This window comes from Podarcis tiliguerta (assembly GCF_965153285.1).
Source record: "Podarcis tiliguerta genome assembly, chromosome: 4".
NCBI classification, from domain to species: domain Eukaryota; kingdom Metazoa; phylum Chordata; class Lepidosauria; order Squamata; family Lacertidae; genus Podarcis; species Podarcis tiliguerta.
The window spans coordinates 90,863,408-90,935,496 of record NC_139537.1 but is presented as its reverse complement, the minus strand read 5'-3'; positions in this window follow the sequence as shown (position 1 = coordinate 90,935,496).

Genomic DNA, 72,089 nt, shown 5'->3' with positions numbered 1-72,089 from the left:
TTTAATCCTGGGAAACCGAATTAGCCCTCGACGTCTGAACAACTTTTTTTTAAAAAATCCCTAAGCCGCGCGGGCACAATTTCAGCAAAAATCTGACGTTCTGCAATTCACTCAAAAATGCTACCAAAGTGTTGCAAACAATCCCCTGAAAGCTTTTTCGGTGGAAACAGATGGGTTTTTATCATGGGAAACAGAATTAGCCCTTGACGTCTGAACAACTTTTTTTGAAAAAATCCCTAAGCCGCGCGGTCACAATTTCAGCAAAAATCTGACGTTCTGCAATTTAGTCAAAAATGGTGCCAAACTGTTGCAAACGATCCCCTGAAAGCTTTTTCGGTGGAAACAGATGGGTTTTTATCATGGGAAAGAGAATTAGCCCTCGACGTCTGAACACCTGTTTTTGAAAAAATCCCTAAGCCGCGCGGTCACAATTTCAGCAAAAATCTGACGTTCTGCAATTCACTCAAAAATGGTGCCACAGTGTTGCAAACCATCCCCTGAAAGCTTTTTCGGTGGAAACAGATGGGTTTTTATCATGGGAAACAGAATTAGCCCTCGACGTCTGAACACCTTTTTTTGAAAAAATCCCTAAGCCGCGCGGTCACAATTTCAGCAAAAATCTGACGTTCTGCAATTCACTCAAAAATGCTGCCAAAATGTTGCAAACGATCCCCTGAAACTTTTTCGGTGGAAACAGATGGGTTTTAATCCTGGGAAACCGAATTAGCCCTCGACGTCTGAACAACTTTTTTTTAAAAAATCCCTAAGCCGCGCGGTCAGAATTTCAGCGAAAATCTGACGTTCTGCAATTTAGTAAAAAATGGTGCCAAACTGTTGCAAACGATCCCCTGAAAGCTTTTTCGGTGGAAACAGATGGGTTTTAATCCTGGGAAACAGAATTAGCCCTGGTCGTCTGAACACCTTTTTTTGAAAAAATCCCTAAGCCGCGCGGTCACAATTTCAGAAAAAATCTGACGTTCTGCAATTTAGTCAAAAATGGTGCCAAACTCTTGCAAACGATCCCCTGAAAGCTTTTACGGTGGAAACAGATGGGTTTTAATCCTGGGAAACAGAATTAGCCCTCGACGTCTGGACAACTTTTTTTGAAAAAATCCCTAAGCCGCGCGGTCACAATTTCAGCAAAAATCTGACGTTCTGCAATTTAGTCAAAAATGGTGCCAAACTCTTGCAAACGATCCCCTGAAAGCTTTTACGGTGGAAACAGATGGGTTTTAATCCTGGGAAACAGAATTAGCCCTCGACGTCTGGACAACTTTTTTTGAAAAAATCCCTAAGCCGCGCGGTCACAATTTCAGCAAAAATCTGACGTTCTGCAATTTAGTCAAAAATGGTGCCAAACTCTTGCAAACGATCCCCTGAAAGCTTTTTCGGTGGAAACAGATGGGTTTTAATCCTGGGAAACAGAATTAGCCCTTGACGTCTGGACAACTTTTTTTGAAAAAATCCCTAAGCCGCGCGGTCACAATTTCAGCAAAAATCTGACGTTCTGCAATTTAGTCAAAAATGGTGCCAAACTGTTGCAAACGATCCCCTGAAAGCTTTTTCGGTGGAAACAGATGGGTTTTTATCATGGGAAACAGAATTAGCCCTCGACGTCTGAACACCTTTTTTTGAAAAAATCCCTAAGCCGCGCGGTCACAATTTCAGCAAAAATCTGACGTTCTGCAATTCACTCAAAAATGCTGCCAAAATGTTGCAAACGATCCCCTGAAACTTTTTCGGTGGAAACAGATGGGTTTTAATCCTGGGAAACCGAATTAGCCCTCGACGTCTGAACAACTTTTTTTTAAAAAATCCCTAAGCCGCGCGGTCAGAATTTCAGCGAAAATCTGACGTTCTGCAATTTAGTAAAAAATGGTGCCAAACTGTTGCAAACGATCCCCTGAAAGCTTTTTCGGTGGAAACAGATGGGTTTTAATCCTGGGAAACAGAATTAGCCCTGGTCGTCTGAACACCTTTTTTTGAAAAAATCCCTAAGCCGCGCGGTCACAATTTCAGAAAAAATCTGACGTTCTGCAATTTAGTCAAAAATGGTGCCAAACTCTTGCAAACGATCCCCTGAAAGCTTTTACGGTGGAAACAGATGGGTTTTAATCCTGGGAAACAGAATTAGCCCTCGACGTCTGGACAACTTTTTTTGAAAAAATCCCTAAGCCGCGCGGTCACAATTTCAGCAAAAATCTGACGTTCTGCAATTTAGTCAAAAATGGTGCCAAACTCTTGCAAACGATCCCCTGAAAGCTTTTACGGTGGAAACAGATGGGTTTTAATCCTGGGAAACAGAATTAGCCCTCGACGTCTGGACAACTTTTTTTGAAAAAATCCCTAAGCCGCGCGGGCACAATTTCAGCAAAAATCTGACGTTCTGCAATTAACTCAAAAATGGTGCCAAACTGTTGCAAACCATCCCCTGAAACTTTTTCGGTGGAAACAGATGGGTTTTAATCCTGGGAAACAGAATCAGCCCTCGACGTCTGGACAACTTTTTTTGAAAAAATCCCTAAGCCGCGCGGGCACAATTTCAGCAAAAATCTGACGTTCTGCAATTCACTCAAAAATGTTACCAAAGTGTTGCAAACAATCCCCTGAAAGCTTTTTCGGTGGAAACAGATGGGTTTTTATCATGGGAAACAGAATTAGCCCTTGACGTCTGAACAACTTTTTTTGAAAAAATCCCTAAGCCGCGCGGTCACAATTTCAGCAAAAATCTGACGTTCTGCAATTTAGTCAAAAATGGTGCCAAACTGTTGCAAACGATCCCCTGAAAGCTTTTTCGGTGGAAACAGATGGGTTTTTATCATGGGAAAGAGAATTAGCCCTCGACGTCTGAACACCTGTTTTTGAAAAAATCCCTAAGCCGCGCGGTCACAATTTCAGCAAAAATCTGACGTTCTGCAATTCACTCAAAAATGGTGCCACAGTGTTGCAAACCATCCCCTGAAAGCTTTTTCGGTGGAAACAGATGGGTTTTAATCCTGGGAAACAGAATTAGCCCTTGACGTCTGGACAACTTTTTTTGAAAAAATCCCTAAGCCGCGCGGTCACAATTTCAGCAAAAATCTGACGTTCTGCAATTTAGTCAAAAATGGTGCCAAACTGTTGCAAACGATCCCCTGAAAGCTTTTTCGGTGGAAACAGATGGGTTTTTATCATGGGAAACAGAATTAGCCCTCGACGTCTGAACACCTTTTTTTGAAAAAATCCCTAAGCCGCGCGGTCACAATTTCAGAAAAAATCTGACGTTCTGCAATTCACTCAAAAATGGTGCCAAAATGTTGCAAACGATCCCCTGAAACTTTTTCGGTGGAAACAGATGGGTTTTAATCCTGGGAAACCGAATTAGCCCTCGACGTCTGAACAACTTTTTTTGAAAAAAATCCCTAAGCCGCGCGGGCACAATTTCAGCAAAAATCTGACGTTCTGCAATTAACTCAAAAATGGTGCCACAATGTTGCAAACCATCCCCTGAAACTTTTTCGGTGGAAACAGATGGGTTTTAATCCTGGGAAACAGAATCAGCCCTCGACGTCTGGACAACTTTTTTTGAAAAAATCCCTAAGCCGCGCGGTCACAATTTCAGCAAAAATCTGACGTTCTGCAATTCACTCAAAAATGCTACCAAAGTGTTGCAAACGATCCCCTGAAAGCTTTTTCGGTGGAAACAGATGGGTTTTTATCATGGGAAACAGAATTAGCCATTGACGTCTGAACAACTTTTTTTGAAAAGATCCCTAAGCCGCGCGGTCACAATTTCAGCAAAAATCTGAAGTTCTGCAATTCACTCAAAAATGGTGCCACACTGTTGCAAACCATCCACTGAAAGCTTTTTCGGTGGAAACAGATGGGTTTTAATCCTGGGAAACAGAATTAGCCCTTGACGTCTGGACAACTTTTTTTAAAAAATTCCCAAGCCGCGCGGTCACAATTTCAGCAAAAATCTGACGTTCTGCAATTTAGTCAAAAATGGTGCCAAACTGTTGCAAACGATCCCCTGAAAGCTTTTTCGGTGGAAACAGATGGGTTTTTATCATGGGAAACAGAATTAGCCCTCGACGTCTGAACACCTTTTTTTGAAAAAATCCCTAAGCCGCGCGGTCACAATTTCAGCAAAAATCTGACGTTCTGCAATTCACTCAAAAATGGTGCCAAAGTGTTGCAAACGATCCCCTGAAACTTTTTCGGTGGAAACAGATGGGTTTTAATCCTGGGAAACCGAATTAGCCCTCGACGTCTGAACAACTTTTTTTGAAAAAAATCCCTAAGCCGCGCGGGCACAATTTCAGCAAAAATCTGACGTTCTGCAATTAACTCAAAAATGGTGCCACACTGTTGCAAACCATCCCCTGAAACTTTTTCGGTGGAAACAGATGGGTTTTAATCCTGGGAAACAGAATCAGCCCTCGACGTCTGGACAACTTTTTTTCAAAAAATCCCTAAGCCGCGCGGTCACAATTTCAGCAAAAATCTGACGTTCTGCAATTCACTCAAAAATGCTACCAAAGTGTTGCAAACAATCCCCTGAAAGCTTTTTCGGTGGAAACAGATGGGTTTTTATCATGGGAAACAGAATTAGCCCTTGACGTCTGGACAACTTTTTTTGAAAAAATCCCTAAGCCGCGCGGTCACAATTTCAGCAAAAATCTGACGTTCTGCAATTTAGTCAAAAATGGTGCCAAACTGTTGCAAACGATCCCCTGAAAGCTTTTTCGGTGGAAACAGATGGGTTTTTATCATGGGAAACAGAATTAGCCCTCGACGTCTGAACAAATTTTTGAAAAAATCCCTAAGCCGCGCGGTCACAATTTCAGCAAAAATCTGACGTTCTGCAATTCACTGAAAAATGGTGCCACACTGTTGCAAACCATCCCCTGAAAGCTTTTTCGGTGGAAACAGATGGGTTTTAATCCTGGGAAACAGAATTAGCCCTTGACGTTCTGGACAACTTTTTTTGAAAAAATCCCTAAGCCGCGCGGTCACAATTTCAGCAAAAATCTGACGTTCTGCAATTTAGTCAAAAATGGTGCCAAACTGTTGCAAACGATCCCCTGAAAGCTTTTTCGGTGGAAACAGATGGGTTTTTATCATGGGAAACAGAATTACCCCTCGACGTCTGAACACCTTTTTTTGAAAAAATCCCTAAGCCGCGCGGGCACAATTTCAGCAAAAATCTGACGTTCTGCAATTAACTCAAAAATGGTGCCAAACTGTTGCAAACCATCCCCTGAAACTTTTTCGGTGGAAACAGATGGGTTTTAATCCTGGGAAACAGAATCAGCCCTCGACGTCTGGACAACTTTTTTTGAAAAAATCCCTAAGCCGCGCGGGCACAATTTCAGCAAAAATCTGACGTTCTGCAATTCACTCAAAAATGTTACCAAAGTGTTGCAAACAATCCCCTGAAAGCTTTTTCGGTGGAAACAGATGGGTTTTTATCATGGGAAACAGAATTAGCCCTTGACGTCTGAACAACTTTTTTTGAAAAAATCCCTAAGCCGCGCGGTCACAATTTCAGCAAAAATCTGACGTTCTGCAATTTAGTCAAAAATGGTGCCAAACTGTTGCAAACGATCCCCTGAAAGCTTTTTCGGTGGAAACAGATGGGTTTTTATCATGGGAAAGAGAATTAGCCCTCGACGTCTGAACACCTGTTTTTGAAAAAATCCCTAAGCCGCGCGGTCACAATTTCAGCAAAAATCTGACGTTCTGCAATTCACTCAAAAATGGTGCCACAGTGTTGCAAACCATCCCCTGAAAGCTTTTTCGGTGGAAACAGATGGGTTTTAATCCTGGGAAACAGAATCAGCCCTTGACGTCTGGACAACTTTTTTTGAAAAAATCCCTAAGCCGCGCGGTCACAATTTCAGCAAAAATCTGACGTTCTGCAATTTAGTCAAAAATGGTGCCAAAGTGTTGCAAACGATCCCCTGAAAGCTTTTTCGGTGGAAACAGATGGGTTTTTATCATGGGAAACAGAATTAGCCATTGACGTCTGAACAACTTTTTTTGAAAAGATCCCTAAGCCGCGCGGTCACAATTTCAGCAAAAATCTGAAGTTCTGCAATTCACTCAAAAATGGTGCCACACTGTTGCAAACCATCCACTGAAAGCTTTTTCGGTGGAAACAGATGGGTTTTAATCCTGGGAAACAGAATTAGCCCTTGACGTCTGGACAACTTTTTTTAAAAAATTCCCAAGCCGCGCGGTCACAATTTCAGCAAAAATCTGACGTTCTGCAATTTAGTCAAAAATGGTGCCAAACTGTTGCAAACGATCCCCTGAAAGCTTTTTCGGTGGAAACAGATGGGTTTTTATCATGGGAAACAGAATTAGCCCTCGACGTCTGAACACCTTTTTTTGAAAAAATCCCTAAGCCGCGCGGTCACAATTTCAGCAAAAATCTGACGTTCTGCAATTCACTCAAAAATGGTGCCAAAGTGTTGCAAACGATCCCCTGAAACTTTTTCGGTGGAAACAGATGGGTTTTAATCCTGGGAAACCGAATTAGCCCTCGACGTCTGAACAACTTTTTTTGAAAAAAATCCCTAAGCCGCGCGGGCACAATTTCAGCAAAAATCTGACGTTCTGCAATTAACTCAAAAATGGTGCCACACTGTTGCAAACCATCCCCTGAAACTTTTTCGGTGGAAACAGATGGGTTTTAATCCTGGGAAACAGAATCAGCCCTCGACGTCTGGACAACTTTTTTTCAAAAAATCCCTAAGCCGCGCGGTCACAATTTCAGCAAAAATCTGACGTTCTGCAATTCACTCAAAAATGCTACCAAAGTGTTGCAAACAATCCCCTGAAAGCTTTTTCGGTGGAAACAGATGGGTTTTTATCATGGGAAACAGAATTAGCCCTTGACGTCTGGACAACTTTTTTTGAAAAAATCCCTAAGCCGCGCGGTCACAATTTCAGCAAAAATCTGACGTTCTGCAATTTAGTCAAAAATGGTGCCAAACTGTTGCAAACGATCCCCTGAAAGCTTTTTCGGTGGAAACAGATGGGTTTTTATCATGGGAAACAGAATTAGCCCTCGACGTCTGAACAAATTTTTGAAAAAATCCCTAAGCCGCGCGGTCACAATTTCAGCAAAAATCTGACGTTCTGCAATTCACTGAAAAATGGTGCCACACTGTTGCAAACCATCCCCTGAAAGCTTTTTCGGTGGAAACAGATGGGTTTTAATCCTGGGAAACAGAATTAGCCCTTGACGTTCTGGACAACTTTTTTTGAAAAAATCCCTAAGCCGCGCGGTCACAATTTCAGCAAAAATCTGACGTTCTGCAATTTAGTCAAAAATGGTGCCAAACTGTTGCAAACGATCCCCTGAAAGCTTTTTCGGTGGAAACAGATGGGTTTTTATCATGGGAAACAGAATTACCCCTCGACGTCTGAACACCTTTTTTTGAAAAAATCCCTAAGCCGCGCGGTCAGAATTTCAGCAAAAATCTGACGTTCTGCAATTCACTCAAAAATGGTGCCAAAATGTTGCAAACGATCCCCTGAAACTTTTTCGGTGGAAACAGATGGGTTTTAATACTGGGAAACCGAATTAGCCCTCGACGTCTGAACAACTTTTTTTGAAAAAAATCCCTAAGCCGCGCGGGCACAATTTCAGCAAAAATCTGACGTTCTGCAATTAACCCAAAAATGGTGCCACACTGTTGCAAACCATCCCCTGAAACTTTTTCGGTGGAAACAGATGGGTTTTAATCCTGGGAAACAGAATCAGCCCTCGACGTCTGGACAACTTTTTTTGAAAAAATCCCTAAGCCGCGCGGTCACAATTTCAGCAAAAATCTGACGTTCTGCAATTCACTCAAAAATGCTACCAAAGTGTTGCAAACAATCCCCTGAAAGCTTTTTCGGTGGAAACAGATGGGTTTTTATCATGGGAAACAGAATTAGCCATCGACGTCTGAACAACATTTTTTTGAAAAAATCCCTAAGCCGCGCGGTCACAATTTCAGCAAAAATCTGACGTTCTGCAATTCACTCAAAAATGCTGCCAAAATGTTGCAAACGATCCCCTGAAACTTTTTCGGTGGAAACAGATGGGTTTTAATCCTGGGAAACCGAATTAGCCATCGACGTCTGAACAACTTTTTTTGAGAAAATCCCTAAGCCGCGCAGTCACAATTTCAGCAAAAATCTGACGTTCTGCAATTTAGTCAAAAATGGTGCCAAACTGTTGCAAACGATCCCCTGAAAGCTTTTTCGGTGGAAACAGATGGGTTTTTATCATGGGAAACAGAATTAGCCCTCGACGTCTGAACAACTTTTTTTGAAAAAATCCCTAAGCCGCGCGGTCACAATTTCAGCAAAAATCTGACGTTCTGCAATTCACTCAAAAATGGTGCCAAACTGTTGCAAACGATCCCCTGAAAGCTTTTTCGGTGGAAACAGATGGGTTTTTATCATGGGAAAGAGAATTAGCCCTCGACGTCTGAACACCTGTTTTTGAAAAAATCCCTAAGCCGCGCGGTCACAATTTCAGCAAAAATCTGACGTTCTGCAATTCACTCAAAAATGGTGCCACACTGTTGCAAACCATCCCCTGAAACTTTTTCGGTGGAAACAGATGGGTTTTAATCCTGGGAAACAGAATCAGCCCTCGACGTCTGGACAACTTTTTTTGAAAAAATCCCTAAGCCGCGCGGTCACAATTTCAGCAAAAATCTGACGTTCTGCAATTCACTCAAAAATGCTACCAAAGTGTTGCAAACAATCCCCTGAAAGCTTTTTCGGTGGAAACAGATGGGTTTTTATCATGGGAAACAGAATTAGCCCTTGACGTCTGAATAACTTTTTTTGAAAAAATCCCTAAGCCGCGCGGTCACAATTTCAGCAAAAATCTGACGTTCTGCAATTTAGTCAAAAATGGTGCCAAACTGTTGCAAACGATCCCCTGAAAGCTTTTTCGGTGGAAACAGATGGGTTTTTATCATGGGAAACAGAATTAGCCCTCGACGTCTGAACACCTTTTTTTGAAAAAATCCCTAAGCCGCGCGGTCACAATTTCAGAAAAAATCTGACGTTCTGCAATTCACTCAAAAATGGTGCCAAAATGTTGCAAACGATCCCCTGAAACTTTTTCGGTGGAAACAGATGGGTTTTAATCCTGGGAAACCGAATTAGCCCTCGACGTCTGAACAACTTTTTTTGAAAAAAATCCCTAAGCCGCGCGGGCACAATTTCAGCAAAAATCTGACGTTCTGCAATTAACTCAAAAATGGTGCCACAATGTTGCAAACCATCCCCTGAAACTTTTTCGGTGGAAACAGATGGGTTTTAATCCTGGGAAACAGAATCAGCCCTCGACGTCTGGACAACTTTTTTTGAAAAAATCCCTAAGCCGCGCGGTCACAATTTCAGCAAAAATCTGACGTTCTGCAATTCACTCAAAAATGCTACCAAAGTGTTGCAAACGATCCCCTGAAAGCTTTTTCGGTGGAAACAGATGGGTTTTTATCATGGGAAACAGAATTAGCCATTGACGTCTGAACAACTTTTTTTGAAAAGATCCCTAAGCCGCGCGGTCACAATTTCAGCAAAAATCTGAAGTTCTGCAATTCACTCAAAAATGGTGCCACACTGTTGCAAACCATCCACTGAAAGCTTTTTCGGTGGAAACAGATGGGTTTTAATCCTGGGAAACAGAATTAGCCCTTGACGTCTGGACAACTTTTTTTAAAAAATTCCCAAGCCGCGCGGTCACAATTTCAGCAAAAATCTGACGTTCTGCAATTTAGTCAAAAATGGTGCCAAACTGTTGCAAACGATCCCCTGAAAGCTTTTTCGGTGGAAACAGATGGGTTTTTATCATGGGAAACAGAATTAGCCCTCGACGTCTGAACACCTTTTTTTGAAAAAATCCCTAAGCCGCGCGGTCACAATTTCAGCAAAAATCTGACGTTCTGCAATTCACTCAAAAATGGTGCCAAAGTGTTGCAAACGATCCCCTGAAACTTTTTCGGTGGAAACAGATGGGTTTTAATCCTGGGAAACCGAATTAGCCCTCGACGTCTGAACAACTTTTTTTGAAAAAAATCCCTAAGCCGCGCGGGCACAATTTCAGCAAAAATCTGACGTTCTGCAATTAACTCAAAAATGGTGCCACACTGTTGCAAACCATCCCCTGAAACTTTTTCGGTGGAAACAGATGGGTTTTAATCCTGGGAAACAGAATCAGCCCTCGACGTCTGGACAACTTTTTTTCAAAAAATCCCTAAGCCGCGCGGTCACAATTTCAGCAAAAATCTGACGTTCTGCAATTCACTCAAAAATGCTACCAAAGTGTTGCAAACAATCCCCTGAAAGCTTTTTCGGTGGAAACAGATGGGTTTTTATCATGGGAAACAGAATTAGCCCTTGACGTCTGGACAACTTTTTTTGAAAAAATCCCTAAGCCGCGCGGTCACAATTTCAGCAAAAATCTGACGTTCTGCAATTTAGTCAAAAATGGTGCCAAACTGTTGCAAACGATCCCCTGAAAGCTTTTTCGGTGGAAACAGATGGGTTTTTATCATGGGAAACAGAATTAGCCCTCGACGTCTGAACAAATTTTTGAAAAAATCCCTAAGCCGCGCGGTCACAATTTCAGCAAAAATCTGACGTTCTGCAATTCACTGAAAAATGGTGCCACACTGTTGCAAACCATCCCCTGAAAGCTTTTTCGGTGGAAACAGATGGGTTTTAATCCTGGGAAACAGAATTAGCCCTTGACGTTCTGGACAACTTTTTTTGAAAAAATCCCTAAGCCGCGCGGTCACAATTTCAGCAAAAATCTGACGTTCTGCAATTTAGTCAAAAATGGTGCCAAACTGTTGCAAACGATCCCCTGAAAGCTTTTTCGGTGGAAACAGATGGGTTTTTATCATGGGAAACAGAATTACCCCTCGACGTCTGAACACCTTTTTTTGAAAAAATCCCTAAGCCGCGCGGTCAGAATTTCAGCAAAAATCTGACGTTCTGCAATTCACTCAAAAATGGTGCCAAAATGTTGCAAACGATCCCCTGAAACTTTTTCGGTGGAAACAGATGGGTTTTAATACTGGGAAACCGAATTAGCCCTCGACGTCTGAACAACTTTTTTTGAAAAAAATCCCTAAGCCGCGCGGGCACAATTTCAGCAAAAATCTGACGTTCTGCAATTAACTCAAAAATGGTGCCACACTGTTGCAAACCATCCCCTGAAACTTTTTCGGTGGAAACAGATGGGTTTTAATCCTGGGAAAGAGAATCAGCCCTCGACGTCTGGACAACTTTTTTTGAAAAAATCCCTAAGCCGCGCGGTCACAATTTCAGCAAAAATCTGACGTTCTGCAATTCACTCAAAAATGCTACCAAAGTGTTGCAAACAATCCCCTGAAAGCTTTTTCGGTGGAAACAGATGGGTTTTTATCATGGGAAACAGAATTAGCCCTTGACGTCTGAACAACATTTTTTTGAAAAAATCCCTAAGCCGCGCGGTCACAATTTCAGCAAAAATCTGACGTTCTGCAATTCACTCAAAAATGCTGCCAAAATGTTGCAAACGATCCCCTGAAACTTTTTCGGTGGAAACAGATGGGTTTTAATCCTGGGAAACCGAATTAGCCATCGACGTCTGAACAACTTTTTTTGAGAAAATCCCTAAGCCGCGCAGTCACAATTTCAGCAAAAATCTGACGTTCTGCAATTTAGTCAAAAATGGTGCCAAACTGTTGCAAACGATCCCCTGAAAGCTTTTTCGGTGGAAACAGATGGGTTTTTATCATGGGAAACAGAATTAGCCCTCGACGTCTGAACAACTTTTTTTGAAAAAATCCCTAAGCCGCGCGGTCACAATTTCAGCAAAAATCTGACGTTCTGCAATTCACTCAAAAATGGTGCCAAACTGTTGCAAACGATCCCCTGAAAGCTTTTTCGGTGGAAACAGATGGGTTTTTATCATGGGAAACAGAATTAGCCCTCGACGTCTGAACACCTCTTTTTGAAAAAATCCCTAAGCCGCGCGGTCAGAATTTCAGCAAAAATCTGACGTTCTGCAATTCACTCAAAAATGGTGCCACACTGTTGCAAACCATCCCCTGAAACTTTTTCGGTGGAAACAGATGGGTTTTAATCCTGGGAAACAGAATCAGCCCTCGACGTCTGGACAACTTTTTTTGAAAAAATCCCTAAGCCGCGCGGTCACAATTTCAGCAAAAATCTGACGTTCTGCAATTCACTCAAAAATGCTACCAAAGTGTTGCAAACAATCCCCTGAAAGCTTTTTCGGTGGAAACAGATGGGTTTTTATCATGGGAAACAGAATTAGCCCTTGACGTCTGAATAACTTTTTTTGAAAAAATCCCTAAGCCGCGCGGTCACAATTTCAGCAAAAATCTGACGTTCTGCAATTTAGTCAAAAATGGTGCCAAACTGTTGCAAACGATCCCCTGAAAGCTTTTTCGGTGGAAACAGATGGGTTTTTATCATGGGAAAGAGAATTAGCCCTCGACGTCTGAACACCTGTTTTTGAAAAAATCCCTAAGCCGCGCGGTCACAATTTCAGCAAAAATCTGACGTTCTGCAATTCACTCAAAAATGGTGCCACAGTGTTGCAAACCATCCCCTGAAAGCTTTTTCGGTGGAAACAGATGGGTTTTAATCCTGGGAAACAGAATTAGCCCTTGACGTCTGGACAACTTTTTTTGAAAAAATCCCTAAGCCGCGCGGTCACAATTTCAGCAAAAATCTGACGTTCTGCAATTTAGTCAAAAATGGTGCCAAACTGTTGCAAACGATCCCCTGAAAGCTTTTTCGGTGGAAACAGATGGGTTTTAATCCTGGGAAACAGAATTAGCCCTCGACGTCTGAACACCTTTTTTTGAAAAAATCCCTAAGCCGCGCGGTCAGAATTTCAGCAAAAATCTGAGGTTCTGCAATTCACTCAAAAATGGTGCCACACTGTTGCAAACCATCCCCTGAAACTTTTTCGGTGGAAACAGATGGGTTTTAATCCTGGGAAACAGAATCAGCCCTCGACGTCTGGACAACTTTTTTTGAAAAAATCCCTAAGCCGCGCGGTCACAATTTCAGCAAAAATCTGACGTTCTGCAATTCACTCAAAAATGCTACAAAAGTGATGCAAACCATCCCCTGAAAGCTTTTTCGGTGGAAACAGATGGGTTTTAATCCTGGGAAACAGAATTAGCCCTTGACGTCTGGACAACTTTTTTTGAAAAAATCCCTAAGCCGCGCGGTCACAATTTCAGCAAAAATCTGACGTTCTGCAATTTAGTCAAAAATGGTGCCAAACTGTTGCAAACGATCCCCTGAAAGCTTTTTCGGTGGAAACAGATGGGTTTTTATCATGGGAAACAGAATTAGCCCTCGACGTCTGAACACCTTTTTTTGAAAAAATCCCTAAGCCGCGCGGTCACAATTTCAGAAAAAATCTGACGTTCTGCAATTCACTCAAAAATGGTGCCAAAATGTTGCAAACGATCCCCTGAAACTTTTTCGGTGGAAACAGATGGGTTTTAATCCTGGGAAACCGAATTAGCCCTCGACGTCTGAACAACTTTTTTTGAAAAAAATCCCTAAGCCGCGCGGGCACAATTTCAGCAAAAATCTGACGTTCTGCAATTAACTCAAAAATGGTGCCACAATGTTGCAAACCATCCCCTGAAACTTTTTCGGTGGAAACAGATGGGTTTTAATCCTGGGAAACAGAATCAGCCCTCGACGTCTGGACAACTTTTTTTGAAAAAATCCCTAAGCCGCGCGGTCACAATTTCAGCAAAAATCTGACGTTCTGCAATTCACTCAAAAATGCTACCAAAGTGTTGCAAACGATCCCCTGAAAGCTTTTTCGGTGGAAACAGATGGGTTTTTATCATGGGAAACAGAATTAGCCATTGACGTCTGAACAACTTTTTTTGAAAAGATCCCTAAGCCGCGCGGTCACAATTTCAGCAAAAATCTGAAGTTCTGCAATTCACTCAAAAATGGTGCCACACTGTTGCAAACCATCCACTGAAAGCTTTTTCGGTGGAAACAGATGGGTTTTAATCCTGGGAAACAGAATTAGCCCTTGACGTCTGGACAACTTTTTTTAAAAAATTCCCAAGCCGCGCGGTCACAATTTCAGCAAAAATCTGACGTTCTGCAATTTAGTCAAAAATGGTGCCAAACTGTTGCAAACGATCCCCTGAAAGCTTTTTCGGTGGAAACAGATGGGTTTTTATCATGGGAAACAGAATTAGCCCTCGACGTCTGAACACCTTTTTTTGAAAAAATCCCTAAGCCGCGCGGTCACAATTTCAGCAAAAATCTGACGTTCTGCAATTCACTCAAAAATGGTGCCAAAGTGTTGCAAACGATCCCCTGAAACTTTTTCGGTGGAAACAGATGGGTTTTAATCCTGGGAAACCGAATTAGCCCTCGACGTCTGAACAACTTTTTTTGAAAAAAATCCCTAAGCCGCGCGGGCACAATTTCAGCAAAAATCTGACGTTCTGCAATTAACTCAAAAATGGTGCCACACTGTTGCAAACCATCCCCTGAAACTTTTTCGGTGGAAACAGATGGGTTTTAATCCTGGGAAACAGAATCAGCCCTCGACGTCTGGACAACTTTTTTTCAAAAAATCCCTAAGCCGCGCGGTCACAATTTCAGCAAAAATCTGACGTTCTGCAATTCACTCAAAAATGCTACCAAAGTGTTGCAAACAATCCCCTGAAAGCTTTTTCGGTGGAAACAGATGGGTTTTTATCATGGGAAACAGAATTAGCCCTTGACGTCTGGACAACTTTTTTTGAAAAAATCCCTAAGCCGCGCGGTCACAATTTCAGCAAAAATCTGACGTTCTGCAATTTAGTCAAAAATGGTGCCAAACTGTTGCAAACGATCCCCTGAAAGCTTTTTCGGTGGAAACAGATGGGTTTTTATCATGGGAAACAGAATTAGCCCTCGACGTCTGAACAAATTTTTGAAAAAATCCCTAAGCCGCGCGGTCACAATTTCAGCAAAAATCTGACGTTCTGCAATTCACTGAAAAATGGTGCCACACTGTTGCAAACCATCCCCTGAAAGCTTTTTCGGTGGAAACAGATGGGTTTTAATCCTGGGAAACAGAATTAGCCCTTGACGTTCTGGACAACTTTTTTTGAAAAAATCCCTAAGCCGCGCGGTCACAATTTCAGCAAAAATCTGACGTTCTGCAATTTAGTCAAAAATGGTGCCAAACTGTTGCAAACGATCCCCTGAAAGCTTTTTCGGTGGAAACAGATGGGTTTTTATCATGGGAAACAGAATTACCCCTCGACGTCTGAACACCTTTTTTTGAAAAAATCCCTAAGCCGCGCGGTCAGAATTTCAGCAAAAATCTGACGTTCTGCAATTCACTCAAAAATGGTGCCAAAATGTTGCAAACGATCCCCTGAAACTTTTTCGGTGGAAACAGATGGGTTTTAATACTGGGAAACCGAATTAGCCCTCGACGTCTGAACAACTTTTTTTGAAAAAAATCCCTAAGCCGCGCGGGCACAATTTCAGCAAAAATCTGACGTTCTGCAATTAACTCAAAAATGGTGCCACACTGTTGCAAACCATCCCCTGAAACTTTTTCGGTGGAAACAGATGGGTTTTAATCCTGGGAAAGAGAATCAGCCCTCGACGTCTGGACAACTTTTTTTGAAAAAATCCCTAAGCCGCGCGGTCACAATTTCAGCAAAAATCTGACGTTCTGCAATTCACTCAAAAATGCTACCAAAGTGTTGCAAACAATCCCCTGAAAGCTTTTTCGGTGGAAACAGATGGGTTTTTATCATGGGAAACAGAATTAGCCCTTGACGTCTGAACAACATTTTTTTGAAAAAATCCCTAAGCCGCGCGGTCACAATTTCAGCAAAAATCTGACGTTCTGCAATTCACTCAAAAATGCTGCCAAAATGTTGCAAACGATCCCCTGAAACTTTTTCGGTGGAAACAGATGGGTTTTAATCCTGGGAAACCGAATTAGCCATCGACGTCTGAACAACTTTTTTTGAGAAAATCCCTAAGCCGCGCAGTCACAATTTCAGCAAAAATCTGACGTTCTGCAATTTAGTCAAAAATGGTGCCAAACTGTTGCAAACGATCCCCTGAAAGCTTTTTCGGTGGAAACAGATGGGTTTTTATCATGGGAAACAGAATTAGCCCTCGACGTCTGAACAACTTTTTTTGAAAAAATCCCTAAGCCGCGCGGTCACAATTTCAGCAAAAATCTGACGTTCTGCAATTCACTCAAAAATGGTGCCAAACTGTTGCAAACGATCCCCTGAAAGCTTTTTCGGTGGAAACAGATGGGTTTTTATCATGGGAAACAGAATTAGCCCTCGACGTCTGAACACCTCTTTTTGAAAAAATCCCTAAGCCGCGCGGTCAGAATTTCAGCAAAAATCTGACGTTCTGCAATTCACTCAAAAATGGTGCCACACTGTTGCAAACCATCCCCTGAAACTTTTTCGGTGGAAACAGATGGGTTTTAATCCTGGGAAACAGAATCAGCCCTCGACGTCTGGACAACTTTTTTTGAAAAAATCCCTAAGCCACGCGGTCACAATTTCAGCAAAAATCTGACGTTCTGCAATTCACTCAAAAATGCTACCAAAGTGTTGCAAACAATCCCCTGAAAGCTTTTTCGGTGGAAACAGATGGGTTTTTATCATGGGAAACAGAATTAGCCCTTGACGTCTGAATAACTTTTTTTGAAAAAATCCCTAAGCCGCGCGGTCACAATTTCAGCAAAAATCTGACGTTCTGCAATTTAGTCAAAAATGGTGCCAAACTGTTGCAAACGATCCCCTGAAAGCTTTTTCGGTGGAAACAGATGGGTTTTTATCATGGGAAAGAGAATTAGCCCTCGACGTCTGAACACCTGTTTTTGAAAAAATCCCTAAGCCGCGCGGTCACAATTTCAGCAAAAATCTGACGTTCTGCAATTCACTCAAAAATGGTGCCACAGTGTTGCAAACCATCCCCTGAAAGCTTTTTCGGTGGAAACAGATGGGTTTTAATCCTGGGAAACAGAATTAGCCCTTGACGTCTGGACAACTTTTTTTGAAAAAATCCCTAAGCCGCGCGGTCACAATTTCAGCAAAAATCTGACGTTCTGCAATTTAGTCAAAAATGGTGCCAAACTGTTGCAAACGATCCCCTGAAAGCTTTTTCGGTGGAAACAGATGGGTTTTAATCCTGGGAAACAGAATTAGCCCTCGACGTCTGAACACCTTTTTTTGAAAAAATCCCTAAGCCGCGCGGTCAGAATTTCAGCAAAAATCTGAGGTTCTGCAATTCACTCAAAAATGGTGCCACACTGTTGCAAACCATCCCCTGAAACTTTTTCGGTGGAAACAGATGGGTTTTAATCCTGGGAAACAGAATCAGCCCTCGACGTCTGGACAACTTTTTTTGAAAAAATCCCTAAGCCGCGCGGTCACAATTTCAGCAAAAATCTGACGTTCTGCAATTCACTCAAAAATGCTACAAAAGTGATGCAAACCATCCCCTGAAAGCTTTTTCGGTGGAAACAGATGGGTTTTAATCCTGGGAAACAGAATTAGCCCTTGACGTCTGGACAACTTTTTTTGAAAAAATCCCTAAGCCGCGCGGTCACAATTTCAGCAAAAATCTGACGTTCTGCAATTTAGTCAAAAATGGTGCCAAACTGTTGCAAACGATCCCCTGAAAGCTTTTTCGGTGGAAACAGATGGGTTTTTATCATGGGAAACAGAATTAGCCCTCGACGTCTGAACACCTTTTTTTGAAAAAATCCCTAAGGCGCGCGGTCACAATTTCAGCAAAAATCTGACGTTCTGCAATTCACTCAAAAATGCTGCCAAAATGTTGCAAACGATCCCCTGAAACTTTTTCGGTGGAAACAGATGGGTTTTAATCCTGGGAAACCGAATTAGCCCTCGACGTCTGAACAACTTTTTTTTAAAAAATCCCTAAGCCGCGCGGTCACAATTTCAGCGAAAATCTGACGTTCTGCAATTTAGTAAAAAATGGTGCCAAACTGTTGCAAACGATCCCCTGAAAGCTTTTTCGGTGGAAACAGATGGGTTTTAATCCTGGGAAACAGAATTAGCCCTGGTCGTCTGAACACCTTTTTTTGAAAAAATCCCTAAGCCGCGCGGTCACAATTTCAGAAAAAATCTGACGTTCTGCAATTTAGTCAAAAATGGTGCCAAACTCTTGCAAACGATCCCCTGAAAGCTTTTACGGTGGAAACAGATGGGTTTTAATCCTGGGAAACAGAATTAGCCCTCGACGTCTGGACAACTTTTTTTGAAAAAATCCCTAAGCCGCGCGGTCACAATTTCAGCAAAAATCTGACGTTCTGCAATTTAGTCAAAAATGGTGCCAAACTCTTGCAAACGATCCCCTGAAAGCTTTTACGGTGGAAACAGATGGGTTTTAATCCTGGGAAACAGAATTAGCCCTCGACGTCTGGACAACTTTTTTTGAAAAAATCCCTAAGCCGCGCGGTCACAATTTCAGCAAAAATCTGACGTTCTGCAATTTAGTCAAAAATGGTGCCAAACTCTTGCAAACGATCCCCTGAAAGCTTTTTCGGTGGAAACAGATGGGTTTTAATCCTGGGAAACAGAATTAGCCCTTGACGTCTGGACAACTTTTTTTGAAAAAATCCCTAAGCCGCGCGGTCACAATTTCAGCAAAAATCTGACGTTCTGCAATTTAGTCAAAAATGGTGCCAAACTGTTGCAAACAATCCCCTGAAAGCTTTTTCGGTGGAAACAGATGGGTTTTTATCATGGGAAACAGAATTAGCCCTCGACGTCTGAACACCTTTTTTTGAAAAAATCCCTAAGCCGCGCGGTCACAATTTCAGCAAAAATCTGACGTTCTGCAATTCACTCAAAAATGCTGCCAAAATGTTGCAAACGATCCCCTGAAACTTTTTCGGTGGAAACAGATGGGTTTTAATCCTGGGAAACCGAATTAGCCCTCGACGTCTGAACAACTTTTTTTTAAAAAATCCCTAAGCCGCGCGGTCAGAATTTCAGCGAAAATCTGACGTTCTGCAATTTAGTAAAAAATGGTGCCAAACTGTTGCAAACGATCCCCTGAAAGCTTTTTCGGTGGAAACAGATGGGTTTTAATCCTGGGAAACAGAATTAGCCCTGGTCGTCTGAACACCTTTTTTTGAAAAAATCCCTAAGCCGCGCGGTCACAATTTCAGAAAAAATCTGACGTTCTGCAATTTAGTCAAAAATGGTGCCAAACTCTTGCAAACGATCCCCTGAAAGCTTTTACGGTGGAAACAGATGGGTTTTAATCCTGGGAAACAGAATTAGCCCTCGACGTCTGGACAACTTTTTTTGAAAAAATCCCTAAGCCGCGCGGTCACAATTTCAGCAAAAATCTGACGTTCTGCAATTTAGTCAAAAATGGTGCCAAACTCTTGCAAACGATCCCCTGAAAGCTTTTACGGTGGAAACAGATGGGTTTTAATCCTGGGAAACAGAATTAGCCCTCGACGTCTGGACAACTTTTTTTGAAAAAATCCCTAAGCCGCGCGGTCACAATTTCAGCAAAAATCTGACGTTCTGCAATTCAGTCAAAAATGGTGCCAAACTCTTGCAAACGATCCCCTGAAAGCTTTTACGGTGGAAACAGATGGGTTTTAATACTGGGAAACCGAATTAGCCCTCGACGTCTGAACAACTTTTTTTGAAAAAAATCCCTAAGCCGCGCGGGCACAATTTCAGCAAAAATCTGACGTTCTGCAATTAACTCAAAAATGGTGCCACACTGTTGCAAACCATCCCCTGAAACTTTTTCGGTGGAAACAGATGGGTTTTAATCCTGGGAAACAGAATCAGCCCTCGACGTCTGGACAACTTTTTTTGAAAAAATCCCTAAGCCGCGCGGGCACAATTTCAGCAAAAATCTGACGTTCTGCAATTCACTCAAAAATGCTACCAAAGTGTTGCAAACAATCCCCTGAAAGCTTTTTCGGTGGAAACAGATGGGTTTTTATCATGGGAAACAGAATTAGCCCTTGACGTCTGAACAACTTTTTTTGAAAAAATCCCTAAGCCGCGCGGTCACAATTTCAGCAAAAATCTGACGTTCTGCAATTTAGTCAAAAATGGTGCCAAACTGTTGCAAACGATCCCCTGAAAGCTTTTTCGGTGGAAACAGATGGGTTTTTATCATGGGAAAGAGAATTAGCCCTCGACGTCTGAACACCTGTTTTTGAAAAAATCCCTAAGCCGCGCGGTCACAATTTCAGCAAAAATCTGACGTTCTGCAATTCACTCAAAAATGGTGCCACAGTGTTGCAAACCATCCCCTGAAAGCTTTTTCGGTGGAAACAGATGGGTTTTTATCATGGGAAACAGAATTAGCCCTCGACGTCTGAACACCTTTTTTTGAAAAAATCCCTAAGCCGCGCGGTCACAATTTCAGCAAAAATCTGACGTTCTGCAATTCACTCAAAAATGCTGCCAAAATGTTGCAAACGATCCCCTGAAACTTTTTCGGTGGAAACAGATGGGTTTTAATCCTGGGAAACCGAATTAGCCCTCGACGTCTGAACAACTTTTTTTTAAAAAATCCCTAAGCCGCGCGGTCAGAATTTCAGCGAAAATCTGACGTTCTGCAATTTAGTAATAAATGGTGCCAAACTGTTGCAAACGATCCCCTGAAAGCTTTTTCGGTGGAAACAGATGGGTTTTAATCCTGGGAAACAGAATTAGCCCTGGTCGTCTGAACACCTTTTTTTGAAAAAATCCCTAAGCCGCGCGGTCACAATTTCAGAAAAAATCTGACGTTCTGCAATTTAGTCAAAAATGGTGCCAAACTCTTGCAAACGATCCCCTGAAAGCTTTTACGGTGGAAACAGATGGGTTTTAATCCTGGGAAACAGAATTAGCCCTCGACGTCTGGACAACTTTTTTTGAAAAAATCCCTAAGCCGCGCGGTCACAATTTCAGCAAAAATCTGACGTTCTGCAATTTAGTCAAAAATGGTGCCAAACTCTTGCAAACGATCCCCTGAAAGCTTTTACGGTGGAAACAGATGGGTTTTAATCCTGGGAAACAGAATTAGCCCTCGACGTCTGGACAACTTTTTTTGAAAAAATCCCTAAGCCGCGCGGTCACAATTTCAGCAAAAATCTGACGTTCTGCAATTTAGTCAAAAATGGTGCCAAACTCTTGCAAACGATCCCCTGAAAGCTTTTTCGGTGGAAACAGATGGGTTTTAATCCTGGGAAACAGAATTAGCCCTTGACGTCTGGACAACTTTTTTTGAAAAAATCCCTAAGCCGCGCGGGCACAATTTCAGCAAAAATCTGACGTTCTGCAATTCACTCAAAAATGCTACCAAAGTGTTGCAAACGATCCCCTGAAAGCTTTTTCGGTGGAAACAGATGGGTTTTTATCATGGGAAACAGAATTAGCCCTCGACGTCTGAACACCTTTTTTTGAAAAAATCCCTAAGCCGCGCGGTCACAATTTCAGCAAAAATCTGACGTTCTGCAATTCACTCAAAAATGCTGCCAAAATGTTGCAAACGATCCCCTGAAACTTTTTCGGTGGAAACAGATGGGTTTTAATCCTGGGAAACCGAATTAGCCCTCGACGTCTGAACAACTTTTTTTAAAAAAATCCCTAAGCCGCGCGGTCACAATTTCAGCGAAAATCTGACGTTCTGCAATTTAGTAAAAAATGGTGCCAAACTGTTGCAAACGATCCCCTGAAAGCTTTTTCGGTGGAAACAGATGGGTTTTAATCCTGGGAAACAGAATTAGCCCTGGTCGTCTGAACACCTTTTTTTGAAAAAATCCCTAAGCCGCGCGGTCACAATTTCAGCAAAAATCTGACGTTCTGCAATTTAGTCAAAAATGGTGCCAAACTGTTGCAAACGATCCCCTGAAAGCTTTTTCGGTGGAAACAGATGGGTTTTTATCATGGGAAACAGAATTAGCCCTCGACGTCTGAACACCTTTTTTTGAAAAAATCCCTAAGCCGCGCGGTCACAATTTCAGCAAAAATCTGACGTTCTGCAATTCACTCAAAAATGGTGCCAAAATGTTGCAAACGATCCCCTGAAACTTTTTCGGTGGAAACAGATGGGTTTTAATCCTGGGAAACCGAATTAGCCCTCGACGTCTGAACAACTTTTTTTGAAAAAAATCCCTAAGCCGCGCGGGCACAATTTCAGCAAAAATCTGACGTTCTGCAATTAACTCAAAAATGGTGCCACAATGTTGCAAACCATCCCCTGAAACTTTTTCGGTGGAAACAGATGGGTTTTAATCCTGGGAAACAGAATCAGCCCTCGACGTCTGGACAACTTTTTTTGAAAAAATCCCTAAGCCGCGCGGTCACAATTTCAGCAAAAATCTGACGTTCTGCAATTCACTCAAAAATGCTACCAAAGTGTTGCAAACGATCCCCTGAAAGCTTTTTCGGTGGAAACAGATGGGTTTTTATCATGGGAAACAGAATTAGCCATTGACGTCTGAACAACTTTTTTTGAAAAGATCCCTAAGCCGCGCGGTCACAATTTCAGCAAAAATCTGAAGTTCTGCAATTCACTCAAAAATGGTGCCACACTGTTGCAAACCATCCCCTGAAAGCTTTTTCGGTGGAAACAGATGGGTTTTAATCCTGGGAAACAGAATTAGCCCTTGACGTCTGGACAACTTTTTTTAAAAAATTCCCAAGCCGCGCGGTCACAATTTCAGCAAAAATCTGACGTTCTGCAATTTAGTCAAAAATGGTGCCAAACTGTTGCAAACGATCCCCTGAAAGCTTTTTCGGTGGAAACAGATGGGTTTTTATCATGGGAAACAGAATTAGCCCTCGACGTCTGAACACCTTTTTTTGAAAAAATCCCTAAGCCGCGCGGTCACAATTTCAGCAAAAATCTGACGTTCTGCAATTCACTCAAAAATGGTGCCAAAGTGTTGCAAACGATCCCCTGAAACTTTTTCGGTGGAAACAGATGGGTTTTAATCCTGGGAAACCGAATTAGCCATCGACGTCTGAACAACTTTTTTTGAAAAAAATCCCTAAGCCGCGCGGGCACAATTTCAGCAAAAATCTGACGTTCTGCAATTAACTCAAAAATGGTGCCACACTGTTGCAAACCATCCCCTGAAACTTTTTCGGTGGAAACAGATGGGTTTTAATCCTGGGAAACAGAATCAGCCCTTGACGTCTGGACAACTTTTTTTCAAAAAATCCCTAAGCCGCGCGGTCACAATTTCAGCAAAAATCTGACGTTCTGCAATTCACTCAAAAATGCTACCAAAGTGTTGCAAACAATCCCCTGAAAGCTTTTTCGGTGGAAACAGATGGGTTTTTATCATGGGAAACAGAATTAGCCCTTGACGTCTGGACAACTTTTTTTGAAAAAATCCCTAAGCCGCGCGGTCACAATTTCAGCAAAAATCTGACGTTCTGCAATTTAGTCAAAAATGGTGCCAAACTGTTGCAAACGATCCCCTGAAAGCTTTTTCGGTGGAAACAGATGGGTTTTTATTATGGGAAACAGAATTAGCCCTCGACGTCTGAACAAATTTTTGAAAAAATCCCTAAGCCGCGCGGTCACAATTTCAGCAAAAATCTGACGTTCTGCAATTCACTGAAAAATGGTGCCACACTGTTGCAAACCATCCCCTGAAAGCTTTTTCGGTGGAAACAGATGGGTTTTAATCCTGGAAAACAGAATTAGCCCTTGACGTCTGGACAACTTTTTTTGAAAAAATCCCTAAGCCGCGCGGTCACAATTTCAGCAAAAATCTGACGTTCTGCAATTTAGTCAAAAATGGTGCCAAACTGTTGCAAACGATCCCCTGAAAGCTTTTTCGGTGGAAACAGATGGGTTTTTATCATGGGAAACAGAATTAGCCCTCGACGTCTGAACACCTTTTTTTGAAAAAATCCCTAAGCCGCGCGGTCACAATTTCAGCAAAAATCTGACGTTCTGCAATTCACTCAAAAATGGTGCCAAAATGTTGCAAACGATCCCCTGAAACTTTTTCGGTGGAAACAGATGGGTTTTAATCCTGGGAAACCGAATTAGCCCTCGACGTCTGAACAACTTTTTTTGAAAAAAATCCCTAAGCCGCGCGGGCACAATTTCAGCAAAAATCTGACGTTCTGCAATTAACTCAAAAATGGTGCCACAATGTTGCAAACCATCCCCTGAAACTTTTTCGGTGGAAACAGATGGGTTTTAATCCTGGGAAACAGAATCAGCCCTCGACGTCTGGACAACTTTTTTTGAAAAAATCCCTAAGCCGCGCGGGCACAATTTCAGCAAAAATCTGACGTTCTGCAATTCACTCAAAAATGCTACCAAAGTGTTGCAAACGATCCCCTGAAAGCTTTTTCGGTTGAAACAGATGGGTTTTTATCATGGGAAACAGAATTAGCCATTGACGTCTGAACAACTTTTTTTGAAAAAATCCCTAAGCCGCGCGGTCACAATTTCAGCAAAAATCTGAAGTTCTGCAATTCACTCAAAAATGGTGCCACACTGTTGCAAACCATCCCCTGAAAGCTTTTTCGGTGGAAACAGATGGGTTTTAATCCTGGGAAACAGAATTAGCCCTTGACGTCTAGACAACTTTTTTTGAAAAAATCCCTAAGCCGCGCGGTCACAATTTCAGCAAAAATCTGACGTTCTGCAATTTAGTCAAAAATGGTGCCAAACTGTTGCAAACGATCCCCTGAAAGCTTTTTCGGTGGAAACAGGTGGGTTTTTATCATGGGAAACAGAATTAGCCCTCGACGTCTGAACAGCTTTTTTTGAAAAAATCCCTAAGCCGCGCGGTCACAATTTCAGCAAAAATCTGACGTTCTGCAATTCACTCAAAAATGGTGCCAAAGTGTTGCAAACGATCCCCTGAAACTTTTTCGGTGGAAACAGATGGGTTTTAATCCTGGGAAACCGAATTAGCCCTCGACGTCTGAACAACTTTTTTTGAAAAAAATCCCTAAGCCGCGCGGGCACAATTTCAGCAAAAATCTGACGTTCTGCAATTCACTCAAAAATGGTGCCACAGTGTTGCAAACCATCCCCTGAAAGCTTTTTCGGTGGAAACAGATGGGTTTTTATCATGGGAAAGAGAATTAGCCCTCGACGTCTGAACACCTCTTTTTGAAAAAATCCCTAAGCCGCGCGGACACAATTTCAGCAAAAATCTGACGTTCTGCAATTCACTCAAAAATGGTGCCACAGTGTTGCAAACCATCCCCTGAAAGCTTTTTCGGTGGAAACAGATGGGTTTTAATCCTGGGAAACAGAATTAGCCCTTGACGTCTGGACAACTTTTTTTGAAAAAATCCCTAAGCCGCGCGGTCACAATTTCAGCAAAACTCTGACGTTCTGCAATTTAGTCAAAAATGGTGCCAAACTGTTGCAAACGATCCCCTGAAAGCTTTTTCGGTGGAAACAGATGGGTTTTTATCATGGGAAACAGAATTAGCCCTCGACGTCTGAACACCTTTTTTTGAAAAAATCCCTAAGCCGCGCGGTCACAATTTCAGCAAAAATCTGACGTTCTGCAATTCACTCAAAAATGGTGCCAAAATGTTGCAAACGATCCCCTGAAACTTTTTCGGTGGAAACAGATGGGTTTTAATCCTGGGAAACCGAATTAGCCCTCGACGTCTGAACAACTTTTTTTGAAAAAAATCCCTAAGCCGCGCGGGCACAATTTCAGCAAAAATCTGACGTTCTGCAATTAACTCAAAAATGGTGCCACACTGTTGCAAACCATCCCCTGAAACTTTTTCGGTGGAAACAGATGGGTTTTAATCCTGGGAAACAGAATCAGCCCTCGACGTCTGGACAACTTTTTTTGAAAAAATCCCTAAGTCGCGCGTTCACAATTTCAGCAAAAATCTGACGTTCTGCAATTCACTCAAAAATGGTGCCAAAATGTTGGAAACGATCCCCTGAAACTTTTTCGGTGGAAACAGATGGGTTTTAATTCTGGGAAACCGAATGAGCCCTCGACGTCTGAACAACTTTTTTTGAAAAAAATCCCTAAGCCGCCCGGGCACAATTTCAGCAAAAATCTGATGTTCTGCAATTAACACAAAAATGGTGCCACACTGTTGCAAACCATCCCCTGAAACTTTTTCGGTGGAAACAGATGGGTTTTAATCCTGGGAAACAGAATCAGCCCTCGACGTCTGGACAACTTTTTTTGAAAAAATCCCTAAGCCGCGCGGTCACAATTTCAGCAAAAATCTGACGTTCTGCAATTCACTCAAAAATGCTACCAAAGTGTTGCAAACAATCCCCTGAAAGCTTTTTCGGTGGAAACAGATGGGTTTTTATCATGGGAAACAGAATTAGCCCTTGACGTCTGGACAACTTTTTTTGAAAAAATCCCTAAGCCGCGCGGTCACAATTTCAGCAAAAATCTGACGTTCTGCAATTTAGTCAAAAATGGTGCCAAACTGTTGCAAACGATCCCCTGAAAGCTTTTTCGGTGGAAACAGATGGGTTTTTATCATGGGAAACAGAATTTATCCCCGACGTCTGAACACCTCTTTTTGAAAAAATCCCTAAGCCGCGCGGACACAATTTCAGCAAAAATCTGACGTTCTGCAATTCACTCAAAAATGGTGCCACAGTGTTGCGAACCATCCCCTGAAAGCTTTTTCGGTGGAAACAGATGGGTTTTAATCCTGGGAAACAGAATTAGCCCTTGACGTCTGGACAACTTTTTTTGAAAAAATCCCTAAGCCGCGCGGTCACAATTTCAGCAAAAATCTGACGTTCTGCAATTTAGTCAAAAATGGTGCCAAACTGTTGCAAACGATCCCCTGAAAGCTTTTTCGGTGGAAACAGATGGGTTTTTATCATGGGAAACAGAATTAGCCCTCGACGTCTGAACACCTTTTTTTGAAAAAATCCCTAAGCCGCGCGGTCACAATTTCAGCAAAAATCTGACGTTCTGCAATTCACTCAAAAATGGTGCCAAAATGTTGCAAACGATCCCCTGAAACTTTTTCGGTGGAAACAGATGGGTTTTAATCCTGGGAAACCGAATTAGCCCTCGACGTCTGAACAACTTTTTTTGAAAAAAATCCCTAAGCCGCGCGGGCACAATTTCAGCAAAAATCTGACGTTCTGCAATTAACTCAAAAATGGTGCCACACTGTTGCAAACCATCCCCTGAAACTTTTTCGGTGGAAACAGATGGGTTTTAATCCTGGGAAACAGAATCAGCCCTCGACGTCTGGACAACTTTTTTTGAAAAAATCCCTAAGTCGCGCGGTCACAATTTCAGCAAAAATCTGACGTTCTGCAATTCACTCAAAAATGCTACCAAAGTGTTGCAAACGATCCCCTGAAAGCTTTTTCGGTGGAAACAGATGGGTTTTTATCATGGGAAAGAGAATTAGCCCTCGACGTCTGAACACCTGTTTTTGAAAAAATCCCTAAGCCGCGCGGTCACAATTTCAGCAAAAATCTGACGTTCTGCAATTCACTCAAAAATGTAACCAAAGTGTTGCAAACGATCCCCTGAAACTTTTTCGGTGGAAACAGATGGGTTTTAATCCTTGGAAACCGAATTAGCCCTCGACGTCTGAACAACTTTTTTTTGAAAAAATCCCTAAGCCGTGCGGTCAGAATTTAAGCGAAAACCTGACGTTCTGCAATTTAGTAAAACATGGTGCCAAAATGTTGCAAACGATCCCCTGAAACTTTTTCGGTGCAAACAGATGGGTTTTAATCCTGGGAAACCGAATTAGCCCTCAACGTCTGAACAACTTTTTTTGAAAAAATCCCTAAGCCGCATGGTCACAATTTCAGCAAAAACCTGACGTTCTGCAATTTAGTAAAAAATGGTGCCAAACTGTTGCAAACGATCCCCTGAAAGCTTTTTGGTGGAAACAGATGTGTTTTTATCATGGGAAAAAGAATTAGCCATCGACGTCTGAACAACTTTTTTTGAAAAAATCCCTAAGCCGCGCGGTCACAATTTCAGCAAAAATCTGAGGTTCTGCAATTTAGTCATAAATGGTGCCAAACTGTTGCAAACGATCCCCTGAAAGCTTTTTCGGTGGAAACAGATGGGTTTTTATCATGGGAAAGAGAATTAGCCCTCGACGTCTGAACACCTGTTTTTGAAAAAATCCCTAAGCCGCGCGGTCACAATTTCAGCAAAAATCTGACGTTCTGCAATTCACTCAAAAATGGTGCCACAGTGTTGCAAACCATCCCCTGAAAGCTTTTTCGGTGGAAACAGATGGGTTTTAATCCTGGGAAACAGAATTAGCCCTGGTCGTCTGAACATTTTTTTTGAAAAAATCCCTAAGCCGCGCGGTCACAATTTCAGCAAAAATCTGACGTTCTGCAATTTAGTCAAAAATGGTGCCACAGTGTTGCAAACGATCCCCTGAAAGCTTTTTCGGTGGAAACAGATGTGTTTTTATCATGGGAAACAGAATTAGCCCTCGACGTCTGAACAACTTTTTTTGAAAAAATCCCTAAGCCGCGCGGTCACAATTTCAGCAAAAATCTGACGTTCTGCAATTCACTCAAAAATGGTGCCACACTGTTGCAAACCATCCCCTGAAAGCTTTTTCGGTGGAAACAGATGGGTTTTAATCCTGGGAAACAGAATTAGCCCTTGACGTCTGGACAACTTTTTTTGAAAAAATCCCTAAGCCGCGCGGTCACAATTTCAGCAAAAATCTGACGTTCTGCAATTCACTCAAAAATGGTGCCAAACTCTTGCAAACGATCCCCTGAAAGCTTTTTCGGTGGAAACAGATGGGTTTTAATCCTGGGAAACAGAATTAGCCCTGGTCGTCTGAACATTTTTTTTGAAAAAATCCCTAAGCCGCGCGGTCACAATTTCAGCAAAAATCTGACGTTCTGCAATTTAGTCAAAAATGGTGCCACAGTGTTGCAAACGATCCCCTGAAAGCTTTTTCGGTGGAAACAGATGTGTTTTTATCATGGGAAACAGAATTAGCCCTCGACGTCTGAACAACTTTTTTTGAAAAAATCCCTAAGCCGCGCGGTCACAATTTCAGCAAAAATCTGACGTTCTGCAATTCACTCAAAAATGGTGCCACACTGTTGCAAACCATCCCCTGAAAGCTTTTTCGGTGGAAACAGATGGGTTTTAATCCTGGGAAACAGAATTAGCCCTTGACGTCTGGACAACTTTTTTTGAAAAAATCCCTAAGCCGCGCGGTCACAATTTCAGCAAAAATCTGACGTTCTGCAATTTAGTCAAAAATGGTGCCAAACTGTTGCAAATGATCCCCTGAAAGCTTTTTCGGTGGAAACAGATGGGTTTTTATCATGGGAAACAGAATTAGCCCTCGACGTCTGAACACCTTTTTTTGAAAAAATCCCTAAGCCGCGCGGTCACAATTTCAGCAAAAATCTGACGTTCTGCAATTCACTCAAAAATGGTGCCACATTGTTGCAAACCATCCCCTGAAAGCTTTTTCGGTGGAAACAGATGGGTTTTTATCATGGGAAACAGAATTAGCCCTCGAGGTCTGAACACCTTTTTTTGAAAAAATCCCTAAGCCGTGCGGTCAGAATTTCAGCGAAAATCTGACGTTCTGCAATTCACTCAAAAATGGTGCCAAAATGTTGCAAACGATCCCCTGAAACTTTTTCGGTGGAAACAGATGGGTTTTAATCCTGGGAAACAGAATCAGCCCTCGACGTCTGAACACCTTTTTTTGAAAAAATCCCTAAGCCGCGCGGTCACAATTTCAGCAAAAATCTGACGTTCTGCAATTCACTCAAAAATGGTGCCAAAATGTTGCAAACGATCCCCTGAAACTTTTTCGGTGGAAATAGATGGGTTTTAATCCTGGGAAACCGAATTAGCCCTCGACGTCTGAACAACTTTTTTTGAAAAAATCCCTAAGCCGCGCGGTCACAATTTCAGCAAAAATCTCACGTTCTGCAATTCACTCAAAGATGGTGCCACACTGTTGCAAACCATCCCCTGAAACTTTTTCGGTGGAAACAGATGGGTTTTAATCCTGTGAAACAGAATCAGCCCTCGACGTCTGGACAACTTTTTTTGAAAAAATCCCTAAGCCGCGCGGTCACAATTTCAGCAAAAATCTGACGTTCTGCAATTTAGTCAAAAATGGTGCCAAACTGTTGCAAACAATCCCCTGAAAGCTTTTACGGTGGAAACAGATGGGTTTTAATGCAGGGAAACAGAATCAGCCCTCGAAGTCTGGACAACTTTTTTTGAAAACATCCCTAAGCCGCGCGGTCACAATTTCAGCAAAAATCTGACGTTCTGCAATTCACTCAAAAATGCTCCCAAAATGTTGCAAACAATCCCCTGAAAGCTCTTTCGGTGGAAACAGATGGGTTTTAATCCTGGGAAAAAGAATTAGCCCTCGACGTCTGAACAACTTTTTTGGAAAAAATCCCTAAGCCGCGCGGTCACAATTTCAGCAAAAATCTGACGTTCTGCAATTCACTCAAAAATGCTGCCAAAATGTTGCAAACGATCCCCTGAAACTTTTTCGGTGGAAACAGATGGGTTTTAATCCTGGGAAACCGAATTAGCCCTCGACGTCTGAACAACTTTTTTTGAAAAAATCCCTAAGCCGCATGGTCACAATTTCAGCAAAAACCTGACGTTCTGCAATTTAGTAAAAAATGGTGCCAAACTGTTGCAAACGATCCCCTGAAAGCTTTTTGGTGGAAACAGATGTGTTTTTATCATGGGAAACAGAATTAGCCATCGACGTCTGAACAAAATTTTTTTGAAAAAATCCCTAAGCCGCGCGGTCACAATTTCAGCAAAAATCTGACGTTCTGCAATTCACTCAAAAATGCTGCCAAAATGTTGCAAACGATCCCCTGAAACTTTTTCGGTGGAAACAGATGGGTTTTAATCCTGGGAAACAGAATTAGCCCTCGACGTCTGAACAACTTTTTTTTAAAAAATCCCTAAGCCGCGCGGTCAGAATTTCAGCGAAAATCTGACGTTCTGCAATTTAGTAAAAAATGGTGCCAAACTGTTGCAAAAGATCCCCTGAAAGCTTTTTCGGTGGAAACAGATGTGTTTTTATCCTGGGAAACAGAATTAGCCATCGACGTCTGAACAACTTTTTTTGAAAAAATCCCTAAGCCGCGCGGTCACAATTTCAGCAAAAATCTGACGTTCTGCAATTTAGTAAAAAATGGTGCCAAACTGTTGCAAACGATCCCCTGAAAGCTTTTTCGGTGGAAACAGATGTGTTTTTATCCTGGGAAACAGAATTAGCCATCGACGTCTGAACAACTTTTTTTGAAAAAATCCCTAAGCCGCGCGGTCACAATTTCAGCAAAAATCTGACGTTCTGCAATTTAGTAAAAAATGGTGCCAAACTGTTGCAAACGATCCCCTGAAAGCTTTCTCGTTGGAAACAGATGGGTTTCTATCATGGGAAACAGAATTAGCCCTCGACGTCTGAACACCTTTTTTTGAAAAAATCCCTAAGCCGCGCGGTCACAATTTCAGCAAAAATCTGACGTTCTGCAATTCACTCAAAAATGGTGCCACACTGTTGCAAACCATCCCCTGAAACTTTTTCGGTGGAAACAGATGGGTTTTTATCATGGGAAACAGAATCAGCCCTCGACGTCTGGACAACTTTTTTTGAAAAAATCCCTAAGCCGCGCGGTCACAATTTCAGCAAAAATCTGACGTTCTGCAATTTAGTCATAAATGGTGCCAAACTGTTGCAAACGATCCCCTGAAAACTTTTTCGGTGGAAACAGATGGGTTTTTATCATGGGAAAGAGAATTAGCCCTCAACGTCTGAACACCTGTTTTTGAGAAAATCCCTAAGCCGCGCGGTCACAATTTCAGCAAAAATCTGACGTTCTGCAATTCACTCAAAAATGGTGCCACAGTGTTGCAAACCATCCCCTGAAAGCTTTTTCGGTGGAAACAGATGGGTTTTAATCCTGGGAAAAAGAATTAGCCCTCGACGTCTGAACAACTTTTTTGGAAAAAATCCCTAAGCCGCGCGGTCACAATTTCAGCAAAAATCTGACGTTCTGCAATTCACTCAAAAATGCTGCCAAAATGTTGCAAACGATCCCCTGAAACTTTTTCGGTGGAAACAGATGGGTTTTAATGCAGGGAAACAGAATCAGCCCTCGACGTCTGGACAACTTTTTTTGAAAACATCCCTAAGCCGCGCGGTCACAATTTCAGCAAAAATCTGACGTTCTGCAATTCACTCAAAAATGCTCCCAAAATGTTGCAAACAATCCCCTGAAAGCTCTTTCGGTGGAAACAGATGGGTTTTAATCCTGGGAAAAAGAATTAGCCCTCGACGTCTGAACAACTTTTTTGGAAAAAATCCCTAAGCCGCGCGGTCACAATTTCAGCAAAAATCTGACGTTCTGCAATTCACTCAAAAATGCTGCCAAAATGTTGCAAACGATCCCCTGAAACTTTTTCGGTGGAAACAGATGGGTTTTAATCCTGGGAAACCGAATTAGCCCTCGACGTCTGAACAACTTTTTTTGAAAAAATCCCTAAGCCGCATGGTCACAATTTCAGCAAAAACCTGACGTTCTGCAATTTAGTAAAAAATGGTGCCAAACTGTTGCAAACGATCCCCTGAAAGCTTTTTGGTGGAAACAGATGTGTTTTTATCATGGGAAACAGAATTAGCCATCGACGTCTGAACAACATTTTTTTGAAAAATTCCCTAAGCCGCGCGGTCACAATTTCAGCAAAAATCTGACGTTCTGCAATTCACTCAAAAATGCTGCCAAAATGTTGCAAACGATCCCCTGAAACTTTTTCGGTGGAAACAGATGGGTTTTAATCCTGGGAAACAGAATTAGCCCTCGACGTCTGAACAACTTTTTTTTAAAAAATCCCTAAGCCGCGCGGTCAGAATTTCAGCGAAAATCTGACGTTCTGCAATTTAGTAAAAAATGGTGCCAAACTGTTGCAAACGATCCCCTGAAAGCTTTTTCGGTGGAAACAGATGTGTTTTTATCCTGGGAAACAGAATTAGCCATCGACGTCTGAACAACTTTTTTTGAAAAAATCCCTAAGCCGCGCGGTCACAATTTCAGCAAAAATCTGACGTTCTGCAATTTAGTCAAAAATGGTGCCAAACTGTTGCAAACGATCCCCTGAAAGCTTTTTCGGTGGAAACAGATGTGTTTTTATCCTGGGAAACAGAATTAGCCATCGACGTCTGAACAACTTTTTTTGAAAAAATCCCTAAGCCGCGCGGTCACAATTTCAGCAAAAATCTGACGTTCTGCAATTTAGTAAAAAATGGTGCCAAACTGTTGCAAACGATCCCCTGAAAGCTTTTTCGTTGGAAACAGATGGGTTTTTATCATGGGAAACAGAATTAGCCCTCGACGTCTGAACACCTTTTTTTGAAAAAATCCCTAAGCCGCGCGGTCACAATTTCAGCAAAAATCTGACGTTCTGCAATTCACTCAAAAATGGTGCCACACTGTTGCAAACCATCCCCTGAAACTTTTTCGGTGGAAACAGATGGGTTTTTATCATGGGAAACAGAATCAGCCCTCGACGTCTGGACAACTTTTTTTGAAAAAATCCCTAAGCCGCGCGGTCACAATTTCAGCAAAAATCTGACGTTCTGCAATTTAGTCATAAATGGTGCCAAACTGTTGCAAACGATCCCCTGAAAACTTTTTCGGTGGAAACAGATGGGTTTTTATCATGGGAAAGAGAATTAGCCCTCAACGTCTGAACACCTGTTTTTGAGAAAATCCCTAAGCCGCGCGGTCACAATTTCAGCAAAAATCTGACGTTCTGCAATTCACTCAAAAATGGTGCCACAGTGTTGCAAACCATCCCCTGAAAGCTTTTTCGGTGGAAACAGATGGGTTTTAATCCTGGGAAAAAGAATTAGCCCTCGACGTCTGAACAACTTTTTTGGAAAAAATCCCTAAGCCGCGCGGTCACAATTTCAGCAAAAATCTGACGTTCTGCAATTCACTCAAAAATGCTGCCAAAATGTTGCAAACGATCCCCTGAAACTTTTTCGGTGGAAACAGATGGGTTTTAATCCTGGGAAACCGAATTAGCCCTCGACGTCTGAACAACTTTTTTTGAAAAAATCCCTAAGCCGTGCGGTCAGAATTTGAGCGAAAATCTGACGTTCTGCAATTTAGTAAAAAATGGTGCCAAAATGTTGCAAACGATCCCCTGAAACTTTTTCGGTGCAAACAGATGGGTTTTAATCCTGGGAAACAGAATTAGCCCTCGACGTCTGAACACCTTTTTTTGAAAAAATCCCTAAGCCGCGCGGTCACAATTTCAGCAAAAATCTGACGTTCTGCAATTCACTCAAAAATGGTGCCACACTATTGCAAACGATCCCCTGAAAGCTTTTTCGGTGGAAACAGATGGGTTTTAATCCTGGGAAAAAGAATTAGCCCTCGACGTCTGGACAACTTTTTTTGAAAAAATCCCTAAGCCGCGCGGTCACAATTTCAGCAAAAATCTGACGTTCTGCAATTCACTCAAAAATGGTGCCACATTGTTGCAAACCATCCCCTGAAAGTTTTTTCGGTGGAAACAGATGGGTTTTTATCATGGGAAACAGAATCAGCCCTCGACGTCTTTACAACTTTTTTTGAAAAAATCCCTAAGCCGCGCGGTCACAATTTCAGCAAAAATCTGACGTTCTGCAATTCACTCAAAAATGCTGCCAAAATGTTGCAAACGATCCCCTGAAACTTTTTCGGTGGAAACAGATGGGTTTTAATCCTGGGAAACAGAATCAGCCCTCGACGTCTGAACACCTTTTTTTGAAAAAATCCCTAAGCCGCGCGGTCACAATTTCAGCAAAAATCTGAGGTTCTGCAATTCACTCAAAAATGGTGCCAAAATGTTGCAAACGATCCCCTGAAACTTTTTCGGTGGAAACAGATGGGTTTTAATCCTGGGAAACCGAATTAGCCCTCGACGTCTGAACAACTTTTTTTGAAAAAATCCCTAAGCCGCGCGGTCACAATTTCAGCAAAAATCTCACGTTCTGCAATTCACTCAAAAATGGTGCCACACTGTTGCAAACCATCCCCTGAAACTTTTTCGGTGGAAACAGATGGGTTTTAATCCTGGGAAACAGAATCAGCCCTCGACGTCTGGACAACTTTTTTTGAAAAAATCCCTAAGCCGCGCGGTCACAATTTCAGCAAAAATCTGACGTTCTGCAATTTAGTCAAAAATGGTGCCAAACTGTTGCAAACAATCCCCTGAAAGCTTTTACGGTGGAAACAGATGGGTTTTAATGCAGGGAAACAGAATCAGCCCTCGACGTCTGGACAACTTTTTTTGAAAACATCCCTAAGCCGCGCGGTCACAATTTCAGCAAAAATCTGACGTTCTGCAATTCACTCAAAAATGCTCCCAAAATGTTGCAAACAATCCCCTGAAAGCTTTTTCGGTGGAAACAGATGGGTTTTAATCCTGGGAAAAAGAATTAGCCCTCGACGTCTGAACAACTTTTTTGGAAAAAATCCCTAAGCCGCGCGGTCACAATTTCAGCAAAAATCTGACGTTCTGCAATTCACTCAAAAATGCTGCCAAAATGTTGCAAACGATCCCCTGAAACTTTTTCGGTGGAAACAGATGGGTTTTAATCCTGGGAAACCGAATTAGCCCTCGACGTCTGAACAACTTTTTTTGAAAAAATCCCTAAGCCGCATGGTCACAATTTCAGCAAAAACCTGACGTTCTGCAATTTAGTAAAAAATGGTGCCAAACTGTTGCAAACGATCCCCTGAAAGCTTTTTGGTGGAAACAGATGTGTTTTTATCATGGGAAACAGAATTAGCCATCGACCTCTGAACAACATTTTTTTGAAAAAATCCCTAAGCCGCGCGGTCACAATTTCAGCAAAAATCTGACGTTCTGCAATTCACTCAAAAATGCTGCCAAAATGTTGCAAACGATCCCCTGAAACTAGTTCGGTGGAAACAGATGGGTTTTAATCCTGGGAAACAGAATTAGCCCTCGACGTCTGAACAACTTTTTTTTAAAAAATCCCTAAGCCGCGCGGTCAGAATTTCAGCGAAAATCTTACGTTCTGCAATTTAGTAAAAAATGGTGCCAAACTGTTGCAAACGATCCCCTGAAAGCTTTTTCGGTGGAAACAGATGTGTTTTTATCCTGGGAAACAGAATTAGCCATCGACGTCTGAACAACTTTTTTTGAAAAAATCCCTAAGCCGCGCGGTCACAATTTCAGCAAAAATCTGACGTTCTGCAATTTAGTAAAAAATGGTGCCAAACTGTTGCAAACGATCCCCTGAAAGCTTTTTCGGTGGAAACAGATGGGTTTTTATCATGGGAAACAGAATTAGCCCTCGACGTCTGAACACCTTTTTTTGAAAAAATCCCTAAGCCGCGCGGTCACAATTTCAGCAAAAATCTGACGTTCTGCAATTCACTCAAAAATGGTGCCACACTGTTGCAAACCATCCCCTGAAACTTTTTCGGTGGAAACAGATGGGTTTTAATCCTGGGAAACAGAATTAGCCCTCGACGTCTGAACAACTTTTTTTTAAAAAATCCCTAAGCCGCGCGGTCAGAATTTCAGCGAAAATCTGACGTTCTGCAATTTAGTAAAAAATGGTGCCAAACTGTTGCAAACGATCCCCTGAAAGCTTTTTCGGTGGAAACAGATGTGTTTTTATCCTGGGAAACAGAATTAGCCATCGACGTCTGAACAACTTTTTTTGAAAAAATCCCTAAGCCGCGCGGTCACAATTTCAGCAAAAATCTGACGTTCTGCAATTCACTCAAAAATGGTGCCAAACTGTTGCAAATGATCCCCTGAAAACTTTTTCGGTAGAAACTGATGGGTTTTTATCATGGGAAAGAGAATTAGCCCTCAACGTCTGAACACCTGTTTTTGAGAAAATCCCTAAGCCGCGCGGTCACAATTTCAGCAAAAATCTGACGTTCTGAAATTCACTCAAAAATGGTGCCACACTCTTGCAAACGATCCCCTGAAAGCTTTTTCGGTGGAAACAGATGGGTTTTAATCCTGGGAAACAGAATTAGCCCTGGTCGTCTGAACACCTTTTTTTGAAAAAATCCCTAAGCCGCGCGGTCACAATTTCAGCAAAAATCTGACGTTCTGCAATTCACTCAAAAATGGTGCCAAAATGTTGCAAACGATCCCCTGAAACTTTTTCGGTGGAAACAGATGGGTTTTAATCCTGGGAAACCGAATTAGCCCTCGACGTCTGGACAACTTTTTTTGAAAAAATCCCTAAGCCGCGCGGTCACAATTTCAGCAAAAATCTGACGTTCTGCAATTTAGTCAAAAATGGTGCCAAACTGTTGCAAACAATCCCCTGAAAGCTTTTACGGTGGAAACAGATGGGTTTTAATGCAGGGAAACAGAATCAGCCCTCGACGTCTGGACAACTTTTTTTGAAAACATCCCTAAGCCGCGCGGTCACAATTTCAGCAAAAATCTGACGTTCTGCAATTCACTCAAAAATGCTCCCAAAATGTTGCAAACAATCCCCTGAAAGCTTTTTCGGTGGAAACAGATGGGTTTTAATCCTGGGAAAAAGAATGAGCCCTCGACGTCTGAACAACTTTTTTGGAAAAAATCCCTAAGCCGCGCGGTCACAATTTCAGCAAAAATCTGACGTTCTGCAATTCACTCAAAAATGCTGCCAAAATGTTGCAAACGATCCCCTGAAACTTTTTCGGTGGAAACAGATGGGTTTTAATCCTGGGAAACCGAATTAGCCCTCGACGTCTGAACAACTTTTTTTGAAAAAATCCCTAAGCCGTGCGGTCAGAATTTGAGCGAAAATCTGACGTTCTGCAATTTAGTAAAAAATGGTGCCAAAATGTTGCAAACGATCCCCTGAAACTTTTTCGGTGCAAACAGATGGGTTTTAATCCTGGGAAACCGAATTAGCCCTCGACGTCTGAACAACTTTTTTTGAAAAAATCCCTAAGCCGCATGGTCACAATTTCAGCAAAAACCTGACGTTCTGCAATTAAGTAAAAAATGGTGCCAAACTGTTGCAAACGATCCCCTGAAAGCTTTTTGGTGGAAACAGATGTGTTTTTATCATGGGAAACAGAATTAGCCATCGACGTCTGAACAACATTTTTTTGAAAAAATCCCTAAGCCGCGCGGTCACAATTTCAGCAAAAATCTGACGTTCTGCAATTCACTCAAAAATGCTGCCAAAATGTTGCAAACGATCCCCTGAAACTTTTTCGGTGGAAACAGATGGGTTTTAATCCTGGGAAACAGAATTAGCCCTCGACGTCTGAACACCTTTTTTTGAAAAAATCCCTAAGCCGCGCGGTCACAATTTCAGCAAAAATCTGACGTTCTGCAATTCACTCAAAAATGGTGCCACACTATTGCAAACGATCCCCTGAAAGCTTTTTCGGTGGAAACAGATGGGTTTTAATCCTGGGAAAAAGAATTAGCCCTCGACGTCTGGACAACTTTTTTTGAAAAAATCCCTAAGCCGCGCGGTCACAATTTCAGCAAAAATCTGACGTTCTGCAATTCACTCAAAAATGGTGCCACATTGTTGCAAACCATCCCCTGAAAGTTTTTTCGGTGGAAACAGATGGGTTTTTATCATGGGAAACAGAATCAGCCCTCGACGTCTTTACAACTTTTTTTGAAAAAATCCCTAAGCCGCGCGGTCACAATTTCAGCAAAAATCTGACGTTCTGCAATTCACTCAAAAATGCTGCCAAAATGTTGCAAACGATCCCCTGAAACTTTTTCGGTGGAAACAGATGGGTTTTAATCCTGGGAAACAGAATTAGCCCTCGACGTCTGAACACCTTTTTTTGAAAAAATCCCTAAGCCGCGCGGTCACAATTTCAGCAAAAATCTGACGTTCTGCAATTCACTCAAAAATGGTGCCACACTATTGCAAACGATCCCCTGAAAGCTTTTTCGGTGGAAACAGATGGGTTTTAATCCTGGGAAAAAGAATTAGCCCGCGACGTCTGGACAACTTTTTTTGAAAAAATCCCTAAGCCGCGCGGTCACAATTTCAGCAAAAATCTGACGTTCTGCAATTCACTCAAAAATGGTGCCACACTGTTGCAAACCATCCCCTGAAAGCTTTTTCGGTGGAAACAGATGGGTTTTAATCCTGGGAAACCGAATTAGCCCTCGACGTTTGGACAACTTTTTTTGAAAAAATCCCTAAGCCGCGCGGTCACAATTTCAGCAAAAATCTGACGTTCTGCAATTTAGTCAAAAATGGTGCCAAACTCTTGCAAACGATCCCCTGAAAGCTTTTACGGTGGAAACAGATGGGTTTTAATCCTGGGAAACAGAATCAGCCCTCGACGTCTGGACAACTTTTTTTGAAAAAATCCCTAAACCGCGCGGTCACAATTTCAGCAAAAATCTGACGTTCTGCAATTTAGTCAAAAATGGTGCCAAACTGTTGCAAACGATCCCCTGAAAGCTTTTTCGGTGGAAACAGATGGGTTTTTATCATGGGAAACAGAATTAGCCCTCGACGTCTGAACAACTTTTTTTGAAAAAATCCCTAAGCCGCGCGGTCACAATTTCAGCAAAAATCTGACGTTCTGCAATTCACTCAAAAATGGTGCCACACTGTTGCAAACCATCCCCTGAAAGCTTTTTCGGTGGAAACAGATGGGTTTTAATCCTGGGAAACAGAATTAGCCCTTGACGTCTGGACAACTTTTTTTGAAAAAATCCCTAAGCCGCGCGGTCACAATTTCAGCAAAAATCTGACGTTCTGCAATTTAGTCAAAAATGGTGCCAAACTGTTGCAAACAATCCCCTGAAAGCTTTTACGGTGGAAGCAGATGGGTTTTAATGCAGGGAAACAGAATCAGCCCTCGACGTCTGGACAACTTTTTTTGAAAAAATCCCTAAGCTGCGCGGTCACAATTTCAGCAAAAATCTGACGTTCTGCAATTTAGTCAAAAATGGTGCCAAACTGTTGCAAACAATCCCCTGAAAGCTTTTACGGTGGAAACAGATGGGTTTTAATCCTGGGAAACCGAATTAGCCCTCGACGTCTGGACAACTTTTTTTCAAAACATCCCTAAGCCGCGCGGTCACAATTTCAGCAAAAATCTGACGTTCTGCAATTCACTCAAAAATGGTGCCACACTGTTGCAAACCATCCCCTGAAACTTTTTCGGTGGAAACAGATGGGTTTTAATCCTGGGAAACAGAATCAGCCCTCGACGTCTGGACAACTTTTTTTGAAAAAATCCCTAAGCCGCGCGGTCACAATTTCAGCAAAAATCTGACGTTCTGCAATTTAGTAAAAAATGGTGCCAAACTGTTGCAAACGATCCCCTGAAAGCTTTTTCGGTGGAAACAGATGTGTTTTTATCCTGGGAAACAGAATTAGCCATCGACGTCTGAACAACTTTTTTTTAAAAAATCCCTAAGCCGCGCGGTCAGAATTTCAGCGAAAATCTGACGTTCTGCAATTTAGTAAAAAATGGTGCCAAACTGTTGCAAACGATCCCCTGAAAGCTTTTTCGGTGGAAACAGATGTGTTTTTATCCTGGGAAACAGAATTAGCCATCGACGTCTGAACAACTTTTTTTGAAAAAATCCCTAAGCCGCGCGGTCACAATTTCAGCAAAAATCTGACGTTCTGCAATGTAGTAAAAAATGGTGCCAAACTGTTGCAAACGATCCCCTGAAAGCTTTTTCGGTGGAAACAGATGGGTTTTTATCATGGGAAACAGAATTAGCCCTCGACGTCTGAACACCATTTTTTGGAAAAATCCCTAAGCCGCGCGGTCACAATTTCAGCAAAAATCTGACGTTCTGCAATTCACTCAAAAATGGTGCCAAAATGTTGCAAACGATCCCCTGAAACTTTTTCGGTGGAAACAGATGGGTTTTAATCCTGGGAAACCGAATTAGCCCTCGACGTCTGAACACCTTTTTTTGAAAAAATCCCTAAGCCGCGCGGTCACAATTTCAGCAAAAATCTGACGTTCTGCAATTCACTCAAAAATGGTGCCACACTGTTGCAAACCATCCCCTGAAACTTTTTCGGTGGAAACAGATGTGTTTTAATCCTGGGAAACAGAATCAGCCCTCGACGTCTGGACAACTTTTTTTGAAAAAATCCCTAAGCCGCGCGGTCAGAATTTCAGCGAAAATCTGACGTTCTGCAATTTAGTAAAAAATGGTGCCAAACTGTTGCAAACGATCCCCTGAAAGCTTTTTCGGTGGAAACAGATGTGTTTTTATCCTGGGAAACAGAATTAGCCATCGACGTCTGAACAACTTTTTTTGAAAAAATCCCTAAGCCGCGCGGTCACAATTTCAGCAAAAATCTGACGTTCTGCAATGTAGTAAAAAATGGTGCCAAACTGTTGCAAACGATCCCCTGAAAGCTTTTTCGGTGGAAACAGATGGGTTTTTATCATGGGAAACAGAATTAGCCCTCGACGTCTGAACAACATTTTTTTGAAAAAATCCCTAAGCCGCGCGGTCACAATTTCAGCAAAAATCTGACGTTCTGCAATTCACTCAAAAATGCTGCCAAAATGTTGCAAACGATCCCCTGAAACTTTTTCGGTGGAAACAGATGGGTTTTAATCCTGGGAAACAGAATTAGCCCTCGACGTCTGAACACCTTTTTTTGAAAAAATCCCTAAGCCGCGCGGTCACAATTTCAGCAAAAATCTGACGTTCTGCAATTCACTCAAAAATGGTGCCACACTATTGCAAACGATCCCCTGAAAGCTTTTTCGGTGGAAACAGATGGGTTTTAATCCTGGGAAAAAGAATTAGCCCTCGACGTCTGGACAACTTTTTTTGAAAAAATCCCTAAGCCGCGCGGTCACAATTTCAGCAAAAATCTGACGTTCTGCAATGTAGTAAAAAATGGTGCCAAACTGTTGCAAACGATCCCCTGAAAGCTTTTTCGGTGGAAACAGATGGGTTTTTATCATGGGAAACAGAATTAGCCCTCGACGTCTGAACAACATTTTTTTGAAAAAATCCCTAAGCCGCGCGGTCACAATTTCAGCAAAAATCTGACGTTCTGCAATTCACTCAAAAATGCTGCCAAAATGTTGCAAACGATCCCCTGAAACTTTTTCGGTGGAAACAGATGGGTTTTAATCCTGGGAAACAGAATTAGCCCTCGACGTCTGAACACCTTTTTTTGAAAAAATCCCTAAGCCGCGCGGTCACAATTTCAGCAAAAATCTGACGTTCTGCAATTCACTCAAAAATGGTGCCACACTATTGCAAACGATCCCCTGAAAGCTTTTTCGGTGGAAACAGATGGGTTTTAATCCTGGGAAAAAGAATTAGCCCTCGACGTCTGGACAACTTTTTTTGAAAAAATCCCTAAGCCGCGCGGTCACAATTTCAGCAAAAATCTGACGTTCTGCAATTCACTCAAAAATGGTGCCACATTGTTGCAAACCATCCCCTGAAAGTTTTTTCGGTGGAAACAGATGGGTTTTTATCATGGGAAACAGAATCAGCCCTCGACGTCTTTACAACTTTTTTTGAAAAAATCCCTAAGCCGCGCGGTCACAATTTCAGCAAAAATCTGACGTTCTGCAATTCACTCAAAAATGCTGCCAAAATGTTGCAAACGATCCCCTGAAACTTTTTCGGTGGAAACAGATGGGTTTTAATCCTGGGAAACAGAATTAGCCCTCGACGTCTGAACACCTTTTTTTGAAAAAATCCCTAAGCCGCGCGGTCACAATTTCAGCAAAAATCTGACGTTCTGCAATTCACTCAAAAATGGTGCCACACTATTGCAAACGATCCCCTGAAAGCTTTTTCGGTGGAAACAGATGGGTTTTAATCCTGGGAAAAAGAATTAGCCCGCGACGTCTGGACAACTTTTTTTGAAAAAATCCCTAAGCCGCGCGGTCACAATTTCAGCAAAAATCTGACGTTCTGCAATTCACTCAAAAATGGTGCCACACTGTTGCAAACCATCCCCTGAAAGCTTTTTCGGTGGAAACAGATGGGTTTTAATCCTGGGAAACCGAATTAGCCCTCGACGTTTGGACAACTTTTTTTGAAAAAATCCCTAAGCCGCGCGGTCACAATTTCAGCAAAAATCTGACGTTCTGCAATTTAGTCAAAAATGGTGCCAAACTCTTGCAAACGATCCCCTGAAAGCTTTTACGGTGGAAACAGATGGGTTTTAATCCTGGGAAACAGAATCAGCCCTCGACGTCTGGACAACTTTTTTTGAAAAAATCCCTAAACCGCGCGGTCACAATTTCAGCAAAAATCTGACGTTCTGCAATTTAGTCAAAAATGGTGCCAAACTGTTGCAAACGATCCCCTGAAAGCTTTTTCGGTGGAAACAGATGGGTTTTTATCATGGGAAACAGAATTAGCCCTCGACGTCTGAACAACTTTTTTTGAAAAAATCCCTAAGCCGCGCGGTCACAATTTCAGCAAAAATCTGACGTTCTGCAATTCACTCAAAAATGGTGCCACACTGTTGCAAACCATCCCCTGAAAGCTTTTTCGGTGGAAACAGATGGGTTTTAATCCTGGGAAACAGAATTAGCCCTTGACGTCTGGACAACTTTTTTTGAAAAAATCCCTAAGCCGCGCGGTCACAATTTCAGCAAAAATCTGACGTTCTGCAATTTAGTCAAAAATGGTGCCAAACTGTTGCAAACAATCCCCTGAAAGCTTTTACGGTGGAAACAGATGGGTTTTAATGCAGGGAAACAGAATCAGCCCTCGACGTCTGGACAACTTTTTTTGAAAAAATCCCTAAGCCGCGCGGTCACAATTTCAGCAAAAATCTGACGTTCTGCAATTTAGTCAAAAATGGTGCCAAACTGTTGCAAACAATCCCCTGAAAGCTTTTACGGTGGAAACAGATGGGTTTTAATCCTGGGAAACCGAATTAGCCCTCGACGTCTGGACAACTTTTTTTCAAAACATCCCTAAGCCGCGCGGTCACAATTTCAGCAAAAATCTGACGTTCTGCAATTCACTCAAAAATGGTGCCACACTGTTGCAAACCATCCCCTGAAACTTTTTCGGTGGAAACAGATGGGTTTTAATCCTGGGAAACAGAATCAGCCCTCGACGTCTGGACAACTTTTTTTGAAAAAATCCCTAAGCCGCGCGGTCACAATTTCAGCAAAAATCTGACGTTCTGCAATTTAGTAAAAAATGGTGCCAAACTGTTGCAAACGATCCCCTGAAAGCTTTTTCGGTGGAAACAGATGTGTTTTTATCCTGGGAAACAGAATTAGCCATCGACGTCTGAACAACTTTTTTTTAAAAAATCCCTAAGCCGCGCGGTCAGAATTTCAGCGAAAATCTGACGTTCTGCAATTTAGTAAAAAATGGTGCCAAACTGTTGCAAACGATCCCCTGAAAGCTTTTTCGGTGGAAACAGATGTGTTTTTATCCTGGGAAACAGAATTAGCCATCGACGTCTGAACAACTTTTTTTGAAAAAATCCCTAAGCCGCGCGGTCACAATTTCAGCAAAAATCTGACGTTCTGCAATGTAGTAAAAAATGGTGCCAAACTGTTGCAAACGATCCCCTGAAAGCTTTTTCGGTGGAAACAGATGGGTTTTTATCATGGGAAACAGAATTAGCCCTCGACGTCTGAACACCATTTTTTGGAAAAATCCCTAAGCCGCGCGGTCACAATTTCAGCAAAAATCTGACGTTCTGCAATTCACTCAAAAATGGTGCCAAAATGTTGCAAACGATCCCCTGAAACTTTTTCGGTGGAAACAGATGGGTTTTAATCCTGGGAAACCGAATTAGCCCTCGACGTCTGAACACCTTTTTTTGAAAAAATCCCTAAGCCGCGCGGTCACAATTTCAGCAAAAATCTGACGTTCTGCAATTCACTCAAAAATGGTGCCACACTGTTGCAAACCATCCCCTGAAACTTTTTCGGTGGAAACAGATGTGTTTTAATCCTGGGAAACAGAATCAGCCCTCGACGTCTGGACAACTTTTTTTGAAAAAATCCCTAAGCCGCGCGGTCAGAATTTCAGCGAAAATCTGACGTTCTGCAATTTAGTAAAAAATGGTGCCAAACTGTTGCAAACGATCCCCTGAAAGCTTTTTCGGTGGAAACAGATGTGTTTTTATCCTGGGAAACAGAATTAGCCATCGACGTCTGAACAACTTTTTTTGAAAAAATCCCTAAGCCGCGCGGTCACAATTTCAGCAAAAATCTGACGTTCTGCAATGTAGTAAAAAATGGTGCCAAACTGTTGCAAACGATCCCCTGAAAGCTTTTTCGGTGGAAACAGATGGGTTTTTATCATGGGAAACAGAATTAGCCCTCGACGTCTGAACACCATTTTTTGGAAAAATCCCTAAGCCGCGCGGTCACAATTTCAGCAAAAATCTGACGTTCTGCAATTCACTCAAAAATGGTGCCAAAATGTTGCAAACGATCCCCTGAAACTTTTTCGGTGGAAACAGATGGGTTTTAATCCTGGGAAACCGAATTAGCCCTCGACGTCTGAACAACTTTTTTTGAAAAAATCCCTAAGCCGCGCGGTCACAATTTCAGCAAAAATCTGACGTTCTGCAATTCACTCAAAAATGGTGCCACACTGTTGCAAACCATCCCCTGAAACTTTTTCGGTGGAAACAGATGGGTTTTAATCCTGGGAAACAGAATCAGCCCTCGACGTCTGGACAACTTTTTTTGAAAAAATCCCTAAGCCGCGCGGTCACAATTTCAGCAAAAATCTGACGTTCTGCAATTTAGTAAAAAATGGTGCCAAACTGTTGCAAACGATCCCCTGAAAGCTTTTTCGGTGGAAACAGATGTGTTTTTATCCTGGGAAACAGAATTAGCCATCGACGTCTGAACAACTTTTTTTGAAAAAATCCCTAAGCCGCGCGGTCACAATTTCAGCAAAAATCTGACGTTCTGCAATGTAGTAATAAATGGTGCCAAACTGTTGCAAACGATCCCCTGAAAGCTTTTTCGGTGGAAACAGATGGGTTTTTATCATGGGAAACAGAATTAGCCCTCGACGTCTGAACACCTTTTTTTGAAAAAATCCCTAAGCCGCGCGGTCACAATTTCAGCAAAAATCTGACGTTCTGCAATTCACTCAAAAATGGTGCCAAAATGTTGCAAACGATCCCCTGAAACTTTTTCGGTGGAAACAGATGGGTTTTAATCCTGGGAAACCGAATTAGCCCTCGACGTCTGAACAACTTTTTTTGAAAAAATCCCTAAGCCGCGCGGTCACAATTTCAGCAAAAATCTGACGTTCTGCAATTCACTCAAAAATGGTGCCACACTGTTGCAAACCATCCCCTGAAACTTTTTCAGTGGAAACAGATGGGTTTTAATCCTGGGAAACAGAATCAGCCCTCGACGTCTGGACAACTTTTTTTGAAAAAATCCCTAAGCCGCGCGGTCACAATTTCAGCAAAAATCTGACGTTCTGCAATTTAGTCATAAATGGTGCCAAACTGTTGCAAACGATCCCCTGAAAACTTTTTCGGTGGAAACAGATGGGTTTTTATCATGGGAAAGAGAATTAGCCCTCAACGTCTGAACACCTGTTTTTGAGAAAATCCCTAAGCCGCGCGGTCACAATTTCAGCAAAAATCTGACGTTCTGCAATTCACTCAAAAATGGTGCCACAGTATTGCAAACCATCCCCTGAAAGCTTTTTCGGTGGAAACAGATGGGTTTTAATCCTGGGAAACAGAATTAGCCCTGGTCGTCTGAACACCTTTTTTTGAAAAAATCCCTAAGCCGCGCGGTCACAATTTCAGCAAAAATCTGACGTTCTGCAATTCACTCAAAAATGGTGCCAAAATGTTGCAAACGATCCCCTGAAACTTTTTCGGTGGAAACAGATGGGTTTTAATCCTGGGAAACCGAATTAGCCCTCGACGTCTGGACAACTTTTTTTGAAAAAATCCCTAAGCCGCGCGGTCACAATTTCAGCAAAAATCTGACGTTCTGCAATTTAGTCAAAAATGGTGCCAAACTGTTGCAAACAATCCCCTGAAAGCTTTTACGGTGGAAACAGATGGGTTTTAATGCAGGGAAACAGAATCAGCCCTCGACGTCTGGACAACTTTTTTTGAAAACATCCCTAAACCGCGCGGTCACAATTTCAGCAAAAATCTGACGTTCTGCAATTCACTCAAAAATGGTGCCACACTGTTGCAAACCATCCCCTGAAACTTTTTCGGTGGAAACAGATGGGTTTTAATCCTGGGAAACAGAATCAGCCCTCGACGTCTGGACAACTTTTTTTGAAAAAATCCCTAAGCCGCGCGGTCACAATTTCAGCAAAAATCTGACGTTCTGCAATTCACTCAAAAATGGTGCCACACTGTTGCAAACCATCCCCTGAAACTTTTTCGGTGGAAACAGATGGGTTTTAATCCTGGGAAACAGAATCAGCCCTCGACGTCTGGACAACTTTTTTTGAAAAAATCCCTAAGCCGCGCGGTCACAATTTCAGCAAAAATCTGACGTTCTGCAATTTAGTCATAAATGGTGCCAAACTGTTGCAAACGATCCCCTGAAAGCTTTTACGGTGGAAACAGATGGGTTTTAATGCAGGGAAACAGAATCAGCCCTCGACGTCTGGACAACTTTTTTTGAAAAAATCCCTAAGCCGCGCGGTCACAATTTCAGCAAAAATCTGACGTTCTGCAATGTAGTAAAAAATGGTGCCAAACTGTTGCAAACGATCCCCTGAAAGCTTTTTCGGTGGAAACAGATGGGTTTTTATCATGGGAAACAGAATTAGCCCTCGACGTCTGAACACCATTTTTTGGAAAAATCCCTAAGCCGCGCGGTCACAATTTCAGCAAAAATCTGACGTTCTGCAATTCACTCAAAAATGGTGCCAAAATGTTGCAAACGATCCCCTGAAACTTTTTCGGTGGAAACAGATGGGTTTTAATCCTGGGAAACCGAATTAGCCCTCGACGTCTGAACAACTTTTTTTGAAAAAATCCCTAAGCCGCGCGGTCACAATTTCAGCAAAAATCTGACGTTCTGCAATTCACTCAAAAATGGTGCCACACTGTTGCAAACCATCCCCTGAAACTTTTTCGGTGGAAACAGATGGGTTTTAATCCTGGGAAACAGAATCAGCCCTCGACGTCTGGACAACTTTTTTTGAAAAAATCCCTAAGCCGCGCGGTCACAATTTCAGCAAAAATCTGACGTTCTGCAATTTAGTAAAAAATGGTGCCAAACTGTTGCAAACGATCCCCTGAAAGCTTTTTCGGTGGAAACAGATGGGTTTTAATGCAGGGAAACAGAATCAGCCCTCGACGTCTGGACAACTTTTTTTGAAAACATCCCTAAACCGCGCGGTCACAATTTCAGCAAAAATCTGACGTTCTGCAATTCACTCAAAAATGGTGCCACACTGTTGCAAACCATCCCCTGAAACTTTTTCGGTGGAAACAGATGGGTTTTAATCCTGGGAAACAGAATCAGCCCTCGACGTCTGGACAACTTTTTTTGAAAAAATCCCTAAGCCGCGCGGTCACAATTTCAGCAAAAATCTGACGTTCTGCAATTCACTCAAAAATGGTGCCACACTGTTGCAAACCATCCCCTGAAACTTTTTCGGTGGAAACAGATGGGTTTTAATCCTGGGAAACAGAATCAGCCCTCGACGTCTGGACAACTTTTTTTGAAAAAATCCCTAAGCCGCGCGGTCACAATTTCAGCAAAAATCTGACGTTCTGCAATTTAGTCATAAATGGTGCCAAACTGTTGCAAACGATCCCCTGAAAGCTTTTACGGTGGAAACAGATGGGTTTTAATGCAGGGAAACAGAATCAGCCCTCGACGTCTGGACAACTTTTTTTGAAAAAATCCCTAAGCCGCGCGGTCACAATTTCAGCAAAAATCTGACGTTCTGCAATGTAGTAAAAAATGGTGCCAAACTGTTGCAAACGATCCCCTGAAAGCTTTTTCGGTGGAAACAGATGGGTTTTTATCATGGGAAACAGAATTAGCCCTCGACGTCTGAACACCATTTTTTGGAAAAATCCCTAAGCCGCGCGGTCACAATTTCAGCAAAAATCTGACGTTCTGCAATTCACTCAAAAATGGTGCCAAAATGTTGCAAACGATCCCCTGAAACTTTTTCGGTGGAAACAGATGGGTTTTAATCCTGGGAAACCGAATTAGCCCTCGACGTCTGAACAACTTTTTTTGAAAAAATCCCTAAGCCGCGCGGTCACAATTTCAGCAAAAATCTGACGTTCTGCAATTCACTCAAAAATGGTGCCACACTGTTGCAAACCATCCCCTGAAACTTTTTCGGTGGAAACAGATGGGTTTTAATCCTGGGAAACAGAATCAGCCCTCGACGTCTGGACAACTTTTTTTGAAAAAATCCCTAAGCCGCGCGGTCACAATTTCAGCAAAAATCTGACGTTCTGCAATTTAGTAAAAAATGGTGCCAAACTGTTGCAAACGATCCCCTGAAAGCTTTTTCGGTGGAAACAGATGTGTTTTTATCCTGGGAAACAGAATTAGCCATCGACGTCTGAACAACTTTTTTTGAAAAAATCCCTAAGCCGCGCGGTCACAATTTCAGCAAAAATCTGACGTTCTGCAATGTAGTAATAAATGGTGCCAAACTGTTGCAAACGATCCCCTGAAAGCTTTTTCGGTGGAAACAGATGGGTTTTTATCATGGGAAACAGAATTAGCCCTCGACGTCTGAACACCTTTTTTTGAAAAAATCCCTAAGCCGCGCGGTCACAATTTCAGCAAAAATCTGACGTTCTGCAATTCACTCAAAAATGGTGCCAAAATGTTGCAAACGATCCCCTGAAACTTTTTCGGTGGAAACAGATGGGTTTTAATCCTGGGAAACCGAATTAGCCCTCGACGTCTGAACAACTTTTTTTGAAAAAATCCCTAAGCCGCGCGGTCACAATTTCAGCAAAAATCTGACGTTCTGCAATTCACTCAAAAATGGTGCCACACTGTTGCAAACCATCCCCTGAAACTTTTTCAGTGGAAACAGATGGGTTTTAATCCTGGGAAACAGAATCAGCCCTCGACGTCTGGACAACTTTTTTTGAAAAAATCCCTAAGCCGCGCGGTCACAATTTCAGCAAAAATCTGACGTTCTGCAATTTAGTCATAAATGGTGCCAAACTGTTGCAAACGATCCCCTGAAAACTTTTTCGGTGGAAACAGATGGGTTTTTATCATGGGAAAGAGAATTAGCCCTCAACGTCTGAACACCTGTTTTTGAGAAAATCCCTAAGCCGCGCGGTCACAATTTCAGCAAAAATCTGACGTTCTGCAATTCACTCAAAAATGGTGCCACAGTATTGCAAACCATCCCCTGAAAGCTTTTTCGGTGGAAACAGATGGGTTTTAATCCTGGGAAACAGAATTAGCCCTGGTCGTCTGAACACCTTTTTTTGAAAAAATCCCTAAGCCGCGCGGTCACAATTTCAGCAAAAATCTGACGTTCTGCAATTCACTCAAAAATGGTGCCAAAATGTTGCAAACGATCCCCTGAAACTTTTTCGGTGGAAACAGATGGGTTTTAATCCTGGGAAACCGAATTAGCCCTCGACGTCTGGACAACTTTTTTTGAAAAAATCCCTAAGCCGCGCGGTCACAATTTCAGCAAAAATCTGACGTTCTGCAATTTAGTCAAAAATGGTGCCAAACTGTTGCAAACAATCCCCTGAAAGCTTTTACGGTGGAAACAGATGGGTTTTAATGCAGGGAAACAGAATCAGCCCTCGACGTCTGGACAACTTTTTTTGAAAACATCCCTAAACCGCGCGGTCACAATTTCAGCAAAAATCTGACGTTCTGCAATTCACTCAAAAATGGTGCCACACTGTTGCAAACCATCCCCTGAAACTTTTTCGGTGGAAACAGATGGGTTTTAATCCTGGGAAACAGAATCAGCCCTCGACGTCTGGACAACTTTTTTTGAAAAAATCCCTAAGCCGCGCGGTCACAATTTCAGCAAAAATCTGACGTTCTGCAATTCACTCAAAAATGGTGCCACACTGTTGCAAACCATCCCCTGAAACTTTTTCGGTGGAAACAGATGGGTTTTAATCCTGGGAAACAGAATCAGCCCTCGACGTCTGGACAACTTTTTTTGAAAAAATCCCTAAGCCGCGCGGTCACAATTTCAGCAAAAATCTGACGTTCTGCAATTTAGTCATAAATGGTGCCAAACTGTTGCAAACGATCCCCTGAAAGCTTTTACGGTGGAAACAGATGGGTTTTAATGCAGGGAAACAGAATCAGCCCTCGACGTCTGGACAACTTTTTTTGAAAACATCCCTAAGCCGCGCGGTCACAATTTCAGCAAAAATCTGACGTTCTGCAATTCACTCAAAAATGCTCCCAAAATGTTGCAAACAATCCCCTGAAAGCTTTTTCGGTGGAAACAGATGGGTTTTAATCCTGGGAAAAAGAATTAGCCCTCGACGTCTGAACAACTTTTTTGGAAAAAATCCCTAAGCCGCGCGGTCACAATTTCAGCAAAAATCTGACGTTCTGCAATTCACTCAAAAATGCTGCCAAAATGTTGCAAACGATCCCCTGAAACTTTTTCCGTGCAAACAGATGGGTTTTAATCCTGGGAAACCGAATTAGCCCTCGAGGTCTGAACAACTTTTTTTGAAAAAATCCCTAAGCCGCATGGTCACAATTTCAGCAAAAACCTGACGTTCTGCAATTTAGTAAAAAATGGTGCCAAACTGTTGCAAACGATCTCCTGAAAGCTTTTTGGTGGAAACAGATGTGTTTTTATCATGGGAAACAGAATTAGCCATCGACGTCTGAACAACATTTTTTTGAAAAAATCCCTAAGCCGCGCGGTCACAATTTCAGCAAAAATCTGACATTCTGCAATTCACTCAAAAATGTTGCCAAAATGTTGCAAACGATCCCCTGAAACTTTTTCGGTGGAAACAGATGGGTTTTAATCCTGGGAAACAGAATTAGCCCTCGACGTCTGAACACCTTTTTTTGAAAAAATCCCTAAGCCGCGCGGTCACAATTTCAGCAAAAATCTGACGTTCTGCAATTCACTCAAAAATGGTTCCACACTATTGCAAACGATCCCCTGAAAGCTTTTTCGGTGGAAACAGATGGGTTTTAATCCTGGGAAAAAGAATTAGCCCTCGACGTCTGGACAACTTTTTTTGAAAAAATCCCTAAGCCGCGCGGTCACAATTTCAGCAAAAATCTGACGTTCTGCAATTCACTCAAAAATGGTGCCACATTGTTGCAAACCATCCCCTGAAAGTTTTTTCGGTGGAAACAGATGGGTTTTTATCATGGGAAACAGAATCAGCCCTCGACGTCTTTACAACTTTTTTTGAAAAAATCCCTAAGCCGCGCGGTCACAATTTCAGCGAATATCTGACGTTCTGCAATTTAGTCAAAAATGGTGCCAAACTCTTGCAAACGATCCCCTGAAAGCTTTTTCGGTGGAAACAGATGTGTTTTTATCATGGGAAACAGAATTAGCCATCGACGTCTGAACAACTTTTTTTGAAAAAATCCCTAAGCCGCGCGGTCACAATTTCAGCAAAAATCTGACGTTCTGCAATTCACTCAAAAATGGTGCCACACTGTTGCAAACCATCCCCTGAAAGCTTTTTCGGTGGAAACAGATGGGTTTTAATCCTGGGAAACCGAATTAGCCCTCGACGTTTGGACAACTTTTTTTGAAAAAATCCCTGAGCCGCGCGGTCACAATTTCAGCAAAAATCTGACGTTCTGCAATTTAGTCAAAAATGGTGCCAAACTCTTGCAAACGATCCCCTGAAAGCTTTTACGGTGGAAACAGATGGGTTTTAATCCTGGGAAACAGAATAAGCCCTCGACGTCTGGACAACTTTTTTTGAAAAAATCCCTAAACCGCGCGGTCACAATTTCAGCAAAAATCTGACGTTCTGCAATTTAGTCAAAAATGGTGCCAAACTGTTGCAAACGATCCCCTGAAAGCTTTTTCGGTGGAAACAGATGGGTTTTTATCATGGGAAACAGAATTAGCCCTCGACGTCTGAAAAACTTTTTTCGAAAAAATCCCTAAGCCGCGCGGTCACAATTTCAGCAAAAATCTGACGTTCTGCAATTCACTCAAAAATGGTGCCACACTGTTGCAAACCATCCCCTGAAAGCTTTTTCGGTGGAAACAGATGGGTTTTAATCCGGGGAAACAGAATTAGCCCTTGACGTCTGGACAACTTTTTTTGAAAAAATCCCTAAGCCGCGCGGTCAGAATTTCAGCAAAAATCTGACGTTCTGCAATTTAGTCAAAAATGGTGCCAAACTCTTGCAAACGATCCCCTGAAAGCTTTTTCGGTGGAAACAGATGGGTTCTTATCATGGGAAACAGAATTAGCCCTCGACGTCTGAACACCTTTTTTTGAAAAAATCCCTAAGCCGCGCGGTTACAATTTCAGCAAAAATCTGACGTTCTGCAATTTAGTCAAAAATGGTGCCAAACTCTTGCAAACGATCCCCTGAAAGCTTTTTCGGTGGAAACAGATGGGTTTTTATCATGGGAAACAGAATTAGCCCTCGAGGTCTGAACACCTTTTTTTGAAAAAATCCCTAAGCCGCGCGGTCACAATTTCAGCAAAAATCTGACGTTCTGCAATTAAGTCAAAAATGGTGCCAAACTCTTGCAAACGATCCCCTGAAAGCTTTTTCAGTGGAAAGAGATGGGTTTTAATCCTGGGAAAAAGAATTAGCCCTCGACGTCTGAACACCTTTTATTGAAAAAATCCCTAAGCCGCGCGGTCACAATTTCAGCAAAAATCTGACGTTCTGCAATTTAGTCAAAAATGGTGCCACACTGTTGCAAACCATCCCCTGAAAGCTTTTTTGGTGGAAACAGATGGGTTTTAATCCTGGGAAACAGAATTCGCCCTTGACGTCTGGACAACTTTTTTTGAAAAAATCCCTAAGCCGCGCGGTCACAATTTCAGCAAAAATCTGACGTTCTGCAATTTAGTCAAAAATGGTGCCAAACTCTTGCAAACCATCCCCTGAAAGCTTTTACGGTGGAAACAGATGGGTTTTAATCCTGGGAAACAGAATCAGCCCTCGACGTCTGGAGAACTTTTTTTGAAAAAATCCCTAAGCCGCGCGGTCACAATTTCAGCAAAAATCTGACGTTCTGCAATTCACTCAAAAATGCTGCCAAAATGTTGCAAACGATCCCCTGAATGCTTTTTCGGTGGAAACAGATGGGTTTTAATCCTGGGAAAAAGAATTAGCCCTCAACGTCTGAACACCTTTTTTTGAAAAAATCCCTAAGCCGCGCGGTCACAATTTCAGCAAAAATCTGACGTTCTGCAATTCACTCCAAAATGCTGCCAAAATGTTGCAAACGATCCCCTGAAAGCTTTTTCGGTGGAAACAGATGGGTTTTAATCCTGGGAAACAGAATCAGCCCTCGACGTCTGGACAACTTTTTTTGAAAAAATCCCTAAGCCGCGGGGTCACAATTTCAGCAAAAATCTGACGTTCTGCAATTCACTCAAAAATGCTGCCACACTGTTGCAAACCATCCCCTGAAAGCTTTTTCAGTGGAAACAGTTGGGTTCTTATCATGGGAAACAGAATTAGCCCTCGAGGTCTGAACACCTTTTTTTGAAAAAAATCCCTAAGCCGCGCGGTCACAATTTCAGCAAAAATCTGACGTTTTGCAATTTAGTCAAAAATGGTGCCAAACTCTTGAAAACGATCCCCTGAAAGCTTTTACGGTGGAAACAGACGGGTTTTAATGCTGGGAAACAGAATCAGCCCTCGACGTCTGGACAACTTTTTCTGAAAAAATCCCTAAGCCGCGCGGTCACAATTTCAGCAAAAATCTGACGTTCTGCAATTCACTCAAAAATGCTGCCAAACTCTTGAAAACGATCCCCTGAAAGCTTTTACGATGGAAACAGATGGGTTTTAATCCTGGGAAACCGAATTAGCCCTCGACGTCTGAACAATTTTTTTTGAAAAAATCCCTAAGCCGCGCGGTCACAATTTCAGCAAAAATCTGACGTTCTGCAATTTAGTCAAAAATGGTGCCAAACTCTTGCAAACGATCCCCTGAAAGCTTTTACAGTGGAAACAGATGGGTTTTAATCCTGGGAAACAGAATCAGCCCTCGACGTCTTTACAACTTTTTCTGAAAAAATCCCTAAGCCGCGCGGTCACAATTTCAGCAAAAATCTGAAGTTCTGCAATACACTCAAAAATGCTGCCAAAATGTTGCAAACGATCCCCTGAAAGCTGTTTCGGTGAAAACAGATGGGTTTTAATCATGGGAAAAAGAATTAGCCCTCGAGGTCTGAACACCTTTTTTTGAAAAAATCCCTAAGCCGCGCGGTCACAATTTCAGCAAAAATCTGACGTTCTGCAATTCACTCAAAAATGGTGCCACACTATTGCAAACGATCCCCTGAAAGCTTTTTCGGTGGAAACAGATGGGTTTTAATCCTGGGTAAAAGAATTAGCCCTCGACGTCTGGACAACTTTTTTTGAAAAAATCCCTAAGCCGCGCGGTCACAATTTCAGCAAAAATCTGACGTTCTGCAATTTAGTCAAAAATGGTGCCAAACTCTTGCAAACGATCCCCTGAAAGCTTTTACGGTGGAAACAGATGGGTTTTAATCCTGGGAAACAGAATCAGCCCTCGACGTCTTTACAACTTTTTCTGAAAACATCCCTAAGCCGCGCGGTCACAATTTCAGCAAAAATCTGACGTTCTGCAATTCACTCAAAAATGCTGCCAAAATGTTGCAAACGATCCCCTGAAAGCTTTTTCGGTGGAAACAGATGGGTTTTAATCCTGGGGAAAAGAATTAGCCCTCGACGTCTGAACAACTTTTTTTGAAAAAATCCCTAAGCCGCGCGGTCACAATTTCAGCAAAAATCTGACGTTCTGCAATTCACTCAAAAATGGTGCCACACTATTGCAAACGATCCCCTGAAAGCTTTTTCGGTGGAAACAGATGGGTTTTAATCCTGGGAAAAAGAATTAGCCCTCGACGTCTGGACAACTTTTTTTGAAAAAATCCCTAAGCCGCGCGGTCACAATTTCAGCAAAAATCTGACGTTCTGCAATTCACTCAAAAATGGTGTCACATTGTTGCAAACCATCCCCTGAAAGTTTTTTCGGTGGAAACAGATGGGTTTTTATCATGGGAAACAGAATCAGCCCTCGACGTCTTTACAACTTTTTTTGAAAAAATCCCTAAGCCGCGCGGTCACAATTTCAGCGAATATCTGACGTTCTGCAATTTAGTCAAAAATGGTGCCAAACTCTTGCAAACGATCCCCTGAAAGCTTTTTCGGTGGAAACAGATGTGTTATTATCATGGGAAACAGAATTAGCCATCGACGTCTGAACAACTTTTTTTGAAAAAATCCCTAAGCCGCGCGGTCACAATTTCAGCAAAAATCTGACGTTCTGCAATTCACTCAAAAATGGTGCCACACTGTTTCAAACCATCCCCTGAAAGCTTTTTCGGTTTAAACAGATGGGTTTTAATCCTGGGAAACCGAATTAGCCCTCGACGTTTGGACAACTTTTTTTGAAAAAATCCCTGAGCCGCGCGGTCACAATTTCAGCAAAAATCTGACGTTCTGCAATTTAGTCAAAAATGGTGCCAAACTCTTGCAAACGATCCCCTGAAAGCTTTTACGGTGGAAACAGATGGGTTTTAATCCTGGGAAACAGAATCAGCCCTCGACGTCTGGACAACTTTTTTTGAAAAAATCCCTAAACCGCGCGGTCACAATTTCAGCAAAAATCTGACGTTCTGCAATTTAGTCAAAAATGGTGCCAAACTGTTGCAAACGATCCCCTGAAAGCTTTTTCGGTGGAAACAGATGGGTTTTTATCATGGGAAACAGAATTAGCCCTCGACGTCTGAACAACTTTTTTTGAAAAAATCCCTAAGCCGCGCGGTCACAATTTCAGCAAAAATCTGACGTTCTGCAATTCACTCAAAAATGGTGCCACACTGTTGCAAACCATCCCCTGAAAGCTTTTTCGGTGGAAACAGATGGGTTTTAATCCTGGGAAACAGAATTAGCCCTTGACGTCTGGACAACTTTTTTTGAAAAAATCCCTAAGACGCGCGGTCACAATTTCAGCAAAAATCTGACGTTCTGCAATTCACTCAAAAATGGTGTCACATTGTTGCAAACCATCCCCTGAAAGTTTTTTCGGTGGAAACAGATGGGTTTTTATCATGGGAAACAGAATCAGCCCTCGACGTCTTTACAACTTTTTTTGAAAAAATCCCTAAGCCGCGCGGTCACAATTTCAGCGAATATCTGACGTTCTGCAATTTAGTCAAAAATGGTGCCAAACTCTTGCAAACGATCCCCTGAAAGCTTTTTCGGTGGAAACAGATGTGTTATTATCATGGGAAACAGAATTAGCCATCGACGTCTGAACAACTTTTTTTGAAAAAATCCCTAAGCCGCGCGGTCACAATTTCAGCAAAAATCTGACGTTCTGCAATTCACTCAAAAATGGTGCCACACTGTTTCAAACCATCCCCTGAAAGCTTTTTCGGTTTAAACAGATGGGTTTTAATCTTGGGAAACCGAATTAGCCCTCGACGTTTGGACAACTTTTTTTGAAAAAATCCCTGAGCCGCGCGGTCACAATTTCAGCAAAAATCTGACGTTCTGCAATTTAGTCAAAAATGGTGCCAAACTCTTGCAAACGATCCCCTGAAAGCTTTTACGGTGGAAACAGATGGGTTTTAATGCTGGGAAACAGAATCAGCCCTCGACGTCTGGACAACTTTTTTTGAAAAAATCCCTAAACCGCGCGGTCACAATTTCAGCAAAAATCTGACGTTCTGCAATTTAGTCAAAAATGGTGCCAAACTGTTGCAAACGATCCCCTGAAAGCTTTTTCGGTGGAAACAGATGGGTTTTTATCATGGGAAACAGAATTAGCCCTCGACGTCTGAACAACTTTTTTTGAAAAAATCCCTAAGCCGCGCGGTCACAATTTCAGCAAAAATCTGACGTTCTGCAATTCACTCAAAAATGGTGCCACACTGTTGCAAACCATCCCCTGAAAGCTTTTTCGGTGGAAACAGATGGGTTTTAATCCTGGGAAACAGAATTAGCCCTTGACGTCTGGACAACTTTTTTTGAAAAAATCCCTAAGACGCGCGGTCACAATTTCAGCAAAAATCTGACGTTCTGCAATTCACTCAAAAATGGTGTCACATTGTTGCAAACCATCCCCTGAAAGTTTTTTCGGTGGAAACAGATGGGTTTTTATCATGGGAAACAGAATCAGCCCTCGACGTCTTTACAACTTTTTTTGAAAAAATCCCTAAGCCGCGCGGTCACAATTTCAGCGAATATCTGACGTTCTGCAATTTAGTCAAAAATGGTGCCAAACTCTTGCAAACGATCCCCTGAAAGCTTTTTCGGTGGAAACAGATGTGTTATTATCATGGGAAACAGAATTAGCCATCGACGTCTGAACAACTTTTTTTGAAAAAATCCCTAAGCCGCGCGGTCACAATTTCAGCAAAAATCTGACGTTCTGCAATTCACTCAAAAATGGTGCCACACTGTTTCAAACCATCCCCTGAAAGCTTTTTCGGTTTAAACAGATGGGTTTTAATCCTGGGAAACCGAATTAGCCCTCGACGTTTGGACAACTTTTTTTGAAAAAATCCCTGAGCCGCGCGGTCACAATTTCAGCAAAAATCTGACGTTCTGCAATTTAGTCAAAAATGGTGCCAAACTCTTGCAAACGATCCCCTGAAAGCTTTTACGGTGGAAACAGATGGGTTTTAATCCTGGGAAACAGAATCAGCCCTCGACGTCTGGACAACTTTTTTTGAAAAAATCCCTAAACCGCGCGGTCACAATTTCAGCAAAAATCTGACGTTCTGCAATTTAGTCAAAAATGGTGCCAAACTGTTGCAAACGATCCCCTGAAAGCTTTTTCGGTGGAAACAGATGGGTTTTTATCATGGGAAACAGAATTAGCCCTCGACGTCTGAACAACTTTTTTTGAAAAAATCCCTAAGCCGCGCGGTCACAATTTCAGCAAAAATCTGACGTTCTGCAATTCACTCAAAAATGGTGCCACACTGTTGCAAACCATCCCCTGAAAGCTTTTTCGGTGGAAACAGATGGGTTTTAATCCTGGGAAACAGAATTAGCCCTTGACGTCTGGACAACTTTTTTTGAAAAAATCCCTAAGACGCGCGGTCACAATTTCAGCAAAAATCTGACGTTCTGCAATTTAGTCAAAAGTGGTGCCAAACTGTTGCAAACGATCCCCTGAAAGCTTTTTCGGTGGAAACAGATGGGTTTTAATCCTGGGAAACCGAATTAGCCCTCGACGTCTGAACAACTTTTTTTGAAAAAATCCCTAAGCCGCGCGGTCACAATTTCAGCAAAAATCTGACGTTCTGCAATTTAGTCAAAAATGGTGCCAAACTCTTGCAAACGATCCCCTGAAAGCTTTTACAGTGGAAACAGATGGGTTTTAATCCTGGGAAACAGAATCAGCCCTCGACGTCTTTACAACTTTTTCTGAAAAAATCCCTAAGCCGCGCGGTCACAATTTCAGCAAAAATCTGAAGTTCTGCAATACACTCAAAAATGCTGCCAAAATGTTGCAAACGATCCCCTGAAAGCTGTTTCGGTGAAAACAGATGGGTTTTAATCCTGGGAAAAAGAATTAGCCCTCGAGGTCTGAACACCTTTTTTTGAAAAAACCCCTAAGCCGCGCGGTCACAATTTCAGCAAAAATCTGACGTTCTGCAATTTAGTCAAAAATGGTGCCAAACTGTTGCAAACGATCACCTGAAAGCTTTTTCGGTGGAAACAGATGGGTTTTTATCATGGGAAACTGAATTAGCCCTCGACGTCTGAACAACGTTTTCTGAAAAAATCCCTAAGCCGCGCGGTCACAATTTCAGCAAAAATCTGACGTTCTGCAATTCACTCAAAAATGCTGCCAAACTCTTGAAAACGATCCCCTGAAAGCTTTTACAGTGGAAACAGATGGGTTTTAATCCTGGGAAACAGAATCAGCCCTCGACGTCTTTACAACTTTTTCTGAAAAAATCCCTAAGCCGCGCGGTCACAATTTCAGCAAAAATCTGAAGTTCTGCAATACACTCAAAAATGCTGCCAAAATGTTGCAAACGATTCCCTGAAAGCTGTTTCGGTGAAAACAGATGGGTTTTAATCATGGGAAAAAGAATTAGCCCTTGAGGTCTGAACAACTTTTTTTGAAAAAATCCCTAAGCCACAATTTCCCTAGGTCACAAAATCCCTAGGTCACAATTTCAGCAAAAATCTGACGTTCTGCAATTCACTCAAAAATGGTGCCACACTATTGCAAACGATCCCCTGAAAGCTTTTTCGGTGGAAACAGATGGGTTTTAATCCTGGGAAAAAGAATTAGCCCTCGACGTCTGGACAACTTTTTTTGAAAAAATCCCTAAGCCGCGCGGTCACAATTTCAGCAAAAATCTGACGTTCTGCAATTTAGTCAAAAATGGTGCCAAACTCTTGCAAACGATCCCCTGAAAGCTTTTACGGTGGAAACAGATGGGTTTTAATCCTGGGAAACAGAATCAGCCCTCGACGTCTTTACAACTTTTTTTGAAAAAATCCCTAAGCCGCGCGGTCACAATTTCAGCAAAAATCTGACGTTCTGCAATTCACTCAAAAATGCTGCCAAAATGTTGCAAACGATTCCCTGAAAGCTTTTTCGGTGGAAACAGATGGGTTTTAATCCTGGGGAAAAGAATTAGCCCTCGACGTCTGAACAACTTTTTTTGAAAAAATCCCTAAGCCGCGCGGTCACAATTTCAGCGAATATCTGACGTTCTGCAATTTAGTCAAAAATGGTGCCAAACTCTTGCAAACGATCCCCTGAAAGCTTTTACGGTGGAAACAGATGGGTTTTAATCCTGGGAAACACAATCAGCCCTCGACGTCTGGACAACTTTTTTTGAAAAAATGCCTAAACCGCGCGGTCACAATTTCAGCAAAAATCTGACGTTCTGCAATTTAGTCAAAAATGGTGCCAAACTGTTGCAAACGATCCCCTGAAAGCTTTTTCGGTGGAAACAGATGGGTTTTTATCATGGGAAACAGAATTAGCCCTCGACGTCTGAACAACTTTTTTTGAAAAAATCCCTAAGCCGCGCGGTCACAATTTCCGCAAAAATCTGACGTTCTGCAATTCACTCAAAAATGGTGCCACACTGTTGCAAACCATCCCCTGAAAGCTTTTTCGGTGGAAACAGATGGGTTTTAATCCTGGGAAACCGAATTAGCCCTCGACGTCTGAACAACTTTTTTTCAAAAAATCCCTAAGCCGCGCGGTCACAATTTCAGCAAAAATCTGACGTTCTGCAATTTAGTCAAAAATGGTGCCAAACTCTTGCAAACGATCCCCTGAAAGCTTTTACAGTGGAAACAGATGGGTTTTAATCCTGGGAAACAGAATCAGCCCTCGACGTCTTTAAAACTTTTTCTGAAAAAATCCCTAAGCCGCGCGGTCACAATTTCAGCAAAAATCTGAAGTTCTGCAATACACTCAAAAATGCTGCCAAAATGTTGCAAACGATCCCCTGAAAGCTGTTTCGGTGAAAACAGATGGGTTTTAATCCTGGGAAAAAGAATTAGCCCTCGAGGTCTGAACACCTTTTTTTGAAAAAATCCCTAAGCCGCGCGGTCACAATTTCAGCAAAAATCTGACGTTCTGCAATTCACTCAAAAATGGTGCCAAACTCTTGCAAACGATCGCCTGAAAGCTTTTTCGGTGGAAACAGATGGGTTTTTATCCTGGGAAACAGAAACAGCCCTCGACGTCTGGACAACTTTTTCTGAAAAAATCCCTAAGCCGCGCGGTCACAATTTCAGCAAAAATCTGACGTTCTGCAATTCACTCAAAAATGCTGCCAAACTCTTGAAAACGATCCCCTGAAAGCTATTACGATGGAAACAGATGGGTTTTAATCCTGGGAAACCGAATTAGCCCTCGACGTCTGAACAACTTTTTTTGAAAAAATCACTAAGCCGCGCGGTCACAATTTCAGCGAATATCTGACGTTCTGCAATTTAGTCAAAAATGGTGCCAAACTGTTGCAAACGATCCCCTGAAAGCTTTTTCGGTGGAAACAGATGGGTTTTTATCATGGGAAACTGAATTGGCCCTCGAGGTCTGAACACCTTTTTTTGAAAAAAATCCCTAAGCCGCGCGGTCACAATTTCAGCAAAAATCTGACATTCTGCAATTTAGTCAAAAATGGTGCCAAACTCTTGCAAACGATCCCCTGAAAGCTTTTACGGTGGAAACAGATGGGTTTTAATGCTGGGAAACAGAATCAGCCCTCGACGTCTGGACAACTTTTTTTGAAAAAATCCCTAAGCCGCGCTGTCACAATTTCAGCAAAAATCTGACGTTCTGCAATTCACTCAAAAATGCTGCCAAACTCTTGAAAACGATCCCCTGAAAGCTTTTACGATGGAAACAGATGGGTTTTAATCCTGGGAAACCGAATTAGCCCTCGACGTCTGAACAACATTTTTTGAAAAAATCCCTAAGCCGCGCGGTCACAATTTCAGCAAAAATCTGACGTTCTGCAATTTAGTCAAAAATGGTGCCAAACTCTTGCAAACGATCCCCTGAAAGCGTTTACAGTGGAAACAGATGGGTTTTAATCCTGGGAAACAGAATCAGCCCTCGACGTCTTTACAACGTTTTCTGAAAAAATCCCTAAGCCGCGCGGACACAATTTCAGCAAAAATCTGAAGTTCTGCAATACACTCAAAAATGATGCCAAAATGTTGCAAACGATCCCCTGAAAGCTTTTTCGGTGGAAACAGATGGGTTTTAATCCTGGGAAAAAGAATTAGCCCTCGAGGTCTGAACACCTTTTTTTGAAAAAATCCCTAAGCCGTGCGGTCACAATTTCAGCAAAAATCTGACGTTCTGCAATTCACTCAAAAATGGTGCCAAACTCTTGCAAACGATCGCCTGAAAGCTTTTTCGGTGGAAACAGATGGGTTTTTATCCTGGGAAACAGAAACAGCCCTCGACATCTGGACAACTTTTTCTGAAAAAATCCCTAAGCCGCGCGGTCACAATTTCAGCAAAAATCTGACGTTCTGCAATTCACTCAAAAATGCTGCCAAATTCTTGAAAACGATCCCCTGAAAGCTATTACGATGGAAACAGATGGGTTTTAATCCTGGGAAACCGAATTAGCCCTCGACGTCTGAACAACTTTTTTTGAAAAAATCCCTAAGCCGCGCGGTCACAATTTCAGCGAATATCTGACGTTCTGCAATTTAGTCAAAAATGGTGCCAAACTGTTGCAAACGATCCCCTGAAAGCTTTTTCGGTGGAAACAGATGGGTTTTTATCATGGGAAACTGAATTAGCCCTCGAGGTTTGAACACCTTTTTTTGAAAAAAAATCCCTAAGCCGCGCGGTCACAATTTCAGCAAAAATCTGACGTTCTGCAATTTAGTCAAAAATGGTGCCAAACTCTTGCAAACGATCCCCTGAAAGCTTTTACGGTGGAAACAGATGGGTTTTAATCCTGGGAAACAGAATCAGCCCTCGACGTCTGGACAACTTTTTTTGAAAAAATCCCTAAGCCGTGCGGTCACAATTTCAGCAAAAATCTGACGTTCTGCAATTCACTCAAAAATGGTGCCAAACTCTTGCAAACGATCCCCTGAAAGCTTTTACGGTGGAAACAGATGGGTTTTAATCCTGGGAAACAGAATCAGCCCTCGACGTCTGGACAACTTTTTTTGAAAAAATCCCTAAGCCGCGCGGTCACAATTTCAGCAAAAATCTGACGTTCTGCAATTTAGTCAAAAATGGTGCCAAACTCTTGCAAACGATCCCCTGAAAGCTTTTACGGTGGAAACAGATGGGTTCTTATCATGGGAAACAGAATTAGCCCTCGACGTCTGAACACCTTTTTTTGAAAAAATCCCTAAGCCGCGCGGTTACAATTTCAGCAAAAATCTGAGTTCTGCAATTCACTCAAAAATGCTGCCAAAATGTTGCAAACGATCCCCTGAAAGCTTTTTCGGTGGAAACAGATGGGTTTTAATCCTGGGGAAAAGAATTAGCCCTCGACGTCTGAACAACTTTTTTTGAAAAAATCCCTAAGCCGCGCGGTCACAATTTCAGCAAAAATCTGACGTTCTGCAATTCACTCAAAAATGGTGCCACACTATTGCAAACGATCCCCTGAAAGCTTTTTCGGTGGAAACAGATGGGTTTTAATCCTGGGAAAAAGAATTAGCCCTCGACGTCTGAACACCTTTTATTGAAAAAATCCCTAAGCCGCGTGGTCACAATTTCAGCAAAAATCTGACGTTCTGCAATTTAGTCAAAAATGGTGCCACACTGTTGCAAACCATCCCTTGAAAGCTTTTTTGGTGGAAACAGATGGGTTTTAATCCTGGGAAACAGAATTCGCCCTTGACGTCTGGACAGCTTTTTTTGAAAAAATCCCTAAGCCGCGCGGTCACAATTTCAGCAAAAATCTGACGTTCTGCAATTTAGTCAAAAATGGTGCCAAACTCTTGCAAACCATCCCCTGAAAGCTTTTACGGTGGAAACAGATGGGTTTTAATCCTGGGAAACAGAATCAGCCCTCGACGTCTGGAGAACTTTTTTTGAAAAAATCCCTAAGCCGCGCGGTCACAATTTCAGCAAAAATCTGACGTTCTGCAATTCACTCAAAAATGCTGCCAAAATGTTGCAAACGATCCCCTGAATGCTTTTTCGGTGGAAACAGATGGGTTTTAATCCTGGGAAAAAGAATTAGCCCTCAACGTCTGAACACTTTTTTTTGAAAAAATCCCTAAGCCGCGTGGTCACAATTTCAGCAAAAATCTGACGTTCTGCAATTCACTCCAAAATGCTGCCAAAATGTTGCAAACGATCCCCTGAAAGCTTTTTCGGTGGAAACAGATGGGTTTTAATCCTGGGAAACAGAATCAGCCCTCGACGTCTGGACAACTTTTTTTGAAAAAATCCCTAAGCCGAGGGGTCACAATTTCAGCAAAAATCTGACGTTCTGCAATTCACTCAAAAATGCTGCCACACTGTTGCAAACCATCCCCTGAAAGCTTTTTCAGTGGAAACAGATGGGTTCTTATCATGGGAAACAGAATTAGCCCTCGAGGTCTGAACACCTTTTTTTGAAAAAAATCCCTAAGCCGCGCGGTCACAATTTCAGCAAAAATCTGACGTTTTGCAATTTAGTCAAAAATGGTGCCAAACTCTTGCAAACGATCCCCTGAAAGCTTTTACAGTGGAAACAGATGGGTTTTAATCCTGGGAAACAGAATCAGCCCTCGACGTCTTTACAACTTTTTCTGAAAAAATCCCTAAGCCGCGCGGTCACAATTTCAGCAAAAATCTGAAGTTCTGCAATACACTCAAAAATGCTGCCAAAATGTTGCAAACGATCCCCTGAAAGCTGTTTCGGTGAAAACAGATGGGTTTTAATCATGGGAAAAAGAATTAGCCCTCGAGGTCTGAACACCTTTTTTTGAAAAAATCCCTAAGCCGCGCGGTCACAATTTCAGCAAAAATCTGACGTTCTGCAATTCACTCAAAAATGGTGCCACACTATTGCAAACGATCCCCTGAAAGCTTTTTCGGTGGAAACAGATGGGTTTTAATCCTGGGAAAAAGAATTAGCCCTCGACGTCTGGACAACTTTTTTTGAAAAAATCCCTAAGCCGCGCGGTCACAATTTCAGCAAAAATCTGACGTTCTGCAATTTAGTCAAAAATGGTGCCAAACTCTTGCAAACGATCCCCTGAAAGCTTTTACGGTGGAAACAGATGGGTTTTAATCCTGGGAAACAGAATCAGCCCTCGACGTCTTTACAACTTTTTCTGAAAACATCCCTAAGCCGCGCGGTCACAATTTCAGCAAAAATCTGAGTTCTGCAATTCACTCAAAAATGCTGCCAAAATGTTGCAAACGATCCCCTGAAAGCTTTTTCGGTGGAAACAGATGGGTTTTAATCCTGGGGAAAAGAATTAGCCCTCGACGTCTGAACAACTTTTTTTGAAAAAATCCCTAAGCCGCGCGGTCACAATTTCAGCAAAAATCTGACGTTCTGCAATTCACTCAAAAATGGTGCCACACTATTGCAAACGATCCCCTGAAAGCTTTTTCGGTGGAAACAGATGGGTTTTAATCCTGGGAAAAAGAATTAGCCCTCGACGTCTGGACAACTTTTTTTGAAAAAATCCCTAAGCCGCGCGGTCACAATTTCAGCAAAAATCTGACGTTCTGCAATTCACTCAAAAATGGTGTCACATTGTTGCAAACCATCCCCTGAAAGTTTTTTCGGTGGAAACAGATGGGTTTTTATCATGGGAAACAGAATCAGCCCTCGACGTCTTTACAACTTTTTTTGAAAAAATCCCTGAGCCGCGCGGTCACAATTTCAGCAAAAATCTGACGTTCTGCAATTTAGTCAAAAATGGTGCCAAACTCTTGCAAACGATCCCCTGAAAGCTTTTACGGTGGAAACAGATGGGTTTTAATCCTGGGAAACAGAATCAGCCCTCGACGTCTGGACAACTTTTTTTGAAAAAATCCCTAAACCGCGCGGTCACAATTTCAGCAAAAATCTGACGTTCTGCAATTTAGTCAAAAATGGTGCCAAACTGTTGCAAACGATCCCCTGAAAGCTTTTTCGGTGGAAACAGATGGGTTTTATCATGGGAAACAGAATTAGCCCTCGACGTCTGAACAACTTTTTTTGAAAAAATCCCTAAGCCGCGCGGTCACAATTTCAGCAAAAATCTGACGTTCTGCAATTCACTCAAAAATGGTGCCACACTGTTGCAAACCATCCCCTGAAAGCTTTTTCGGTGGAAACAGATGGGTTTTAATCCTGGGAAACAGAATTAGCCCTTGACGTCTGGACAACTTTTTTTGAAAAAATCCCTAAGCCGCGCGGTCACAATTTCAGCAAAAATCTGACGTTCTGCAATTTAATCAAAAGTGGTGCCAAACTGTTGCAAACGATCCCCTGAAAGCTTTTTCGGTGGAAACAGATGGGTTTTAATCCTGGGAAACCGAATTAGCCCTCGACGTCTGAACAACTTTTTTTGAAAAAATCCCTAAGCCGCGCGGTCACAATTTCAGCAAAAATCTGACGTTCTGCAATTTAGTCAAAAATGGTGCCAAACTCTTGCAAACAATCCCCTGAAAGCTTTTACAGTGGAAACAGATGGGTTTTAATCCTGGGAAACAGAATCAGCCCTCGACGTCTTTACAACTTTTTCTGAAAAAATCCCTAAGCCGCGCGGTCACAATTTCAGCAAAAATCTGAAGTTCTGCAATACACTCAAAAATGCTGCCAAAATGTTGCAAACGATCCCCTGAAAGCTGTTTCGGTGAAAACAGATGGGTTTTAATCCTGGGAAAAAGAATTAGCCCTCGAGGTCTGAACACCTTTTTTTGAAAAAATCCCTAAGCCGCGCGGTCACAATTTCAGCAAAAATCTGACGTTCTGCAATTCTCTCAAAAATGGTGCCAAACTCTTGCAAACGATCCCCTGAAAGCTTTTTCGGTGGAAACAGATGGGTTCTTATCATGGGAAACAGAATTAGCCCTCGACGTCTGAACACCTTTTTTTGAAAAAATCCCTAAGCCGCGGGGTTACAATTTCAGCAAAAATCTGACGTTCTGCAATTTAGTCAAAAATGGTGCCAAACTCTTGCAAACGATCCCCTGAAAGCTTTTTCGGTGGAAACAGATGGGTTTTTATCATGGGAAACAGAATTAGCCCTCGAGGTCTGAACACCTTTTTTTGAAAAAATCCCTAAGCCGCGCGGTCACAATTTCAGCAAAAATCTGACGTTCTGCAATTTAGTCAAAAATGGTGCCAAACTCTTGCAAACGATCCCCTGAAAGCTTTTTCAGTGGAAACAGATGGGTTTTAATCCTGGGAAAAAGAATTAGCCCTCGACGTCTGAACACCTTTTATTGAAAAAATCCCTAAGCCGCGCGGTCACAATTTCAGCAAAAATCTGACGTTCTGCAATTTAGTCAAAAATGGTGCCACACTGTTGCAAACCATCCCCTGAAAGCTTTTTCGGTGGAAACAGATGGGTTTTAATCCTGGGAAACAGAATTCGCCCTTGACGTCTGGACAACTTTTTTGAAAAAATCCCTAAGCCGCGCGGTCACAATTTCAGCAAAAATCTGACGTTCTGCAATTTAGTTAAAAATGGTGCCAAACTCTTGCAAACAATCCCCTGAAAGCTTTTACGGTGGAAACAGATGGGTTTTAATCCTGGGAAACAGAATCAGCCCTCGACGTCTGGACAACTTTTTTTGAAAAAATCCCTAAGCCGCGCGGTCACAATTTCAGCAAAAATCTGACGTTCTGCAATTCACTCAAAAATGCTGCCAAAATGTTGCAAACGATCCCCTGAATGCTTTTTCGGTGGAAACAGATGGGTTTTAATCCTGGGAAAAAGAATTAGCCCTCAACGTCTGAACACCTTTTTTTGAAAAAATCCCTAAGCCGCGCGGTCACAATTTCAGGAAAAATCTGACGTTCTGCAATTCACTCCAAAATGCTGCCAAAATGTTGCAAACGATCCCCTGAAAGCTTTTTCGGTGGAAACAGATGGGTTTTAATCCTGGGAAACAGAATCAGCCCTCGACGTCTGGACAACTTTTTTTGAAAAAATCCCTAAGCCGCGGAGTCACAATTTCAGCAAAAATCTGACGTTCTGCAATTTAGTCAAAAATGGTGCCAAACTCTTGCAAACGATCCCCTGAAAGCTTTTACGGTGGAAACAGATGGGTTTTAATCCTGGGAAACAGAATCAGCCCTCGACGTCTGGACAACTTTTTTTGAAAAAATCCCTAAACCGCGCGGTCACAATTTCAGCAAAAATCTGACGTTCTGCAATTTAGTCAAAAATGGTGCCAAACTGTTGCAAACGATCCCCTGAAAGCTTTTTCGGTGGAAACAGATGGGTTTTTATCATGGGAAACAGAATTAGCCCTCGACGTCTGAACAACTTTTTTTGAAAAAATCCCTAAGCCGCGCGGTCACAATTTCAGCAAAAATCTGACGTTCTGCAATTCACTCAAAAATGGTGCCAAACTGTTGCAAACCATCCCCTGAAAGCTTTTTCGGTGGAAACAGATGGGTTTTAATCCTGGGAAACAGAATTAGCCCTTGACGTCTGGACAACTTTTTTTGAAAAAATCCCTAAGCCGCGCGGTCACAATTTCAGCAAAAATCTGACGTTCTGCAATTTAATCAAAAGTGGTGCCAAACTGTTGCAAACGATCCCCTGAAAGCTTTTTCGGTGGAAACAGATGGGTTTTAATCCTGGGAAACCGAATTAGCCCTCGACGTCTGAACAACTTTTTTTGAAAAAATCCCTAAGCCGCGCGGTCACAATTTCAGCAAAAATCTGACGTTCTGCAATTTAGTCAAAAATGGTGCCAAACTCTTGCAAACAATCCCCTGAAAGCTTTTACAGTGGAAACAGATGGGTTTTAATCCTGGGAAACAGAATCAGCCCTCGACGTCTTTACAACTTTTTCTGAAAAAATCCCTAAGCCGCGCGGTCACAATTTCAGCAAAAATCTGAAGTTCTGCAATACACTCAAAAATGCTGCCAAAATGTTGCAAACGATCCCCTGAAAGCTGTTTCGGTGAAAACAGATGGGTTTTAATCCTGGGAAAAAGAATTAGCCCTCGAGGTCTGAACACCTTTTTTTGAAAAAATCCCTAAGCCGCGCGGTCACAATTTCAGCAAAAATCTGACGTTCTGCAATTCTCTCAAAAATGGTGCCAAACTCTTGCAAACGATCCCCTGAAAGCTTTTTCGGTGGAAACAGATGGGTTCTTATCATGGGAAACAGAATTAGCCCTCGACGTCTGAACACCTTTTTTTGAAAAAATCCCTAAGCCGCGGGGTTACAATTTCAGCAAAAATCTGACGTTCTGCAATTTAGTCAAAAATGGTGCCAAACTCTTGCAAACGATCCCCTGAAAGCTTTTTCGGTGGAAACAGATGGGTTTTTATCATGGGAAACAGAATTAGCCCTCGAGGTCTGAACACCTTTTTTTGAAAAAATCCCTAAGCCGCGCGGTCACAATTTCAGCAAAAATCTGACGTTCTGCAATTTAGTCAAAAATGGTGCCAAACTCTTGCAAACGATCCCCTGAAAGCTTTTTCAGTGGAAACAGATGGGTTTTAATCCTGGGAAAAAGAATTAGCCCTCGACGTCTGAACACCTTTTATTGAAAAAATCCCTAAGCCGCGCGGTCACAATTTCAGCAAAAATCTGACGTTCTGCAATTTAGTCAAAAATGGTGCCACACTGTTGCAAACCATCCCCTGAAAGCTTTTTCGGTGGAAACAGATGGGTTTTAATCCTGGGAAACAGAATTCGCCCTTGACGTCTGGACAACTTTTTTGAAAAAATCCCTAAGCCGCGCGGTCACAATTTCAGCAAAAATCTGACGTTCTGCAATTTAGTCAAAAATGGTGCCAAACTCTTGCAAACAATCCCCTGAAAGCTTTTACGGTGGAAACAGATGGGTTTTAATCCTGGGAAACAGAATCAGCCCTCGACGTCTGGACAACTTTTTTTGAAAAAATCCCTAAGCCGCGCGGTCACAATTTCAGCAAAAATCTGACGTTCTGCAGTTCACTCAAAAATGCTGCCAAAATGTTGCAAACGATCCCCTGAATGCTTTTTCGGTGGAAACAGATGGGTTTTAATCCTGGGAAAAAGAATTAGCCCTCAACGTCTGAACACCTTTTTTTGAAAAAATCCCTAAGCCGCGCGGTCACAATTTCAGGAAAAATCTGACGTTCTGCAATTCACTCCAAAATGCTGCCAAAATGTTGCAAACGATCCCCTGAAAGCTTTTTCGGTGGAAACAGATGGGTTTTAATCCTGGGAAACAGAATCAGCCCTCGACGTCTGGACAACTTTTTTTGAAAAAATCCCTAAGCCGCGGGGTCACAATTTCAGCAAAAATCTGACGTTCTGCAATTCACTCAAAAATGCTGCCACACTGTTGCAAACCATCCCCTGAAAGCTTTTTCGGTGTAAACAGATGGGTTCTTATCATGGGAAACAGAATTAGCCCTCGAGGTCTGAACACCTTTTTTTGAAAAAAATCCCTAAGCCGCGCGGTCACAATTTCAGCAAAAATCTGACTTTTTGCAATTTAGTCAAAAATGGTGCCAAACTGTTGCAAACGATCCCCTGAAAGCTTTTACGGTGGAAACAGATGGGTTTAAATAAGGGAAAAAGAATTAGCCCTCGACGTCTGAACAACTTTTTTTGAAAAAATCCCTAAGCCGCGCGGTCACAATTTCAGCAAAAATCTGACGTTCTGCAATTCACTCCAAAATGGTGCCACACTGTTGCAAACCATCCCCTGAAAGGTTTTTCGGTGGAAACAGATGGGTTTTTATCATGGGAAACAGAATTAGCCCTCGAGGTCTGAACAACTTTTTTTAAAAAAAATCCCTAAGCCGCGGGGTCACAATTTCAGCAAAAATCTGACGTTCTGCAATTTAGTCAAAAATGGTGCCAAACTCTTGCAAACGATCCCCTGAAAGCTTTTACGGTGGAAACAGATGGGTTTTAATCCTGGGAAACAGAATCAGCCCTCGACGTCTGGACAACTTTTTCTGAAAAAATCCGTAAGCCGCGCGGTCACAATTTCAGCAAAAATCTGACGTCCGCAATTCACTCAAAAATGGTGCCAAACTCTTGCAAACGATCCCCTGAAAGCTTTTTCGGTGGAAACAGATGGGTTTTAATCCTGGGAAACAGAATTAGCCCTCGAGGTCTGAACACCATTTTTGAAAAAAATCCCTAAGCCGCGCGGTCACAATTTCAGCAAAAATCTGACGTTCTGCAATTTAGTCAAAAATGGTGCCAAACTCTTGCAACCGATCCCCTGAAAGCTTTTACGGTGGAAACAGATGGG